A 72,089-nucleotide genomic window follows, 5' to 3' on the forward strand; every position below is an offset into this window, starting at 1 on the left:
AGACTTGACCCTGCGGGTTTAGACATTAGGACCATTACCACAGCAATTAACAATTTTTAAAAAAGTACATTTTGAATGGTGTACTCCTCAATATTTCTTCTTTAAACGAGCTAAAAGTGAAATCCCTGAATAATATTCAGGGATTTCACTTTTACAGGATAGTATTCAGTGATTTTTTTTAATTTTTATTTAGTTAATTTTATTGTATTCCTGTTTCTGTAATTTCTTTGTGATTTTAATCACAACACTTTGAATTGCCTTGTGTATGAAATGTGCTCTACAAATAAACTTGCCTTGCCTTGAATATCCTAAGGCCAGGATGGCATGGACATAAGAATGAAAAGCAGGAAACGGCTTTTAATTCTTCGTTTGCTTTAGTTTGTTTTGTCGCTGTAAATCCCCGCAGTGGACCAAAGTAGTTCACGTAGTTAGTGTCTGGTGACTTTAAAACTGGTGATGCAGACAGGAGGCGGAACTCTGAACCGGGGACCAATCAGAGCGCAGTCCGCCAACGAGATAACTAGCAATTAACTTCAGAGCACAATGACTGACTTTTGATGGCATGTCCAGCTCCGTTTCACGTTAACTCGTCGCTCCACTTGACCAGAGCACCGGCGTGAATGGAGCTCCACGGCATTCGCGCGCAAACGAGATGACACTGTGGGACGAGCGCGTCTGTGCCCTTTTCAGGAGCCAGTGGAGGAAAACAGTGACCTACTGGAGTGTCTTTTTTAGTTTCGGCCTGTGCATCGCCTTCCTGGGGCCCACGATCCTGGACCTGCGCTGCCAGACGCACTCCACACTGCAGCAGATCACCTGGGTCTTCTTCTCGCAGCAGCTCTTCCTGCTCGTGGGCAGCAGCGTGGGGGGGATTTTCAAGAGGACGTAAGTCTCATAATAATAATGATGTTTTCTCAAGGGAATGATGAGTGATAATCATTTAATTTGGGGAAAAAAGAAATAGTCTAAATAGATTAAGTCAAACATCTTGGAACACATACAAGAGTCACAACATTTTATAACGTAAAGGCTCAATGATATACCTTTTAATTAAATGGTAATACTATATTAAAATTGACTTGTGCTTGTAAAGGCTTTGTTTCACCACATGTCGATTTATATGAATCTGTTCTTCCCACTGTTCATTGTTAAAAAGGAATAGCCTGAAATATGGTATAACACATAGTATAGAGTATCCCATCCCAGTCAATTATGCTGTGTAAAAATAAAACCTATACATCCTTAAATAGATCATGTATGCTTTTTTTAATTGTTTGAAATACTCTTTTAGCTAGTCATAAAAGTCATTATAACAAAGTTCTGAATGTGGCAGATATTTGACTGGTAAATGATAAGCAGTTAAATGCCCATTTTGTAAGACTGTATACCAAGACAAGGAGAACACAAGGTAAATGTCACAAGTGAAGCACGATTAGATAAACACACTGGGTAAATATACTGTACATGGAGCGTTATTTGTCCTTTTTGTGACAACAAAAGGCGTCAGCGGGCAAGGTCATGCTCACTCTCTTAATAATCTTTAATCATAGAGCTCCATAAATGCATTAGTGACTCGGCACATGGAAGGCTAATGAGAGAGAGACAGATGATGGTTTTGCATTTGAAGTTTCACATGAGTTTTAATCCCAAATCACCACACTTCAGTCGCAAAGGTAACTTACATGAATCAAGATATGATGACAGTTTCCTTAGTGTCAATAAGAGGAAAATGTGATTATACACGAGATACATATCATTATTATGTGCTACAAAATACAAATAAGCCTAAACTATAGCCATCCTTAGTTCTAAGACCAGTTACATTTATTTCATAGTTCAACATTATTGATACTGCATATTCTAAAATGTTTAACAAAACAGATAGGTTGATCCTTTGTCACATTTTGTTACAATCAATGATTTGCATTATGTGTTTAAAAAGTTGTTTTTATGGAACATTCTTGTAGTATTAACCCTGCGACAAGCTGGCCCTGCCTAAAGCCCTATGTCACTGGGATAGACTCCAGTCACCTGCGAGCCCTAATGGGAACAAGCTGATTGTATGAAAACCATTGTTGTATTTCACATGACACATTAACTCTCCACTGGCGTCACAGATCCAGTTAAGAATGGTGAAAGGCTGGTTTGGAAGTATCTACAGGGGTGTCAAACTCATTTTGGGCAGCAGGCCGAATTTCTACGCTCAGGCTGAACATAACGTAAAACATAAAACAATAAAAAATATAAGAAATAAATAGCTTTATACAGCCTACGCTGTCTTTGAAGCAATTACTGGATTGATTAAAAGAAATTACAAACACGTTTGTTCTCATAAACTGAAATGTATTAAGAAAAACAAGTGTAATTTCAGTGCTTCAGTTTATGTGCATTACAACTTCAGAGTTTATCTGCAGAGATAAACATTTAGTCTATTGTTAAATATTGTTAAATAGGTATTTGGAACTGAAAAATATTGTATTTGACTTTATGACAAAATAAACTTCTCAAGATCTAAAAAAAAACTTTTTAAATGTACTAACTAACATTTCAACGTCTGTGTAGTTCTCTGTAGTTCTCTGTAGTTCTCTGTAGTTCTCTGTAGTCATCTGTAGTCATCTGTAGTCATCTGTAGTCATCTGTAGTCATCTGTTCACCTAAACTGACACACCACTAAATACAGACACACATGGGAGCGTTTAATTAAGGAGGTTAAGTTACCCCTCTTGCCTTGAAAATATAGAATAAGTGCATGAGCCACAGTGTTCCATCAAACCAAACTCTTTTGTCAAATCGTGGGCCAAATATTATGTACAAAATAAAACAAGAAAAAATATAAGAAATAAATAGCTTTTTTACAGCCTAGTAATAGTTGTGGAGACTTTTGCACAAATGTGCAGCAGGTGAAAGACTGAGTCCATATTCATGCAGCAGCAGAAACATGCACTTTTGATGTGATTTCTGATGGGGAAATGTTCATATCACAGACATGTTTCAATATGAGCTCGCTATTTTCATAGTTTAAGTTGATCTTAGTGACAAATGATTCATGTAGTGACTCAAATTAGGTCATTGTGTTTGTGTTCAGTTACATTAGTGTGGACACAGTCTGACCTGTGTTTTTACCTGCGGCTGCTGATCTGTCCAGGTTTGTAGAGAATGTTTTCCTCACAGAGCATCATCACAGAAGTTAGTTTTCTTGTTGTTAGCTCCACATTAGCTCCACTTTTAGCACAGCTCTAACATCCACAAAACCGTCTACTTTCTTTCTTCCACGTGTTTCCCAAACCAGACATCTCTTTCCTCGCTCAGACCTCTGCTCTGAGGTGCGTAAGTGCTGTAAAGTGCGCAAACGCGCGTCTTACTTCCCTCAGCACTTCTCCCTCGGCAGTACACACGGCTGTGAAGAGCCACACGGGGAGGGGTGGCCATCAGCGGTATTGTGGGACGTGTAGTTTTAGGGATAAAAATGGTTACGGATGTAACTACGGTTCTATAAATAAAATATGAATTTTAAATGTTCGGTGGGCCGGATTAAAACGTTTGGCAGGCCGAATGTTTGACACCCCTGATCTACAGAGCCGCGGCGCGTGGCCGAAACTGCTATGTTATTTTGTGCCGCAGCTCCTGAAACTGCTGCACTATTTGACTGCGCCGAGTTAGACCGCGCCGGGTTAGGGTCAGGGGTCGGGGTCGGGGTTAGGGTTAGCCATGAGGCTATATGGCCGTGCCGCGGCTCCTGAAACTGCTGGACTATTTGACCGCGCCGCGGCTCTGCAGCCACGGCCTTTCTAATAAGGCTCAGTGCACTTCAATGTTGAAATAGTAATAATAAGATGATGATCATGAGAAACATCAGGATGTTTGTTCCAATTTTGAATATTAAATAACTCTCAAATGTGTGGACAGCCCTCGTTTGAGCGTTTGCCGGAAAACTAAGGTTTGGTCTGTTTCAGGCTTCACATACGGCACTGGGCGAAATTGACAAAAATTAATAACTATTTTTTTACATCATCCCAATAATGATATTCAGACAATATTCCAACTATGCATCAAGAATGTGCTCAAATGTGTCTAAAATTGTGTAACCGCAAAAGTGCAGAAATATAATTCTATTCTTTATGAGACACAAGATAAGATAAGATGTTTCTCTTTTTGAGGTAGTTTACAATAGTTTCGTAGACTATATACTTGATGTCACTTGCATATCTCCAAAACAACAATTGCAATATTATCTTGTACTACTAGAGCAAATACTAAATATTAACTTACAAACTAATAAAAGAATCACGTGTATTTTTGTACCGGATATTTTGTTGTTTTTAAAAGGAATTACGGTACTGAGCACAAGTTTTTCCAAAGTCTTCAGCGAAGTACCTTTCCTTCTAGGCAAGGCAAGGCAAGTTTATTTGTAGAGCACATTTCATACACAAGGCAATTCAAAGTGCTTGACACAGCAGGAAAAATGCATTAAAATCACAAAGAAATTACAGAAACAGAAATACAATAAAATTAACTAAATTAAAAATTATCAATCCAACTGATTGTCTAAACTAATAAAATATCAAACAAAAGAGAAGAGTGCAAAGAAAAAATCCTTTCAGTCATATGCGCAGCTAAACAAAACTTTTTAGCTTAGATTTGAACATTGTCAGAGGTGAAGCCTGTCTCACATCTTCAGGAAGACTGTTCCAGATTTTAGCTGCATAATACTGAAACGCAGATTCCCCATGTTTTGTCCTGACTCTGGCACCAGCAGGAGGCCGGTCCCTGAGGTCCTCAGAGTCCGAGATGGTTCATATGGCACTAACATGTCCAAGATGTACTTTGGTGCTAGGCCATGGAGAGACTTGTACACAAGCAGAGCTGCTTTAAAGTCTCTGAGCCACAGGAGCCAGTGCAGAGACCTGAGAACAGGACTAATGTGATCATACTTCATGGTTCTAGTCAGGACCCGAGCAGCAGCGTTCTGGATGTACTGCAGCTGTTTTACAGCTCGTTTGGAGAGACCAGTGAGCAGGCCGTTACAGTAGTCTAGTCTACTGGAGACAAACGCATGGATAAGTCTCTCTAAATCTGGTTTTGACACTATATTTTTGATTTTGGCAATGTTTTTTAGATGGTAAAAAGCTGCTGATGTTATTGATTTCACGTGGCTGTTAAAGTTCAAGTCTGAGTCCATTATTACCCCCAGATTTCTAACTTGGTTTGTAGGTTTTAGAGCGAGACTCTGGAGGTGACCGCTAACACTTTCTCTTTGTTTGTGTGGGCCAAAAACGATTATTTCAGTCTTGTCTTAGTTCAGCTGAAGAAAGTTGTTTTGCATCCACAAACTGATCTGTTGGAGGCAGTGACAGAGTGAATCCACTGGTCCATAGTCACCTGCCGATAGTGAAACATAAATCTGAGTGTCGTCTGCATAATTGTGATAGGACACATTTTCACTGCGTATTGAAGTGTATTAAAACTAGGTCCATGCAAAGTTAGGCCTCATTCTGAGACTGGCTTTTAGGAATATGTGTGTTTCTACCAAAATGTCTATTCCACGGAATGTAAGGGGCCCACATCTGATTAACTACCGAATGGGAGATGTCTCCATTGGCTGCGAGGCCTTGAGATGCCTTGTGTACATCTGTGTAAGCGCATGATCTCATTTCTGTAACTTCTCCCCTGGTGCTACCCAAATAAGGATACCTTTACATCTTGCTCTCTCATTGGCTAATCCGTTGGTACATGGATAGGGTCATACCTGTCAGATATTGTTTATCGGTCTTTGTGCGTTTTCAGTATATAAAGGCGAGATACGCCCAGAGACGTGGTTCGTCTTCCTGATCACCAGCGGACCCAGGGCGCTGTTTTCTGCTGTCCTGTATTTGACACTGCTTTCTCTGTAAATAAACTACCTTGAAAAGTTTGCAGAGCTTTGTCAGCGTGAATCCTTTGTCTACACCCTACGCCCCAAACGAGCATTGATCCAGCCACCACAGTATCAACTGACCTAACGGCAGCATGTAGAGGTTGAACAGAAGGGGACCCAGGACTGACCCTTGGGGCACTCCACAGGTCAGGGTCATGTGGTCTGAGACACAGCTACCAATTTCAACAGTACTTCCTGTCTTCCAGATAGGACCTTAGCCAGTTTAGGGCAGTGCCAGTGATGCCCACCCAGTCCTCAAGTCTCTGTAAGAGGATCCCATGATCGACAGTGTCAAAAGCAGCATCTAACAGAATTAAGACTGAGGCTTTGCCCGTGTCAGTGTTCAGGCGGCTGTCATTTGTCACCTTGACAAGAGCAGTCTCAGTGCTGTGATGAGGTCTAAAACCTGACTGAAAAACATCAAATGAGTTGTTTATTAAGAGGAAATCTGTGAGCTGTTGGTAAACAACCTTTTCTATACACCTGTTACCCAGTGCGCAGACTCTGTCCAGAATATTTCAGCCGCAAAACATCACCATCTACTGAAAAGGAGTCGATGAGACATTGTAAAGTTGCAAATTGAAAAGTTTCTCTGATTCCCTGTGTCCACCTCCAAAGAAAATAAAGAAGTACTGAGTGAAATGCAACAAAACTTCTTTAAATTTTTTATCAGATTTCGATTTGGATCAGAAATCGGTTGATCTTGTGGGATGATGCAGTGTTCATGATGTTCTTTTGTTTTCAGGTTACGGTTGTCCCTGCTGGCTCTCTTCACATCAACGCTCACCATCTCACTAGTATTTTTCCTGATACCCCTGTGCTACGATGTGCCCATGCTGTCCATTGCATTGGCCATTGCTGGACTGGCCATGGGTGTGATCGACACGGTGGCCAACCTGCAGCTGGTCAAACTGTACCAGAAAGACTCGGCCATCTTCCTTCAGGTAACAGTCTTTCAGTTGTCTCGTTCTAGTCTTGGATGACACGTTTGGGTGCGCTTCATTACTGCACCCTTTTTGACACTTTATGACACGTATTTTCTTTGCAGGCGTTGCACTCCTTTATTGGCCTGGGAGCGCTGGTCAGTCCACTTGTGGCCGATCCCTTCCTTGCAGATGACTCTTGTATCATGGCAGCAAACGCTACAGAGGCCAACTCGTCCGTTAATCTTGAGCATATCCGTAGCAGCCTTGCAGGACCTGGGGCTGCGCTCACAAATGTTTCCGGATACCCGCTGCACACAAAGGGCGTGGCCGACACACAGGTCTCATACGCTTTCTGGACCATGGCCCTTATCAATGTAAGTCCCCCTAATGACATCACCTATCACCTGCCTCAACTACACTAGGAATAGTACTAGGAATAATAAAGCAGTGGATACATTTCAGCCATAGAATTAAAGAGGAGTTACAGGGCCACTATGCAACTTCTCTGGTCTTCATTTGATGGTTTTGTTGCCAGAAATGTTCCACAGTATGGCCTTAAACTCTTATTTATTCAAGTTTATATGTTTTTATAACAACTACATCAAAGAAAAAACATACATTCTTACTATGAGTAGACTCGCCTCTTCACAGATATGACCTGTAACTTGCGCGGTGCCATCACGTGCTTTGTTAAAGTCATACTGTGGAACAATGCTTCACCAGAAAAGTGACATAGTGTATTTTCATCATAGCCCCAAGCACTTTGTTTATGTGAAGAGTGGTAACCATGACTCCCGTCCTCTTTTAAATGTACATTTGGGTGATGTCAGTATTATTGGTATGAGCCGGCACAGGACCATCCTTTGATTAGTTTTAAAGTTGTATTCAATTCTTTTGAACGCACATGATGACGTTGTTGTTATTGTTGTGGGAGATTAGATCATGGCAGAACTGGTACAGAACAATCAATCGTGCAAGGTTACACCCAAACCTTCTGCCCTCCTACTGTAGCTAATTATAGCTTACGGAATTCATCATAAAGTCATTGCTATTGTTTCTGAAATCTTTCACAAATCTTTTTAAATATAAAATTGACTAGAATTGTCAAATGGCCTTTCCAGAAACACTTGTTCTTTTTAATTAATTCTTTGCATGCTTTTGTGGACGAGTGGACTGAAAACAAAATTAAAAAGCAACGCTACCTTGTGATAAGCTTCTTTAAAAGAGACTAAGAACTCTAAAACAATTTAAAATACTATAAAAGTAGAACGAGGGGAGCAGTGTTATTAATCAAAAAAAGGTTAAAACAAGTGATGTTTTAAAAATAATTTATTACAAATGATAAAACCAAAATAACAACAATTGGGTCCATTTACAAAATACTAAAAGTCCCTTAAAAGCGATGGAGGTTTGTGGGAGAGGTCCAATTTGTAAAACAGGGGTGAGGGGGGCAGTCAAATGTTCCTTTTATAAACAATGTGAGGTTATAGGGCAGCTTGGGTGGTCCTGCCAGAGCACTAAAACAATACCTACAGCACAGGGCAGACAAACTGCCCACCTGCTGTATTTGGCGTTGTTCTCTGGCTTCACTCTCGATTTGCGTCCCTTTGTTCTCCGAGCGCCCATCTCTGGCCGGGCTTCTGGGTGGACAAGTTGCTCTGGAACAGCGCTCGTAAGCTCCAAACGCAGATACTGCTGAGTGGTTACTGCTCCTCAGTCTCGTCTCCACTCCGTACCCACTCCACCATTCTCCTATCTCTCCTTGTTTCCTATAAAAATGTTGTCCCGTTGGCCTCTGCCACCAGTCTCTGTGCTCATTGGTTAAAAACAAGAGGAAAAACAGTCTGCCACAGGCAGAGCCTCATCTAACCTTCAGGGGACCTTAAGCAAAAGTTTGCACCGGGCCCTATCGTGCCACTCAGGCTTAAGCCTAGCTAGTATGTAAAATAGTCCTATATTTCATTCATTCGTTTTCATTCAACGCTTGTTCCTGTTGGGGGTCACGGGTAACTGGAGCCTATCCCAGTGACTTTGGGCCTTAGGCGGGGTACACTCTGGACAGTGGCCAGCTCATCGCGGGGTTAATGTTTAGGGTCCTATATGTTAATGAAATAAATATTTCACAGCTTCTAAGAATCCTTTTGAGATGAAGAGAAAGTGCAAATCCTGTTCATATTCAAGGTGCACTGTATAACTTCTTCTGGTGGGGGTCTGCTTCTGGCTTGTCTCTATGGAGATGTTATTGCTTTGTCTGGAATGTTCCACAATATGGCATCAAACTAGTGTGGCCAAATGCTTGCAACTCCACCAGAAAAGTTACATAATGCATCTTTAAAGTAGAACTATGTAACTCTGGTGATAGAGCTCCCCCGCAGCTTCACTTGTGAAAAGCAAAGGCTTTTGTCACATTTTATTCTGTCTTTCTATATAATAATAATAATAATATTATTATTATTATTATTATTATTATTATTATTATTATTATTATTATTATTATTATTATTATTATTATTATTATTATTATTATTATTATTATTATTATTATTATTATTATTATTATTATTATTATTAGATAGTATAATCACATACAAAAAACATTTCACGTTGCCAAATATTTAAAAAAAGAACCTGGGTTGTCTTCGGGTCGGCAAATGTTGCCAGGTTGGTTTTCTGCCCAAGAGACGGCAGATGACGGACACGTCAAAAAACCCAAAAATACATATTTAACCAACACAGGGACATTCAAAGAAAATGGCACAAAGCACAAGCATGTTTTCTTTTATGCAAGGAAAAAACAAAAGTAAACTTTTTTTTCTTCCAAGAGACACTCTACTAATGATGGTTTAGTTTTTTTGAAAGCCCAGTGAGGCAGTGGTGATACTTTTGAATCCCATGGTTCATCCAACCCGGCTTTTTTATCCGATTTGAGGGTCAAATTTTAGATTAGGAAAGTGACAATGAAAGTATTTGGAACATTTAATCCAAACATAGCACAGTATACATGTAGCAATAATTTAGAACATTTACAATGCTTCCGAATTGATTTTTGGCTGTTTACTAGTAACTTAGTTCCAGCAACCTCAACTTACCTTCTCCTCTTGCTGGCCACTGTGCCATTACAATTACTATGCTTTCTGACAACACAATTCAAGAGCCAAGAATATTTCACCTGAAATGAAATAGTAGCCTCCTGCAATAGAATAATATAATGTAATAGAATTATTATTGAGTGGGAATGAATTATTATTATTATTTTTAATAATAATAAAACAAATTTATATTGCACTTTTCCACCCTCAAGCCACTCAAAGCGCTTTAAAGGCAATGTGGGTGCAACAACATGGGGTGGGAACGACATTTCCTCTAGCGTCCCAAGCAGGTATGGCCATGTTAAATTTAATGTGAACAAAATTTGCATTGAGGATAAAGCAATAGCTAGGATGAGGAAACTACAACAGGTTCATTAATTATTTAAAACATAAACCTGTTGAGCAGCTTACTTCACCAAATGCAAACAACCCTAGATAACCTGAAATAAGACATGAAAGAGGCCTCCAGAGCTAAATAGATTAAAGATTTACAACTTATTTTTAAAATTTGGAGCAGACCAAGGAAAAAAACATGAATAAACTACAAACTAACAATCTTTAAATGATGAGCCAAATGCCACATATAAACAAGTAAAAAAGTTAATGCAAGGTTTTGTGTATGAATTGTGCTCTACAAATGACCTTGCCTTGCCTATGCGTTGCAATATTACCAGTTAAGGAATGGAATAAAATGTCTTGGCTTGACAATATCCAAAAATATTTCTGATAAGAATATAATAATATTACACCCAGACTGAATGCTGTTCAGAACATTTTTTTAATCACTGGCTTAACGTACGATTTATTATTTCTGGGTTATATTTTGCTCTCTAAATCATATGCCCTTGTCACTCAATTTTCCCCAAAGAATGTAAACTCATCTAAATTGATCATATTTAAATGAATTTAGAAAAATAATATGCACTATATTTGCAGAAATATGATCAAATGGAGGGTTAAAAGCTCTTGATTTTGAATCCTTAAAAGCCTCTTTTAGAGTGAAATGGTAAACATCATGTCATCATGACAACTCCCTTTTCTGTTTGCATACAACACTGGGATGCTTAAGCAAACTTTATGCCAGTAAAAAAACAGCAACAGTTAAACACATGACATTTTGGTCTAGTGTGACGAGGCGGTGTCTCTATGCCGCTGTAGCATTAGTGAAAATAAGAGAGCAGAAATCACAAATTGAATTAGCTGACAATGGCCTCTTTTGTATCTCAAATAGATACTGTGTGTAAATGTGTAGTGTGTGTGTAATGTGTGTAATGTGTGCGTGCAGCTGCCTGTGCCAATAGCTGTGCTGTTCCTGTTGTCCCATGAGAGGCTGCTGCCCTGCTCCAGGACCAGCCCACGCCTGCTGGAACAGAGTCCTGTGGCTGAACCGGAACAAGGTACCAAGCTCTTTGGCCACTGCACTGTGCACCAGAAAAGCCCATCCCATACAAGACAAAGACAAACATGCACGTGTAATGCACATTAGGGCTGGGCAGCATGCGGGTACACGCATTAGCAGCAACAGAAGACCTGTTCTTTAAAGAGCCCTAGGTGCGAATGAATGAGTTAATGAAACAATATTAAGTTTATTATTATTTTATTTTTTAAGAAAGGGGACAGTGCATATTAATGGCCATATGATACATATGTAAATGTGCCAGATGTTAGCCACATGCTAGTCTCCATCTGTTGTCCCTGGACAGGTTGATGTACCAATGAAAAGATAACAATTTAAAATAACAAGAATACAGAACACATCACAAGTGCACAGACCAATAGATCCATGACGCAGACCACAGTCAATAATTCCACAGGAATGTACAATAGAGGAGTGGACACATTATATGGAAAGATTGGAGCAATTCACTACTGATCAGACAGAAATGTTCACACATTAGTTTACAACTCAAAATTTCATTATAGAATATCTAAAGTCATAATTATCATACGCTACTGTATATGTATTTCAAAAAGTGCTGTATGTATTGCATTAAATATAAATGAGCCGCTCATTTATGTGACTTTAGAAGGTTGTGAAGGTGGGCGCCTCCCTCACAAAAGTTGGCAGATTGTTTAGTGTAATGTACTAAAGTAAAAATAAGCAAATGACAAAATCAAGAAAACTAAAATATTTTCTGTCTGAGTAGGATATTCAGTCTAGAAGCAGTGATGTGAACTAGTCCTCATTCAAGATAAATACTTTTTTTTAAAAACGTGACTTAAGAATTCTTCAAATTCCACGGGATGAACCAGTTCCAAAATCATGTGGATTTTGAACTGGTTGAACTACAATATTATTGTAGTTCATAGTTCAAAATAAAAAAATATTTAAAAGCCTTTAAAAGGCTTTAAATTATTTGAATTAATTAATTTTAATTTATTTGCCTTGGTTTTTCTTGTCTTTGGGAATACTCAACACATGTTTATATATTTTGCTACAATTTACAACTGTTTTTTGTGTATTAATCCAGTGGTAGGAATAAATTAAAGGAAAAATAAAGGATTTTTGCCGCGCAATCTGAGTCATTTCCTCGTGGCGTGGACAGCCGAGTAGTTCGCTCACAGTCCTACTTTTTAGATTGAGTTGATAATTAAGAATAGATGCGATAACAGCTGAGATGATTCAGTCCATTACAAAAAACCCTGACCTAAAAGGCAACACACACACACACACACACATACACATACACATACACATTATTATTATAAAATATAATTGAACATGTAATATTATAATTCAAAAATAATAATAATTCATTAATCCATTATTAGATACGCTGCGGGGAAACCATTGATTTAAAAAGGGCACCTAACTATTTTTGGCACAGATCTCTCCTTCCTTCCTGTCCACCAGAGTCAAAAGAATATAATCCATATAAAGATCTTGTTTGTCTTGATTCCGCAGCTCACGTGGGTGTGTTCAGGTGCTTGGACAAACTTCGGGCTCGTCCACCCTCTTTCTTCCTCCTCCAAATTGTGGGCGGAGCCATACTGTTTATCACAGATGGGATCATTGTGAGATTTCCAAATACAACCGACTTGCACATTTGGTACATGGTATGGGATTTGTTGCGTTTGATTATTACAAGTGCTCTGTTTGGTTGTTCTGCAGGGTTCGTATGCAGGCTTTGTGTACACTTACGCCGTGTCCCCCCCTCTGCTCATGACACACAAGACCGCTGGATATCTGGACAGCATATTCTGGGCTGCCATTACTCTAAGCAGACTGGCGTTTATCTATTTGTCCTACAGATACCCTGCTCCCAAACTGATCACCTTGAGTCTGGTAAGAACGCACCATTATGTAAAAGTAACTAGAATGTTTTTAAGAGGTTTTCCCAACACTAACTAACCTGAGGTGGTTGTATAGTAAATTAAACTTGATTAACGTTAAAGTAACCTAACACTAACAGTTGTTGAAAATGTACACTGTTATTCTGTCGTATTACAATTAAAGCTGTACAAAAAATAAAAATACAAGTATGTTTCTTTGTACAGGACCCTTTTCAATCAAAAATATACAGTAAAAAGTGTGAAAGAGACAATGAATACCACCTGTTCTGTACTTTGACTCAAATACTTAAATATGATACATATTGTTTCTTCTTCTATGGCGTTTTATGGCTGGTATCCAAGTGTTACATTACCGCTTTATTCTTTTGACTTTCTTGACTTGAATTGTTTCTGAAGTTATCCTTTTAAAGCTGAAATAGTTTTTTAAATTTCCCACCCCAGATGCAGAACCTTGTAACAAAAGTCAGCGTGCTCCAAACTACTTTACTAAAGCGGGTTAGGGTGAGATACATTTAAAAACCTATAGGGCTGCTCGATTATAGAACATATAATAAAAACAATTATTCAAACGATTATTAACTTTTATTAAAACATTTAAAATAAAGTTGTTTTACTGCTTACTTGCTAATCTACACATCCAAAAGAGTATTAGTTTGGCCCACTTTTAATTTGCCATTTCCATAATAAGTTATGAATTATTTGTAAAAAATAAATAAAAAAAAGTTTTATTTACTGACCTAACTTGTCCTGTAAACCTCTGTTTGCAAACATGTTATTGCCTGTGACTGCAGCTTTAGTGACATGAGTTATTAATAGTGTGCAGTGTTTTAATGGGACAGAGTTCAGTTTAAAGCAGGAGAAACAGTAACATTAGCTGTATGTTAGCATCATGCTATTAGCGCTTTTAGCTCCTCTGCGTGGACACGGCGTGGGGTTAGTTTAAGACTGTTTTAGAGCATTTTGCACTAAATCTGCTTTTAAATTAGCAACATAAAGAACTTTTCAGAGAACTCTGGAATGTTTCGAAACAAGCTAAAACAAGCTAACGACGCGACGGAGCTCGCGCTGTTGCGTCTATTAACTGTATCGTCACGTGTCAAAAACTCAAATGCGAAAAGAAAAGCCTCAGAGTGAAATAAGACACAGACACAGTTTCCCGCGGGCCACAGATGTGGACAGAGTCTGGTCCAGGTCCAGGTCCAGGTCCAGGTCCAGCTGCAGAGCCACGTAAAGACTTTACTGCTGTTAATGATTAATCGTCTCCCCTGGATTACGCATTTGTTATCGTAAAATAAATTAGTTTGATTGCACAGCTCTACTTCCTCCATCCATCATTTAATAAACAGGTAAACTAGCTTTAATATAGTTGTAAAACCGACATAATTGGTATGAAAGAAAACGGTAAGTACAAAAACCTCATTAGTAACGTCTTAGATTTTGTCTATTACGTGAGGACATTAAGCGTAGTTTTTCAGTAAAAGCAGTGTGCTCTTTTAATTGCTAATTAATAGAATTATTAAATACACTTTAGAGAGCGGTTGAAACGGAACAGCTAATTACAGTCGTTAAAAAGTCATTCCACTGCCGAAACCCGGGATCGAACCAGGGAACTTTAGATCTTCAGTCTAACGCTCTCCCAACTGGCTGTGGAAGTGGCTGGTCTGCACTTTAACACGAAGATTCGGGTTTCGAAATCCATGTTTATTCATTTATTGATACATTGAAACATTCCTGCTCCCTTCCAACTTCAACTGATTCACAAGACGGCCTGGTTCCTCTGAACATTTTGAATGAACTGCTCTTTCTGCATAAATAAAATATGACAAATGTCACCCGATAATGAAAATGCAGTTACAGCTGCTGCAGGCCTATAGTTCTTCTACATATGCATAATACCAATGTCTCCCATCAAATACCCCTGTCCAGGCATGTATTCACAGAGGCCTCCTCGCTGTGTCCTGTGTGTCTTCAGATCGGAGTGGTGCTGATCCATGGCCTGCTGATGATCTTCTACACCAGTCAGATATTCCTCTTCATTGGGACCACTGTGCTGGGCCTGTGCATCAGCAGTGTGTTCCCGTCCATGTTGGCCTTCACCGAGGACGCGCTGGAGTATAAAGGCAGGTCCCTCGTTCATATCACGGGAACCTGAACAAAAAAAAAAAAAAACATTGATAACTGTGGAAGGTGTCTCATGAAAGCTTTGTGACAGTTGATTTTAATGCCAGCTACTGTTGAAATTCATACATCGAGCTGGTCAAATACGTCAACAATTCACTACGCTCAAGCCTAGCCTGATAACCAGACCAAAGCAGAAGTTTTAATAGTTCAAATATGTCATAAGTACGGGCTACCGTATACATACTGTGAAGATCACCTTAGAACAGGCCGACTCAACGTAATTTTCACGAGATTTTTCGGAGGGCCGAAGCCCCTGGGTTGATGTGCACAACAAGCAACTACTTTAACAACATTTTCAGTCACACAAAATATCCCCAACACTATTTATAGATAAAAACCAAGCAAAATGCTTTACCGACATTGCTAAAATGTCCTCCCAGTACTGAACTAGCATAGGACCAGACTTGTACCAACCAGGTTTGAGCCAGGACTAAAATGGGTCCAAAGCGGAATTAAACCAGGACTAAACCATGACCAAACCATGTCTAAATTAGTGCTAACCCAGAATGTAACCGGTCTACCTAGATGATGGGTTATGGGCCTGGTTTGGCCCCTGGGTCTTGTGTTGACAAACCCTGCATTAGAAAGTCTCTAAAAAAATGCCACTTTTATTGTGAGAATGATGGTCTGGACAGAAAAACATGATTCAATAGGTCAAAACTTGTCTCTTACATCAGTTTTTTTGTTGCTTGGTGCATTCTTCAAAAGCCAAATTCAGGGATTGAACCAGGGATCTTTAGATCTTCAGCTCTGGAGGGCCAAATAATAGTCTTTCTACAGACGCATGAAGAGGTCTGTTTAGATGAGTTTATGGATGAACAGGATCTTTGTTGCTTGACAGTTTTTATGGGTTATCATTAATAGTCCATCTGGAGTTCAAATCATGTTTCCCAAGCGTTTGCAGACTTCCATGGCAGACTCATCCTTGTTATGCTTCAGAATTAACCATTTAAATCCTCTGCTGCAGGTTGTGCCACCACTGTGCTGGTGACGAGCGCGAGCAGTGGAGAAATGCTTATGCAGCTTTTAGTCGGATCTGTAAGTGTAACTACCGTGGTTTTTCTTGGTCTAAAAAAGGACATCACGCTCCATACTGATGTTTGTGTCCAGTCAGGTTTAATTGTAGATTTGAAACTTTGACACTTTGACACCATGACACCGTGAAAACTAAACAAAAACAGAAAATGCATCAGCAATTTCAGTATGAGATAAACAAACATAAGCAGATTTACCGTGTTCGCCAACATGTGACCATTGGTAGTTAAGTGGTTTTCTGGCAGACTTTGTCTTTTTCTTTTCTCTAGCCAGTCTTTTCTTTTACCGTTCTGTTTCACGGCTTCTCTCCCGGTCTCTATTTATACTTCCGGGGCTACGCCCGTGGTCACATGATGACTTACACCGGTAAATATTAAATAAACAAATAAATAACAAAACAACCACAATGATGCCTGAGCCAACTTGGCGAGAAATAAAATAATGAAATAAAAACTCCCATGAAAATAAGTGTTTGAGAATACTGACAAATAGCGTCAGCTACAGTAAGTCTCAAGTATTTGTTGTGAAAAGCTCTGAATCCACTTATTAGGTGCTTGTTGACAAAGTTCTTTTGTATTTTGAGGATTTGTATAGTGTTGTTTTCTTTTGCACAGGTGATACAGGACCATGGCAGTTACAGCTTCATGTTGTGCTGCACAATAGCGTCCTTCACTGGTTTCTGCCTGTTTCTGCTCTTCCTCTACGTGCGCCATCGCCACAAAAACGTCCAAGATCCCAGCACAGGTAATTCTGAACGTGTAAAGAGCTCGGGAATCGGAATGAGCGCGCGGACAATCAAAGACTTAGAAATAAACACGCCGAGTAACTGGCAAAACAGCACTGGTCAAATAAGGTTGTTAAGGAGTCACAAATGAACAGATCCAGGGTTATAAATCAGCTCTGTCACACATACAGGTACAAGATATACTCTCTGTGTATCTTTGTGACTCCAGTTTATATAATTACCTAAAAAAGAGGCCTTTCGAATGATAAAACCTCCCCTGATTTGCTCATCTCAACGTTGTATGCACTGCCCCCTTCAGGTCTCATATTATTTCAGTTTACAGTACTCATTTAATTTCGTTATGATCTCGTTTCAGATTGCACCAAGGACATGGATATGAAGGAAATACCAGTCCCTGCGGCAGGATCTTGAATGCAGGGAATATAATCATTATCAATGCTGGACATTATTATTATTATTAAGCTTTTTTCAGTTAAAGCTGCATTCACATTTTCTGAGCAATTATCTATGTAGCCACTTTCATCAGCCTTTCGGATGGTGCAATATGCGTTTGATTTTGATAACAGTGTAATACATGGTGGGAGAAGTGTGTTGCACAAAGACACAATGGCTGTTAAGTCTGGTTCATTCTGCTGAGACATGAAGCTGTGCCATGGGTAGAGTTAGATATGTTTTATTGTTGGTCTCTTCTCCTGCACCTCTCGCACACCAAAATGCCACTTACACCGAGCAGCGTGTAAACATTTGGAAAAGCATCACAAAACGTTTTAAAACCAAGCAACAAATTAATGTTTTTCAAGATGAGGTCAAAGAGAAACAGAAGATACAAATGACAGAGGAAAAGGGAAACCCCTTACATAGATGTGTTATCTTTCCTTTTTTCATTTAATTTTGAACAATCTGCTGAAAGTGTAGAAGACTGCATGTTTTTCTGCAATACAAAAGCTGTGGGAAACACTGTTGTGATCCTTATTCCAAGAATATATTCTAAAATAAAATAAAAGCTGCCAATTTAATTGGACTTACCTGAATAAACTTTGATTACTTTGCAGCATAGTGCCCGATTACAAAATCTGTATGTTTTTAAACACACACAGGTTAAATATATATAGTTTTACAAAATGGTAAGTGCTAAGCTTCATCTCCCTTTGGGAAAATATACACAAGTTTTATCACAAACATCTGAATTGCAAAAAGAGTGAATCAAATAGTTACAGGAACCCCAAAAGAGTGCAAACGTTATATCACAACATCTGCTTTTACAATATCAACACAGAATATCAAAACACGTTACAAAAACATAGATTCTGAATGTCCCATAAGGCTTAGATTTCCCACTGCGCAGCCGCTTCTCAAACAACAAAGATAAAACAAAGCATGAGATCAGACAACCCAAAATAACAACCATCTAACCATCTGTTCTTTACAAAAATAGACATTAATCTTTTAAACTCTATTGACATTACAAGAAAAGCATTACACATACATGACAAAAGGTTATTAAAGATATACTGATATTTACACTTTATCACAAGTCATCATAAACATTTAAGAGCTGGCTGGAAAGAGACGTGGCTGCCACCTTCGAAGGTGAAACATTTTACATGCTGTGCATATTTCCCACAATGCCAAGTACAAAGTATGAAAGCTGTCTCAACACCCAGGCACTAAAACATAATCACATCTATTCAATGAAGAGGAACAAGGACAAGCAACAGGCAATTATCACATTGTCCAACATTAAAGTGTTGATGTTGGTGAATGAGGGGAAAAGGTGAACACCTCTAACTGAAATGCTAATTATGTTTTAGTTCACTGGTGTTTGTAAAGAGCTGTTGTGTAATATAAAAGATGTATTGCATCCCAAAGATGTGCAGCACATAAAGTGGTATACAGTTACACACAGACCCCACTTTGGTGTTACACCAAACCAAGTGACCCAAGGACCATCAGCCTCTGCAGAGATCTGAAGAACTGTTTACATGTAAATCACTCTTCTACTGATAGAGGTGAGCATGGCTATGGTAAGGCACAATTTACTGTGACTTTTGGCTCCAAACGGGCAATGTCGGGCTTGATTAGCAATTTGCTGGTCATTCATCCCTGGGTTAGGACTTGGCATTTCACTCCAAGTCACATGTAAACATTTGTAATTGGTATATTCCATAGCATAGATGCTGCAGTCTCCTCCTTATGGCTTCAGAATCATTTAAAAATGTAGCTTTCCTAACTGATACCTTGTGAAGACTAGCTCAAAGTCTGTATCCATTTCTTCTGTTACTAAATAATTCTGCGAGCGACAATGCAGTGTGCAAAACAGGTAAAATACATTGGTCTAATTGATCTGTCACATTTCACACGTTTAAATTTGACTGCTTCCTAAGCCCGGTCTTCATCAAAGCGGAGTAAGGGTTACTTGGTCTCGGAATGTTCAAAGGCATTTCTATAAGAGTAAAGTACTGCATGTTGCTAAATTAAATGTAGCGTCGTTTAGTGACAGTCATGGAAATTAAGTGCTTAGCTGGTCTAATACATACGATTCTTTCGACTGGTCGTAGCAATAAATCATTTGCAACAGGCCCAGTTATGTGCTTTTGAATTCATGTCATTGTGACTATTGTTTTTGTAAATTTATAAAACTATTCAACTATAATAAGGGTTAGATTGAAGCTTTAAATCAAGCATGAAACTTAAGATTATATGCTGCTTGCAGATAAAAAACTATGGCTTCACTGTAATACATGGATTTACATTCCTCTGGTACAGGAACAGGCCACAAATGCTATCTGGTCTTTTCTACTCTAAAAGGTCGGGCTGACATGACTGGCATAGGAGAAGCATGGTTTATAAGACAGTTCAGGTAAAAACATTGGCTTGGATATGGCTATCGCCTTTAAGAGCAGCAGAAAAGGCTTGACGTTCCACGAAAAAGGGGGCAGAAGGTGAATAAAGGAGAAAACATGCAGATCATAAGGGTACATCTTTACCCTTTAAAAAAAACACAAAAGAGGCCATGATTTAACAAGGTGTGTTTTTGGCTGCAACAGGAGCAATATAAAAAAGGAAAGAAGCTTATCTTCCAAAAAAACATCCTCATTGATTGTTGTTTATTGTCTGGGCTTTCGAAAGGTCCTGACATCCGTAGGAACAGTTCCTAAGGCGAGTCGTAGCATCCGTTTGCTGTGAGCCGTGTGCATTTGCAAAGATTCAGATTGAGTGTAGTGCGGCGAGCACCGGTGTCCCGTGGAATGAGGCTCACAAAACGCTCTGGTATGTTTAAGCCGGTTCATGTCTTCTGAGGGTCTGGAGAGATGGGGCCCGGAGTGTTGGTCCCATCCAGACTGTGAATGGGGATTTGGAACGAAGGGGTGAGCACGGACGGGAACTGAAAGAAGGCGAGAGGGGGGAAACAAAAGAAAGAAAGAGACAGGAGTGAGAGTCAGACACGCGAAACAACAAAGTCGAACTGAGAGAGGGACTGACCTGGAATAAGTGGGCTCCTTGGCGTCGCGTGGCGGGACTCAACGGAGCGACCGGACTGAGCGTGCTCCAGAAGTGGATGTTGGACAGAAGAGGGCTCGGGGTCAGCAGCAGGGTGGGCGTCTACAAAACACAATCAGCGCACAACAGGAGAATTTAGATACATACTGTAGATAGACAACAAATTATTATAAAACATGCTACCAAACGAGCCGATTGTAAATAGAACCAAACCTAGAAAAGATCAAATTATCACTCAAATGAAGGCACAGTGAAATCACTTAGAATATGGAACTATGGATACAGTATACTCGAAAATCAGGAGATCGCCGCGTTGTCTGCATCCAGTTGTCAAGCAATTTTTTAATCATGCGCGAACCAGAGGTAACGCAGGTGAGATGTTAGCATGCTACTTGTCGTTCTGAGAGTAGAGAAACGCCCTTAAAATTCGCACAATGAAAATTCAGGATGCTAGAGACACGTTAAGAAAGTGAGGAAAAACATTGGACCGCTGTAAACCGCTTAAAATGAACTGGATCAATTGTTTGTGAGATGCGAGACTCGTAACAGAAGTCATTACCTGTAGCATTGCTTGTGTAAGAGACGCGGTGGGCAGAGAGGGGCTGCACAGGTTCATTGGGGAGAAGTCGGAGGCGGTGACGAGCAGAGTGGGCGGACTTATTTGCAAGATTTTGGGTGGCTTCCGGCCCTTTCCTGAGCTCAGCGTGGCAACTGTGCTGATGCTGCTCACCGAGTCCATTTCCTCTGGGAAGTGCTCGTCTGTGCTCTCTGCTCCGCTGTTGTCCACCTGGAAACACAACAAAAGCTGCTACAAAATACTACTATGGCGGTCACTATAACGCTTATTTTAAAAGTAGACTTCTTTTTTTGATAACCCAACTAGTTGAACAATTATTTCTATTGTACATTGACATTTAAAATACATTAGTAACCAAATTAAAGGTCGAAATATGGTGACTGAAGGCTTTTAGAACTGCAATATTGATAACCTATTATATTTTTGTATGTTTTTTTTTTTAAATCTGTATAGTCCAAACGATTACAATTGTCAAAATACAATGACTGTTTATAGTCGATTAATCGTTGTAGCCCTAAATCCCACAAACTCATAGGCCTGTCACACAACACATTTTTGAATATTATATATATATATATATATATATGATAATATTGAAATGACTTTGTCATCAAGACAAAAACTCAAAACACACAGAATCTCAGGTGAAAAACATGAGCTGCAACTAAAACAAAGCTGAATGAAACTACTACACGAAAATTAATCCTTAATAGTATAAAGATAATGTTCCCACGATAAATGCTGAGCCCCAAAAACTATTGTTCCAGCCATTGTTTCTTGGACTCGCTCTAATATTGCTCACCGTCTCCTCGGCCTGGTTCATGGCGGACCCCGTTTGCTGGGAGTCTGCCTGCTGCGAGGACCCCGAATCCATGTCTGAATCGATGACCAGCTCCTGGGACGACTCCACCACCAGGTTGGGGGAGGGGCTCGTCGCGCTCAGGTCGGGGATGTTGAACTGGTGCTCCGCCGGTCGCATCTGCTCATACGTATAGACGGACTGCTGTGGCACGGAGGAGTGTACGCCCATGTCCTCTTGTCTGGGCAGTGGGATGCGGAGCGGGTCCATTTGGGTGGGCATCAGGGTCATCTCTATGGAAACCTGAGGAGGCGGCGGTCCTCCTGATAACTGCTTTGGCGGGGTGTTTCCAAACTTGATGACGGAGGGCAGGACGGGGGTTTGCGGCTGTGGCTGGGATGAGGCGTCCTGGCTCGGAGATGCCGTGCTCTGTCCCCTTTTGTCTGACATTTTCTCCCCCGGATTCTCGATTTTGATGGATTTAAAAAGCTGGCGGCCGTTTTGCAGAGAGTTGAGCGTGAAGGATGTGTACAGGCCAGAGTGGATATAGTCGTTACGGTTTGACTGCTTGGTGCTTGCGATCAGAGCACTCGAGGCGGCCGATGCTTTGCTTCTGTCGGCTAAGTCCATCTCCTGTGCGGTGCCATCGCCCGTTTTGGGAAGCGGTGTGACGCTGCCCATAGCCGTGTCTGTGCCGTCCATTCTAGTGCCAACATCCCCTTTGAGGATGTCAGGATATGATACAAAGCGATAGACGAACTTCTGACCATTCACCTTCTTTATGATGTTCTGTCAAAAACAAAAAGCAAACACAAGCATGTTACATTTTACTCTCCATTGAATTCTAAAGCCATATTTAGACCGCCACACTCAATTTGAAACTAGACTAAATAGGACATATCACAATTTATGCCATGAGCTTCTTTAGGATGTCTTGTGCCGATACAATCCATTTAGTTCTCAGTGAAATTTGGAAGAGAAAAAAAGATTCTCTGTGCACCATGCAGGAAATAAGGTTTGCACTGTAGTTCTGTAGTAATAGGAGGTCAAATAATGATTGGACTGGCAAATATTTAACATTTCTTGATAAATGTTGGCGTGACCTTGAGTATTGACCAGCTTTTAACAGGGCTGGCACGAAGACATAGAGAACACACATTGAACCAGAGTAACCCATTGCACAAAAGAGTACACACAGAGTGAGAAGTTAACCGGGGCAAGCCTGAGAATCATCCCCAAGACTAAAAAAAAATGTGTGGGAAAACTGTCAGTGTGGTCCTTAATAACTACAAAAAGCACAGAAAAGTCTAGCTCGATTTTCTTGTCTGAACCAAAGTTCTGTAGTAGTGACTGTTGACTGTGCAGCCCAACATACCACAGCAGCCCAGCACGGAGCGCCCACAGGGTCCGGCGCGGCCCATGCCAAACCACAAGCTGAGTGGGAGACAGACAGCTTTAACCCTCTTCTCTGCGCTACAGTGAGAAACACCATCTACTGCCAGCTGCCTAACGATATATGATGCACAGACATGAGCTCAGAATCTCATCCCCAAGGCGAAATTCTAATATAGTATATACTTTTCAAATCTAAATTATTTTCTACAATTATGGTAGCTACTATACCTACAATAACTCTACATGATGGATGAACAATGAGAACAAAACTTTGCAACATCAAGATTAATTAAATTTGCTGTTTTTTTAAAAAGGGATGGGCCGATGTGGACTTATTTTTAGTAAAGTTCACACACTTTTAAGTAAATAATAACAATAATAATAACGGAATGTATTCATCTGGGATATAAAGTCATTTGTTTCATGATTGTGTAAACATACAACCATATTTTTAGCCTAATTGCTCTTCTACATCTACCGTACTGGAGAACTGATTCAAAGACGGCTTTCCCTCAAAATTACTTTGATTTTTTTTTTACCCGTGTTTGACACTTTTGTGGTGTTTTTATAATGCTACTTCCTGGAAGAACATGAGCAGCAGTAGAGGTAATTCCACAGCTGTTACCTAGCAACCAGATGGTAAATAAGGCCAATGCCAAAATCTACATAAATTACAAAATAGTTATGATTTGACAAATAATAGCTGATCGCACCTTTATTTTGTTGAATGATTTCCGAGAAGGTCAGAAAAATGTGTCCGTGAATAGAAAATATTCCTGGTTTGGTCAGGAATGTGCATGTTAATGATCATAAATTATACACGTGCTGTAAACACACAGGAACAATGCTCTTAATCAGCACACATGGACATGAGGCAAGGTGGCTGAAGTTTCTTGCCCAAGGAGAGAACAGTCTGCACTACTGCCTCACTGTGGTCTCCCATCCCCGCTTAGCTTCAGAGACCTGACCAGATGGGGCTTTGACCAGTTGGATTGGCCAAACAGAGTCAATTGTTCCTGCATTTTCCCGCTTATTGATGAAATAGACAGAGGGATTCTGAACTCAGCTCTACTTACTGTAACTTTTATCTTTTAGTTTAAAATATTTCTGTACACACTGCCGCTCGACTGGTGTGAAACCACGACAATATTTACCACAGGTTTCCTCCAAACAAAGCGATAAGTAGAAAAATGTGAAAATCTGTCACGAGCACCTGAAGTTTGAAGAATAACATTTCTTACCTTATCATAATAGTATCGGAGTGCTCGGCTGAGTTTGTCATAGTTCATATTTGGCTTGTTTTTGCGTGCTCCCCACAGCCGGGCCACCTCCTCAGCCTGCAGCAGTTTGAACTCCCCCTCCTCATTGGTCCAGCAGATGAGCTGCTCATTGCTGGAATCCAGTAGAAGCTGAAGGAGGAACTGCCACAGAGTGACAGAGTTGTCCATGTCTCACTGGGGAACAGACAACAAGAAAAGGCACATGAATATATACATTTTCACTGAAATTGACAGCATGTTGATGAGTCCGTTTTCTCAGTTTCTTGGAACTTGGCCGTTTGTTTTTTGTTGTAAAAGACCTACATTTAACCCCAAAATTCCAACAGAATTTCAGATCCTCTTTTACAGGAGCGTCCAGTTTAGTGGCGGTGTAAACCAGACAGCAGCACACGACACTCTTAACTCCACACAATAAAAGTCTCACTTGGCCCAGGAATCCAAAGCAATGTCTTGAACTGACCCAGGTGATGATATTCAGACAATGTTAATGTAATCCATAAGAAAGGTCCTAAAACCAGCCTGAAAATGTCACGGACGGGGTTCAAATTCCAGTTATGATTTGGCAAATAATAATACCTAATGATTGTTTAAACTGTCAGAAAAATGTGTTGTCTGGGTTAAATTTGTCTCTGCATTTTTGATGAAAAGTCTATTTTAGAACTTTAGAAAAAAAAACATTTCTTTGTAAATTTGTCTTCACAAACTTCAGCTTGACTGATGTAAAACTATACTTATTTACCAAACCAAGTAATAATTATAAAAACATGAGAACCTGGTTTTAAAAAACAACTTTTTGGGCTTTTGACAAATCAAACATAGCATTTTTTGTTTTGAATTGATCATTACTTTGGCAACGGACCCACTTTATCATCATTCAGAAACCTATGGATAAATCATAATATATACTGTATATCCGAGTCTAAACATCAATGTACTTCAATGTATTTATTCATTTATAATCATACTGTGGAACATTTCAGGCAAATAAATAACATTTTCATCACAGGTGGAACCCTCCACCACAAAGTATGGAGGGGAAACTTGTTATACTATGCACATTGCACAGTCCATTTTATGTATAAAAGTACATTTACAGGTGCATTAATGTCTACTTTCCAGCTAAAGCAGAATACAAGAAGAAGTACTTATAAACAACATTCACTGTATTATGAAATTATTATTATCATCATTACTAAAACAACAACAGATCTAAGTTAATGCAAGAGGAAACATACAGCCCCGTTCGCTTGCATGTGTGCGTCTGCTTAAGCCTCTTATGTGGATGAGTAAATCTGAGTTGAATCATCATCAAATCTGCTAAAGCTGCAGACACACCCCCCACATGCAATCTGTCCCACGCGCCCTCCCGCCACTTCATATCGGCGCAGAAATAGGACACAGTCAAAGTGTGGCCGTCAAACAGCTTATACATTTGAAACGTTATGCAACGCGTGACATTAGCCGCCGCAGCCGCAGTGTAAAGAGGACAAGGACACTTCAGAAAGTAGCCGAGGTCTTGAGAGGTTTAAAGTTATAAAATGAGTTGTCAATCGCTCTTGACAGATTGATCCTGTCAGTCAACCACAAGCCCCGCACACACAACAATAACCGGACCACTTGTTGATGAGAAGCCTCCGATTTGTTAGGATTTATAAACGCAACCGGGTCTCTGATGTCACTGCACAGTCGACAGTCCGGGTTATATCGCTGCTGTGCTCGAACTGCGGAAAAGACAAACAAGCTGAGCCGATGGCGTTAGTTTGCCAAGTGAAACGTAGCTTTTAGCTCACGTTAGCTTGTTTGCTAATATTACCTCGTACACACAGCCAGTTGAATTTCTTCTAAATCGTCCCGCAGTTTCAGGATATTCTTCACACATCGTTGGAACGCCGTTTTACCACGACATGGTCCCTAAAATAAGTTTGAAATGCTCCCCCCAAAGCCGAACACCTGAGGAGGACAGATAATAAACTGTCTCTATGGCTTCTGCGGACGGTAAATCCTTTCAACACAACAGGAAACTATGCTGCGTTCAATGTACCTCGTTAATAACACACGCATTGATACTTTAATGTTTTTTGACGGACCTTTCGCCCAATATTTTTCTATAATCTACACCCCGTACAATAACGTGTTATTACCCATAATGTCACATTGTAGGTTTTGGGTTTATTCGTAAGTTGACTTTATTTATGACAAAAAGTGTTCGACATGTCAAAAATTCGAACTTTCTAATTGAACTTGAATGTTAACATGTTAACCTGAGATCTCTTCCCTCAGAGGTGCTTAAACTTTAACCAGTGGTTTTATTGTGCTTTTTTGTAACAAACTAACTACTGTCACATGAAAGACCTCGTCCTGAGAGAATTTTCCGAAATGGTGGGGTTACCCTGAGCAAAATAGTTCAAATCACTAAGCCATCAACACATGCAATCTAATCAAATTCTGGCATAAATAAGAAACTAATATTAATAGACACTAAAATTAAATTGGAAAAGGGATGCAGCATTGTATTGTAACTTTAGAAAATAACCACAAGAGGGCAGTATAGGCTGTCCCACATTGAGTAGGCCTTCTAAACCTGATGTCCAAATCTCATGTCAGAGCTTGTGTCTGCAGTGGAAGTTCTCACACAATTAAATGTTATGATCCTTCAGAGTGGTGCAGTTCCATTCAAATTTGACAAGGCAAGTTTATTTGTAGAGCACAATTCGTACACAAGGCAATTCAAAGTGCTTCACACAACAGGAGAGAAAAAAAGAAAATTAAAAAATGCATTAAAATCACAAAAACCTGACAGAAATCACAAAAACAGTTTAAACAGAAAAGAGAAGAGTGCAAGTCTATAGCATATTTTTTATTTTTATCCTATAGCAGATTCTAATTGTTCATTGTTGCACCGTATCACCAAAGCAAGTTCCTATGTTTGTGAATTCTGGTCATTGACAATGGTAATAAACCTTTTCTGATTCTGATATGATTTATGATAAATATATATACATATAAAGTCGATATGACTATTGTGTTACAAGCTCATGACATTAGTAGAACTGTTTTCTACACATTTGTACATTTACATTTCTACTACAAACCCTGTTCCCTTGTCGATTGTAGCTTGATCCTTGTGTTTTAACAACCCTCAACATGTTTCGTCTATGTTTTTACCATGAACTGTACTTCACTTTATTTTGCATCCTTTCGTTTACAATTATTTTCAAGTAGATTGGCGTTTCACAGCAATTTCGGTTCCATTAATCAGTTATCAAAATAAAAACAAAACCTTAAAATACAATGTAAATGTGTTAAATTGACCTTTACATATCAAAAAGGACATGTGAAATTTAGAATGTATGGATATACAATAATCTATGTAATAATTGACCTATACCTACTGCCAGTTTTGCACGTTCTGATCATGTTGTATATATTATAATAAATAACTTTTATTCTACACATTTTATATTGCGTGCCCTTGTTTTATCTTATTTTAGCAAAGTCTATCCATTTTACATATTTTATTAATGATCACTGAGTGTTGTAAAAGTCTCTATAAATAAAGGTTGACTGATTGATTGATTGATTGATTGATTATACATTCTTTTATGTGTGCACCTTAATGCCGAAGCAAGTTCCTGTTCACTGACAATGGCAATAATTCAGATTCTGATTGATTTAACATTATTGATTACATTTATTTGGCATCAGCTTAGAGACAAAAACACATCGATTTCCCCAGTTGAAGTATACATGGTACGTAAAGGTCCTAACATGCTGTCTGTGATTATCCTTTTGTAAATTGCGCTCTGCTTTGTGTTAATTGATTTATTTTAGTGAGACTCGGCTAGAGGAATTTAATGGAACAAGAAGTGTAGTTCCTCATTCATAAGGTAACTGGAACTTGCCGGTTAGTTTCATGAAAAGGCCCCATTTTGTAACAAAAAGAAGAAGAATTGTTAACACTCTCTTCCAACTTCCAAAACATACGATCAATACTCTTCCCCTCGATGGGCAGAGACAAAAAATTGGCTTGGGGTCAGATTTGAGCACCAATCACAGCTAGCAGTATATTTGTCCAAAGAAAAATGTAAACCTGTGCACAAAGTCAGATGTCACTGGACTGGTATTTGCTGCCCTGTTACAGTCAGTGCCTGAAATACAGTGTTACTCTTAAACTTTTTTTTATTTGACAAAAATATCTATACTTTTAGTCATATTTAGTCAGCTATATATGACAAAAACTAGGACAAATCATAATAGAAGATGAACAATGCTGAAATAATAGCGTACTGCAGTTCTGCTCATTTTATCACACAGCTATAATGGGGGGGGGGGGGGGGGTAATCTAATAAGAGTGACCCACAACAGCTCTGAGTCGAGGTTACTCTAGGGCACATGTTTAGTGCTTTCAAACAAAACAGTGGTGCACATGCAACATTTCCACTGATCAGCCAGTGACATGTAACTTAACATATTTAAATAGCACAGCAACAGAACCTGTATAATCCTTTTATAATGAGTAAATAAGACAGACCTTTTGCAGAGGCTATGCAAGATTGTAGCATGATCGGTTAGTCAGACAATTTGCAATATGAATGTAAAGTAGGGCTGAACGATTTGGGTAAAATATCTAGTTACGGTTGTTTTCTAATTGCAATTGATGTTTTAATAATAGGATTTGGTTCAAAGATCACATGTAAACGTGTCCAGGTGAATTGACAAAAACACTAAAATAGGCCTATGAACTTCAAAAAATGTAGCCTTTGTGATTTGCGTCCATTCAAATTGTGATTTCATTTTGAAGCATGCTCATGTGGTCTCTTTGACGCTGTCAGTTTCACTTTTGTCACAAACATCTTGCACAGGAAAAAAAACAAGTCTCCATTTGTTTTCACAATCCCCAGCAAACTCGTGCCACAAGAACATCAGAACAAAATAGCAGAAACAATTTTCAGTGTTTTTATTTATTTTTACAAATAGGAAAATAGCTTTTATTGTATTCCAAAACAAACAAAAACAGCCTGTGTTGGGCAGACTGACAGAGGACCAAGAGAGATGATTAGTAAATGCGGTCTGGATGTAGGTCAGTGGAAGCAGCCTGGGAGGCTCAGACGGATAAACAAGTCTACTGTCTGTCTGCTGTGAGCAAACTCGACAAGCAAGGATACAGTAAGGTACTGCTGATAGATATAATTTCACTGTTGTAAGTTGCTACATGCAAGGGTTCTTTTCAAAGCACCACTACCACCCAGGTGGATACTGTTAAAATCAAGTGTCTATAGTAAGTAGCTTGTTCTATAGACACAGTCCACTTCTGTGAAGCACTGAAGAATGAGCACCATTATCTGTTAAACCCATGAGAGCTGCAAGTGCTGCAGAACTTGCTGTAGGATTTATTTATTTTTGGCTTTTTTGTTTCCGATACATTTTGCAAGACTGTCTTAAGAGCACAACTGATTCTCTTTTTGACCAACACAAGTGCACTTGAGACCAGCAGACCAAGCTTTATGCATCATAAATGGGTAGAATGGGAAGTGAAATCCCAGACCATACTCAGTCTGACATTCGATAGATTGATCACGCTACAATCAAACCCATGTAAGTCGGCCTCTGGAGAAACACCACTGAATAGCTTAATGCACTGATTGACATTAGATAAAACATCTATTTAAAAGCTACAAGCTTTGTACATGTTATTTCTGTCCTTATTGTTCATTACATTTTATGGAGTATGTTACAATACACATGATTGAGTAGCATTTAGCTGCCTGTCCAGCTCTTGAAACAGTTAGCTTCTCTTTCTTCTATAACCAGCAGAATGGATACAGTAGCAGCTACTGTAAAGTGTACTGAAAAAGAAAAGGGCAGTATTTTACATCACATTTGCACCACTGAGCATAAGTTGAATGTTAAGGCCAAGAGGAACTTGGCCACTGATTCGGCAGCACATTGAGAAACTTTCATAGAACAATGAGCTTATAACGCTGTCACGTAGCAAGAGTGTAATGTCCACGCACTCTCCAAAACATGAATATCTTGTCTGGCATAGCCACTACAGAATCACAGTTAGATAAGAAAGTCATATGAACAATAAACAGAACCTAGTGATATTTTTGTGAGATGAACAAAGGCATCCGCTTGAGATTAGGACTGTGTGTGAAAGGCAAACAGGTCAGGGGCGCAGCAGAGCTTAAGAAGGCAATAAAGGCCAATACGGGATGCACTTTATGTTATGCATATGAGCTTTTTAAAGAGCCAACTACAAAGCTAAATATCTAAGTGCTTGGTTGAAACTGAGCGCTTTAATCAGGATTTTATCCTACAAAACTAGTCAAGACTCATAACTCTGGCCATGTGAACAGCTATCTTTGAAGCCTCATGATCATAACACATGGCAGAAATTTAACAACAACTAAATTAACTGGAATAACGTACAAATGTTGGAAGATTCATTTCATGGACCCTGAAGGCTGACTTGGTGGAAGTAAATAGGGATGGACCAATTCTTAGTGTCCATCCATCCAAACGCCATTAGCAATAATTAGGACCCAGCGCCACAAACTGGCTGCCAAAGTGCTTGCCCGCTTCCAAACACTCATTTCCAATTTGAATCCATTTGGAGTTAGCAGCTTATATACCTTGCCAGGCATGACAACAATTTAAACAAAATTAAAAAGAAGAAGTAAGTGATAAAACCGTCAGTAACAAGCCTTTCCATGCCCATTTTAAAAATCTGAAATCACGTAACAATTAGTACAGCTATTCTTTTTCCATTCAAGTAGCAGCAGCTGCAGGGCAGTATTGAACTAGTAACCACATTGGTTTCAATGGTAGTCCTGTCTGGAGGTACATTTAAGAAAAATCTCTAAAATAAAAATAGAACATTGTCAGAAATCACTTACTTCTCCTTAATTTTAATCATTTACCACAAATCAAAATATACCAAATTTATAATTTCATTTACTATAAAAATAGCAATAGCATAATGCATCAGCAGAAATGTGCAACCGCATTCTGAAATATTCAAAAAGAAATTTGAGTGAGTGGCTCATGGAATAGTTCCCATTGTGCGCCTTGACATGGTTTTCAGTCATTTTCTGACAGTAAGAGAATTTTAGATTGGTGTATCCCTAGAAGGACAGTTGGAGAGCATAGTAGACAACAGTTCACCCGTTGCTTCTAACAACAGAAGTGCTGCGAGATCGGCCTCTGCAGAATCACTCCGGTTGTGTTTTGAGTTGAAGGCCAGGAAATCCATTTGGAAAGTATTTTTCCTGAGGTGACATAGTGCTTGTTGCACTTATATGGGCAACTCCCAAGGGTCAGTTCAAAGTAAAAAGCAGTGGTAAAAAGAAAGAAAGTCCAAGAAAGAAAAAAAGGCCGCAGCCAGCTCTTAGATTCCACTAAAAGTTCAGCATGAAACAGCTGTGAAGACTCTGCCTCAGGCCATGGGCAGAGCTTAAGCCAAGAAGTAAGTGTCACACGGTGGTTCGGATAATCCGACTGGGTCTGGAGCTGCGGTGCACCTTGGTGTGTTTCGAAAGATGGTCACTGCGGGCAAACTTCTTCTCGCACAATGAGCACTCATAGGGTTTGATACCCGAGTGTGAGCGGCGGTGACGAGACAGCTCATCCGAACGGGAGAACCTGGGCACAACAGAGTACATCAACAAAAGGGAAATTGTAGTGCAGTGTATCATTATTTCTGAATAGGACAGATATTTTTAATAAATACAACTAAAAAGATGATGATCATTCATATAATCTGCATCATCAGTGCTGTATGTTGTACACACAGGCCAATGTTCTGTGGTGGAAATTTGTCCACTTTGTTGGAGTGTTTACTTTGTATAGAGCGGACTGTACCTTGCGCTGCACTGCACGTCTGCAGGTGAACTATTAAAACAATCCAGCCAACAGAGGCTGAATGTGGCCTACAATGATGCTCTGAGACTTTTGTTCAAAAAGCCCAGATGGACCGGTGACAGTGAACTATTTGTCCCCTCAAGAGTGAATACACTGCTGTTTTAAGAAACCTAATGTATAAAGTATATACATTAATTCTGAAATAATTGTAATTTTATTGTCATATAATATTGAATACAGCGCCATCCGCAACACGTCACAGGCGTGGAAACATCGGTATAGTTGCCTCCTGAGAGGTTAGGGGCCTTGTATAGTTGTATTTACATTTTCAGATTGTTTCTTACAATGGACCACTAATCCACAATAGAGGCATCGATCTATCATCTATCTCAAGATCTGAGTGGTTGAGGAGGAAACATAAACTTAGCCACCATAGAGCTGAACTGTTGAATGAGGTACTGTGTAATATTATTTGAAAATAATTTAATAATAACACTGTCAATATTGTCCCTTGGTTCAACATAACTTGTAACCTTGCCAGCAAGATAAATTCCCACTTTTGTGAGTTCACAAACTCGTGAGAATCCATCGTTAGGCTCCCGCTGATTTGTTTTCAGCCTGCACTAGTGGTAAACGGGCCAATCACATGGTATTTAGGGCCCACATCACAGAGGTGGCCGTACTTTAGCCTATTTTAGGAGAGATACACACAATGCATACAATGGTGCTTTGTAGATTTGTGGATGAGAAAGAACTGTGCTTTTCTGAACACTGGTTTCTACACAATTTAGATTTTTTTGCTTCTTCGGCTGTGACGCTGACATTTGTAGTCCTATGACATTCAAGATGCATTATTCATACATCATTTATTGAACATACCTCCATCCACAGTCAGGCCAGCTACATGTGTATGGTTTTTCTCCTGTGTGTCGACGGAAGTGCGCTTTCAGGTGGCTGCTCTTGGTGTACATCTTCCCACAGCCGGGGTGAGAGCACTTATGCACTCTCTCTGTGGTAGGAACTCTGGACATGCGGGGGGCCACAGCTTTCAGCACACTGTTCACCTGGCCCCCCAATCCAGTGACACCTGTAATCTCAACAGTCCTCATTGTGATGGGCAAGGGGGCAATCTTTACATACTTCTGGTCGGTTGTCTTGGCATCTCCGTTGTTTAGAGATACCAATGTGGCTGTGGTTGTGGTGGTGGAGGGAACCTGGGGCGCCAGCAGAGTGACATTTTGTCCAGTAGCCCCCTGCAGGCCCATTACCAGGTGGGTAAGCCATATGCCACTCGCGGTACCAGGAGATGCTGCTGGAGTTTGAGGGTGGGTAAGAGGTACAGGTTGTATCTGCAGGACCAAAGGAGTTCCAAGGAGCATAGGGGGGCTCACAGTAGGACAGGGAGTAACTAAGGAGGAAGGCTGCGATGAACCGGGACTTGTGTGCTCTTTCTTTGGAGTGACTGAAGTGCATTGTGGGGTGCTAATCTCAGGCTCACTTCCTGTGTCTGAGGGACTTGGAGGCTCTTCAGTGGCTGTGCATGGCAGAAGGGAGGCCTCCTCTTTTGGGGTGAGCATCCCATCTTGGACAATGTCCATCTTTTCCTTTAGGAACTCCTCAATGTCCTCCAATGTGGGGGAGAAAGGGGACGGCAGGTGAAAGGGGAACTCTGGAAGCTTGGATTCCTGATTTGAAGCCTCATCCTCACCTACAAAAAATACAATTTAGCTTAAGGTTAACGTACACTTTATTGTTTATTTCTGTTTGTCATAGGATACTATTGTCTTTTTTGGGATGAACATACAGTATCTTTTGATACTGTTATCTTAGCAAGATAACATAACACAACATTTGATTTGCAAAGGGGATTTTAAGGGTATAATAATAGGTATGGTGGATTAAAAAAAGTTTTCTCTGATGTAGAAAAATAGGAAAAAATAAATAAATATAAAATTATAATTGTTCCTCACCTGGAGCACATAAAAAAATATGCATCTCATCTTCATCTTCCTCCTCCTCGTCTTCATCTGGGGCGGAGCTGGAGCTGTGCATGGCGCTCTGCTCGCCCACTTCAGGACTGTCACAGGAGGCTGAGCTGCCCCCCTCACTGTTCACTCCATCTCCCACACCCAGAGCGAACAAGCTGCTGTCCCTGAACAGGTCACTCTCCAAACTCAGCGTTCGACTGCTAAGAGACACCATTGATCCAGGCCGATCACAGCTGGTGAAACCCTATCCAAGAAAAACTGCAAAGGAGAGGCAGCATTGTGAATATTACATGATAGTTTATGATCGATGGACAAAATATGGTTTAGTATTGTCTTGTAGACGCAGACTTTTTTGGAGGGTAACAAGAAGCATGCTTGGTCAGGACCACACTAGCTGGAGAATTTGACCTATTGTGCATATTTTGGGTTGATGGGGGAACCAGAGTGTCCGGAGGAATCCCACCCAGACACAGGGAGAAACATGCGTTTCTTCCACAGAAGGACCCGGGAGTCGAACCAGCAACCTTCTTGTTGTGAGGCATAAGTGGCAACCACTCTGTAACTATTGCAGAGTGTAAACATTTTTATATTTGGGAAACCACATTGACAGACCATGAAAAAACAGCCACAGCAGTGAAATTAAAACATGTAATTCTGTAAAAACACTCAAGCTTTGCACTTCATTAATTAGCTCAAGTATACATTCACTGTCATGGTAACTGTACTTTTCCTCCTGCTCCTCCATATTACATCCCACTATAAAGTTGACATACCAGCAGTAGATCTTTAGGCAAACAACAATCAAATGAATCCCTTGGATGTGATATTAAATATCCTGTGATATTATATTGATATCAAGTCCACTGAGAATAAGGACCCAGGATATTTACAGATGTGTAGCACTGCACTATGCAGGCACCTGGTACTGCATATTTTTAAACAGCTGCAGTGAATTTCTAAATCGAATTAATTTTAAAATCTAATTATGTTTTTATCACACAAATTAAAAGGAAATACTTGTAAGCCTATGGGAAAAAAAAGTTCTACTTTTTTACCATTTTGAAGGACAGCGTTTTGTGCTCACAGTATAATGTGGAAAATAATTGTACTAATTGTTGTGAACTAATTGTGAAGATTCTGTTGCCCAGTGGGCTATTTTGTGACTTTTCTAATCTTGGTTTTCCACAAAGAGGATTACGAACACGTGGTGCATGTTGAGTCACTTCACTACGTGTTTACATCCGTGAGTTTAGTCATTCACCCATTCCCTCTCGTTGTTTTAACGCAAAACGTGCGTTCCAGTATCTGAGATTGAGTTGAGTCTACAAGCAACTTTATTTTAATAATTCTTGTAGAGTCAAATAAAATCATAATAACATGGCTCTCCTTCTAAACACTGGTTACGTAACATGTTTATGAACTGGGGCAGTGTGTTAGAGTAAAGTGCTCATGCTGGACACGCATCGTTAGAGCTCCATTTTCTCTGATGTGGACAGTGAGCTCGTGCGCACTGCGTCTGGGTCTCTATTCTCACATTAGGAGGATACGTGGTGTCAAACCGTGGGCTGGGCACATGTTGCAGCAGGGCCTCACTCTGCACAGCTCTGGGTAAACATGGGCCGCACTGACGCGCCCCTGCACGCGCGCGCACGCGCACTTACATACAATCACACACTCACTCACACACAAACATACACGCGCGCGCGCATACACACTCAAATAGAAACAGGCTCCGTGCGTAAAGACAAACTACGGCGATCTAAAGACTCGCGGCTCACGCTAAAATGGCACCCTCAGCACTGGAATGCTCCATTCTCAAGTTCGGCCCGGACAAAACTGCTCTGCACCAAGTACGTGGCTACGATCCACCATAAACTCGACATACCTTGCGTGGGACAAACTCCGCGATTAATATCCACGTTTCAACGTCGACTGGAATTCGACAGGGGCTTTTAGGGGGCTTTTTTCCGTCGTATTATTGTCGTAGCACACTCACATCCCGTCCTTGCCACGGGTCCATGTTGGCATTCCTTTTCCCAGCGTCACGTGACTGCATCGCTGCTCAACTCGGAGGCACGGGTCCAATTCTGTGACTCTGATTGGCTGGTCTTTACGGAGGCTCGCCTTAAAAGAGGCGCTGCGATTGGTCATTGCTGGATACATTCTGGCTAGGCTGTGTCGATGAAGTAAAGCCTGAACCTCGTTTCAAAAAGATATAGTGGTCTATTGATACAAAAAGTAAAAGACAAAGTTACAGTTACAAATATAACATCTCAACATTTTGACAAAAACTACAAACCAGAGTCAGGCTAACCCGGCTCTGGAACGAACCCACAAAACTAGACTAGAGTTTGGTGATCTTTGTCCCTCATCATTAATGGGCCACATATTCTGTGTTATGGAAACACTGTTAAAGAATATGTGGATCGTCTGGCGGGTTGTGCCCGAATTGTCTTGTTTGGCATTGACTATATTGTTCTCCACATCAAAGGGGGGTAGAGAAACCAAAAACTGTACTCAAGTAAGAATACAAATGAAAGGACAAAACACCAAGCAAGCCTAATGCACAAAATCAAAGAATTGTCAAAGAACAGACTACACATAATTTTAAATCATATTTGAAGGAGCACAGCAAGCAGGGCCGGCCCCAGCACATTTGGTGCCCTAGGCGAGCTACTCCCCTGGAAAAGGTGTTCAACAGACTTCTCTTGGACCCTTTTTATTTTCTATTTCTAAAGTACATCTATATGCAGGTGATACTGTTGTCTATCTACTTCAATTCAGTTAAAAACTGACTAAAAAGTAACCTCCTGAAAATGAATATGAAAAAATGAAAAGGTAAAAAGAAGACAGTAACCCAACTAATTTAACAAATTATTGACTAAGCAGCAGACATAGTTTATGAAAAAAATACATATATGTGCTAAAACCACAAATTGTTCTATTAAATACTTTTTACAGATTCATCTTAAAATGTTCATATAGCACTCATCACTGCCAATTATAAAATCAGCTTAACCTCTACAGCCTGAGAAAAACTGGCTTCAATTTATTTTCTCTCTGAAATGCTTTTTTGTTCAATATACTCCATCTTATTCCCTGCGACACTCACAATGTCTAACTTTTACTGTCCCTTTCATTCACAAAGAAGTCGGTCAGAGGTCCTTCTGTTTTAAAGCTCCTTTAGATTGGCACAATCTGCCTCCATCACTGAGATCCCTCACTACTTTAGATCCCTTTTGAACATCTCTGTTAACATGCTGGAAAACTGATTGTCAGTATTTCTAATGGCAATTGTTTTTCTGTGGCACAATGATACTGTTCCATGTTTTTTGTCCCCCTTGAAAACAAAATGCTGCATTTCAAGTTGCTTACCATGAATTAATAAAATTTCAAAAGGTCTATTTGTACATAAATAAATCCAACAAGTTAAATTGAACCACTTCTTGCATAGTTGCAGGGCAGATCTTATCTTGTTAGAGACTGTAAAATTTGAAAAGACCAGTCCAACAAGCTCAGGTAACTTAGGCTTGTGCTGCGCCTCTAAAGTTTACTCCTGTTGTAAAAGTTGTGCTGTATCACCACAGTAATAGAGTTGTCCAGCTTTACTCTGAGCAGATCTGGGTCCACAAGTTACGATGACTGCAGACTCTCAAGAGTGACAACCTTGATGATCAACCAAGCAACTAAGCCAGACCAAGGCAAGATAAGGCGCCCAGGCTTTGGGAAGCAGTCTCCCTTGAGGATCATTTACTGCCCTCTGGTGTTTCAGTATAGAAACTGTCATCTGTGCTGCCTGTGGTCGAGTGGTTAAGTGGTCACCCTGTCCTCTCCTGTCTAATACAGAAAATAGAAACACTTTTTTTTTAAAAGAAGGGAAAAAAAAGAAACTGACAGCTATCATCAACCCCTGAGCATTACAACGTAGAGGAACCGTACACAAGATTTGATTTCAACATTTCCCAATCTGTGTCTCAAGAGATGAGATGAACATATTCAAATCAAATATAGCTTTTGCTGATAACAAATTTAATGCTGATTTATTGTTAATCACATAAACATTGGACATGATGGACAAGTTGGTATGCTGTAATTTGGTGTTTTGGTTCTCAAGACAGTTCTCCAATCAGAAAGCAGAATGAGTCTCACACGAGTCTAACATTTGGATTGCCGGTTCCTACACCTATATCCAGTTGTTGTAAACCAAGCCCACTACCTGCAGCCTAGTGCAGCCGTCCAAAACATGTATCTCCTATCTGCAGGTGAAGGCTCAGGTTAAGTTGTGCTTGCACAGGCTACACACAGTCCCTTTAATTACAGCAAATAAATGGTCAATTATTGTTTCTAATCAAGAAAGCTGGTAACAGGTACAGGCTCAGATCCAAGAAAATGTATTGTGGCCTCTATTGGACCGGGTATCGGTTACAGGATATTTCAATGTCAGGCCAATTATTTACCTGTTGTTGTTAGTTCACAGGCTCAGATTGTCTCAATTTAACATTTGAACTTTTGCTTAGGCCTTTGCTACAATCCAGATCTACGACTGCAGAACAGTTACACAAAATAGGTCATTTACATCAGTTTGTGATAAACTATATATATCATGAAGAAAGAAATATCTAGCCTCTACTTTCAGGTGCAACTGAGTTGAGCTTTTGTTTTTTGCATGGGTTTTGACAGACATTTGAGCTTGTCTTCACTGATGGTTTGTAGCTGCATCTCTACAAAGATGAACACAAAGCAGCAGCAAATTGCTGCTTGCACACAGCAGATGTGGGAGCTCATGGAGGTCTCATAGCAACAGGACACAGCAGGATGAGGCCTCCCCCAACATACAACTCAGGTCAAATGTGTCAATTACATGACAATCGACTCTTCCAAAACTCAAATTAAGAAGAATCATTCCACTTCCAGCCTGTAGCTTAAAAAGAAGCTTTGAGTCCCACGCTCAAATAGATTCACATTTTCAGAGGCATGAACGCAGCAAAAAAGAAGCTATAATTGGTAATGGACCAGGGTATTGGTTGTAATCTAATTCATACATGCAAAGAAATCAGACCATATTGTGTCATAATGTAAAATGGCACAAAAATATAATTATAATGCATCAGTCTTATATAGACTAACAATTTAGTTCATTATCCATCCAATCTGTTATAAATGTTAACTACGTTTGTAGCCACAGCTGCTCCAGGGTCGAATGACGACTTCGACAACCACCAATCACTCATTCACATTGCATTGTGTAGGAAATATGAAGTGACTTGCCCAAGGACACACTAACAGTGGATTAGACAAGAGCCACTGCTGCCCCACAACAGCGTGTATTCCCCAGTGGTTCCCTTGTCTGAACTAAAAATTATACTTCATCATTGTGAAATGCTCCGCTGTTACTAAGGTACTATGCATAGTGCAGATGTGATTTTTGGTCCATTCTTCCTCACGAAACAAAGGCCTATATAATCATTTAATTGTTTCACATCAGACAATTATCAGCCCTCAGGTGTCCCTTTAAGAAGTCACTCGGGACCCTAAGGCTATAACTGTTCTCGCACAGAAAAAACAATAGCGATTCACCTTAGGCTTAAACTACACATATATACATACACATATATATATATATACATACATACATATATACACACATATATACATACATACATACATACACATATATATATGTATACACACACACACATATATATATATGTATGTTTTATATATATATATATATATATATATATATATATATACATATATATACATATATATATATATATATATATATATATACATATATAAATATTTTAACCTTAAAATGCTGGTTAGGGTTAGGCTTATGTATTTGTTCATCTAAAATTTAAAGGGTTATAACATCTTTAGTTTTTATGTAGCATAAATACTGTAAATGTCCGCTCACAAGAACAGCTGTAAAAAAGAATAGATTAATATTTTCCAGTTAAATTAGAAGGATCTACCGGTATTCAAATCAGTAAGGACTCACTGATTGTAATCTGATGCTAAAAATGCTACAAACTAAAACTTAAGACAAACTTGAACCTTCCAAGTACACAAAAACAAACAAAACAGTCCTCCATTTCCCCTTCCCTTCAGTTGAAAACGAGGATTTATTCGTTTTTCTTTTCAAAAAATTAGACTCACTGTACAGGAAGTGCCAGAGTCGGCTCTACCTCCTGCAGAGGCTCAGGTCTTTTGGAGTGACAGGGCCACTCCTGAAGACCTTTTAGACTCTGTGGTGGCATCAGCTCCTGTACGGTGTGGCCTGCTGGAGCAGCAGCATCACAGAGTGGGAGAGGAAGAAGCTGGACAAAGTCATTAAGAAGTCCAGCTCCGTCCTGGGCTGTGCTCTGGACTCGGTGCAGGAGGTGGGGAACAGAAGGTTCCTGGCTAAACTCACCTCTATGCTGGACCATGAGTCCCACCCTCTGCAGGACACTCTGTCCACTCTGGAGAGCAGCTTTAGTGAGAGACTGATCTGCCCTCGCTGTGTGAAGGAGAGATTTCACAGGTCTTTCCTTCCTGCTGCCTTCCTTCCTGCTGCTGTCAGACTCTACAACAAACACCGTTAGCCCTGAACACGTGTAACTGTCATACCCATGTGCAATACTGACATAACCATGTGCAATACTGATTTAATCATGTGCAATTACTGTCATACTCATACGCAATAATGTCATATTCATGTGCATATAACTGCTGTAAATAAGAGTCTTTACTTTTACTCACGATTATTATTTTGTCTTACGTTCTTATTTTTTTCTCTCTATTCCTTATCAAGAATATGAGAGGTTCTGTCTATAGTTTTGATTTTCTATTAAGAGAAAATCTTCCTATAAGTGATCTGTTCTTTTACTTGCGTTGCAACACCGGAATTCCCCTATTGTGTGGACAAATAAAGGTATATCTTATCTTGTATTGTCTCCACAGGAAAATTTGGCAATTGTGTTTTGGGTTGTCTTACAATCACACAGTATATATATGTGAAATTCCAAGTTTTCTAATAGGCAGTTAAGGGGTTAAACTATTTTATTTTGATTTTTTTATTATTAGGGCAGTGATAGATCTTTGGATTTAGTGAAATATCAATATAATACACCTTCACAAAAACAAAAAATGTTACAAACTTGCACCTTCAACACACAAATGTTCCCGATTACACTCTGGCCTCAGTTACATTGAAGTTGTATCAATTCTTGAGCCGTTTTTTACCATGGTGTTCCCATATCCAAATCACTTTGTGAATGATGTAGTGCTATTTGACCTCCAAACTACTGTGACAGAGTCACAGTAGTTCAAAAAATATTCAACTAAATATCCTCATGTAATTTCATTGATAATACTGTTCTCTGTGGTGAACTCAACAGTCATTTTCAAATATGTTGTAGCTGCTATCCAAATGTTTCTGAGGCTTACCAAGTGATCTTTAGTTCTTGGACAATTATTTTCTCTCCTCACAGAGAAAACTCTCTTCACAATAAAATGATAATTTTCTACTTCCAGATACCAGCTTCAACAGTGCTCATTGGAACAAGTTAAGAAATCCTTCAGTAGCCAGTGAAGATTTAGGCTTGTGTCTCCACTAATGGATATTTATGGTTTGATAATGGCCTTCTGTTGTTCCATATGATCGCTGATTTGACAAACCAGCCATTCATTTGGGGCTGTAGACGGTACATTCCTCATAATCAGCAACACAGCAGAGTAGTTGTTAATTAAATACACAGCTCTTCACCCCTGCAAATTATGTAACTTGAACAAAGCTAACAGGTAAAAATAATTTTAGCCTTGGTGGATAATTACATTCCAATCAGGCTAAATGCCCTAAAGACAAATAAAAGTAGTTTCAATAACTGGATATCGCAGCATCCCAATTCACTTGGTCCGTTTCTTTGCAAATATCACAAGATTGGTAAATAGATAAAACAAACTTAACTGTATAAAAAGTAGGTTGCCTTTATTAGAAGCTGGGAAACCAAAAACATTATCAACATCATTAATACGGTGTTTGAAAGACGACAATATTGCCAATACTAGCATCATAATCATCATTGCTTCGCACCATTTCCACGACATGCAAACGTATTCAAGAGTTCCTTATTCAAAAGAATTACAGAGAATTCTGTAGTCTTCTGCAGAAATCACAAGGCTTACAAGTACAATGTCAGTACAATGAAAGTACACAGAAAACAAAGCAAAATCAAAATGGATGAGTAGAGATCCTTAAATCTCCAGTGAATGAAGCCCCCCACACTGCTCCTATTTATTCAGTCACTGAAGGCAAAAGTATATGGGATTTGGTAATGAATTTCCAGACCTTCAATTTTGATACTAAATAGTCTGGTATCAACAAGAGGAAGAAAACAATCAAATGTGCTTGTGAACCGAGAAATTGGCTCAAGGTTGTTCTGTACATGACCCAGTAGCATCTACAGTATATTGTGGTCTTGGGGCTGCAGATGCTGATGAACATTCTTTGAATATTCTTTCTCCAAGATCATAATATCCAAGTATCTTTTTTGCTTTGACATCAAACATTACATAAAAACCTGATCTCCAAATTAGTTTTGAAATCCTTTTATGGCTTCAGATGTTTTTAAATTGATTAGAGTAAATTATGACCAAAAACAGGACATGTGACATTCTCAGGCCTCTACAGATAACAGCAGAGCCACTATAAAAGCAAAATAACTCATTAATAGAAGAATGCCTATAGCTGGCCTACGAGTCAAAATAAGAAAGCCATCAATTCCTACTTTCCTGTTGGATTGAGTGAACTATGCCTAAATGGACTACCGGTAACAGGACATGGGGATAGAACAGTATTGTACAGAGATAGAAGAAAGTAAAGGGATACGGTCCCTCCACACAAAGGTTATTGGAAAAGATTGGATAGGGTCTTCTTTTTCTTTAAAATCAAGATACATTTTATTTTTTTTTCTTAAAAAACAAACATTACAAAACAAATCTGAATAGAGAATTAGAACAATGAACTGACATGAGAAAATGACAATCATTTTTGAATGAAGAAAAAAAAAAAAAAAATCACATCTCTTACTTGCACTTACCAAAAAGGTAAAAATAAAATAAAAAATAAAAGAAAACCAAAAAGGTCACCTGGCACAACGAGTTGAATGCTAAGATGTTCATGCCATGAGATGAAGTGGGTTTACAGTAGCCTGATACATCATGTAAAAGCCCAGTTTAAGCTTACGTTAGTTTAAAGGCCAAAACTTGAACTGTTGAACAAAGAGCAGCTACATAAACATTTCAAAGAAGCACATAACTAAGTAAACGTTTGCCACACTGTCCTTTCACTTGACAGAATGAACACTTTCCCAGTCACGGTAATGGAACAGATGTGGTACACCCATAGAATGAGTGGACCAAGATTATACTCATCATGAATTCTATAAAAGGAGGGTAAAAACACCAACTCCAAGTTGTTTGAAAATAAGTTTTTTCCTGTTAAAACGTGATGTTAAGTTAAAAAACGAAAAAGAGAAAAGTAGCATGCAGTGCTGTGGGCGTTGCAAATAACCATTTGAACATGTAAAACCTCAATTCATGAACTAAGACAGATGCTCACTTATTAGACTTAATAAGTGAAACGTAGTGTCTCCTCACCTCAGGGTATGAGCATGTTTCTGAAGGATCCTTACTGACAGACCTCTCACTGAGAAACAGTAGTGCACTGACAAAATCTGACAAACAAATTGTTTAAGTCCAAACCATTGCGCCAGGCCACCAGCAGAAGGAAAAAACAAAACAAAACAAACTCTAAATGCTGAGCAACAGAAGAAAGAAAGTGGAAAAGACACAGAGAGCACATGTTCTAGTCTTCTCCAGAGGGTGCCTCCTCCTCTGAGCCATCCTCCTCCTCCTCACCCTCCTCTTCTTCCTCCTCGTCTCCTCCGGTGGTCTCCTTCGTCTTCTTGGGAGCAGGAGAACTTTCCTTCTTCTCTGCTTCTTCTTCTTCCTCCTCCACTGGGCTTTCGGGCTCCTCGGGCTCCTCCTCCTCTTCCTCCTCTTTGGGTGAACTCTTCTCCAGGGCCTTGGTGCTGGGGCGACCTTTACCCTTTCCTTTGGCTGGACTGGGGGTCACTGTGGGAATAAAAGTGTAGAACCGCAACTGAATAAAAAACATTTGTCTGTGTTCATTTTTGAAGCAGACGACGTAGAAACATATCAAAGTTAAAAAAAAAACATCCAATAAGAAAAAACGTTTTCCAAAAGTTTTTGACGAATACATGTTAAAAAAGATGAGACATGATGATAGTGTAGTATGAAACCAAATTGCTGAAGTGTCAAACTCAAGTTAAACTGGATCATTTAATGAACACAATCATTAGGCTTGTTATTCATCGATTGAGGAGTGTTTCTGAGCTTCTAAAATAAAGAACAAGAATGGTCTCATTTCAAACTGCTTGTGGGTAAAAAATGCCTTACCTGTTGCCTTTAGTCGGGGTTTGGGGGATTTCTTTTCCTTTCGGTTTGTTCGACCCTGTCGAATGACCTTCTTGCTTTTCTTTTTTGACTGACCATAGTCGCTGTCATCATCATCCTCCACCATAAAGTCTTCATCGCTGCCAGACTCGTCCGCTGAATCACAATGAATTTAACAATAAATAGTTCCCAGTGAGTCATTATCTGTGCACTGGGGTACTCACGGTCCAGAAAAGATTCCTCTTTTTCTTCATGCTCCTCGTCTTCACTGCCTGCATCTCCCAGGAGAATCTCCCTCTGTTTTGACACAGCCTTGGAGGCAGCCTGGCGCACTGTGCGCTTTCGACTCACATCCCGATCATCATCACTGTCATCTGGGGAACACATAAATCACACATCACATTAACAGTTACGAGAACTTTATACTACGGGCCCCAATATCTAGCCTTGCTCTAGCAGCTCCAAGTCCATATTTAGTCAGAAGGAACCCAAGCAGTACTAGCCCTCTCAATTAATTTGTTGGTCTGAGGATTCCGTTATAAATAGTTGGGGCTTGAGCCCACAAAAAGCTCCTGGCCTGATGGCGTCTTCCTCATTGTGCAGACGTATTAGCCCGTCTTCAAAGACCTTTTTAAAACACCTCCATAGTGTCATGCCATGTCCCAAACTGTTTCAAGTCACCCATCAACAGATTTTGTTTGTGGACTTCAGCCCTTTAGGACAAGCTCTCGGCTCACCTTGTCCGTCTCCACCTGCAGGTGGATCACTGACTTCCTGACAAACCAGAGGCAGTGCGTGGAGCTGGCCAAGCATGTCTCTGATGTTCAGCACAGGATCTACACAGCCAAGGCTGTGTACTTTCTCCCCTGCTCTTCTCCCTGTACACAAACTGCTCTACCTCCAGCCACAAAAAGCCGGAAAACGAATCAAGTAAACTGACAACACCACCCTTTTCAGGCTCATCTACAGGAAGGAGGTGGACCCGCAGGAGCTTAACGCCGCAAAGACAGTGGAGATGATCGTGGACTTCATCACCAGTGTGGACTGTTACCTCGGCACAACTATCACTCAGGTCCTAGATCAGAGGCAGCCTCCCATTTCTCTAGGACTCTGAGACAAGCAGGTTGGATCACAACTGATCCTTCTTAGCCAGGACATAGAGTATTCTGGCCACTCCATTCAGACAGGAAGCCATGTCTAGAAGCTATCACCACAAGATGTTTCTTCCCCTTTGCAGTTAGACTCATGAACACGTCATAACACATAACACTTGAATGAATGGGTCCAGCTCCACCATCTACCTCGCGTCCTCCTGTCCGTCTGAGGGAGTCGGATCGCTCCTTCACTGTGGAACTCCTCCAGGTTTCTATTTTCCCCCCAAAGAGGTTTGGTAGTTTTTACCTGGCCGAGAAGGAGGGTCTAAGGACAGGGGAGCTTGGGACATTTGTCTAAGGACACTGGATGCTGGGACATTGCCAAGTCCCTATAAACATTGTTAAATCCGTCTTTCATTGTCACCCCACGAGGGAACTGCTGGTGTGATGTTGGACGTTACAAAAATCATTTGAATTGAATAGCGATTCATGCATGTGTCATAATGTGGATTTCTGAGGTGCACGTTGAAAAGCAATATTTGGATGTCGCTTTGCACTCCATGTATCCATGCTAATGTCACAGGATCAAATGTGAGATGCAAGTAATCAAATTACTCATCTCCTCTCATACATGCTTCTGTGCATGTGACCCACTTTACAGAACACAGAAAAAAGTAAACATGTCTGTTGGCTGCATAGAGACAAAAGAAAAACTGTATAAAGTCATAACAAATTTACAGCAGATAAAAGAGAGCAAAGCTATGCAACACATTCTGTCACATGATTAGTGACAAACAGAACATTTGCAGCATGGCAATATTACACATAATGTGATCAGAAGAGTGTAAATACCTGCAGCAGCTCGTTTTCTCTTGGGGGTCCTCTTGCTGACTTTCTCCGGTTTTGCTTTTTTCCCCTTTTTCCCTTTTTTTTCTTCATAGTCACTTCCTCCGTCTTCCTCCTCCTCTTCTTCTCCAAACTCATTATCTTCTTCGCTGCCAAAATCCTCTGTAATAATAGCCAGATTTATTGATTGGTGCCGACAGGTTTGTTAGCAAACTTGCTCTCTAATTGTCACACTTACCGGCAGAATCATTTTTTTCTTTGGACAGCTTATCGTCAGAATCCTCACTGCCAATAAGAATTCAGATTACTTAAGGTTTCTTGGTAAATTACTACAATCACAGTTTCTCCACACTTACTATGTTTACATGCACAGAGTACTAAGAGTATGCTTGTTGTGTGATTAAAGTCTGTTTTCGCCATTAAACCATTATGATCACTCTTGTTCCAGCTTTTATGCCAAAGCAAAATAACTTAGTAACTCCAATTGCTTAGTAAGAGCACTCATTTCTTCTAAGCCATTTATTTGGGGAAAGCTCAACCATTATTTGCTTGTCCATTTAGCTTGCTCAATTTAACAGAAGCTTTGATAGCTTTACTGTAACTTTTTGATGTTGTGATACCGCACAAGTAAGTTTGTGGCGGAGGGACCATTATGTGTGATGCTGGAGTGCGCACACTACATAACACACGTCTAATATATTTCAGGCCAGTTTCACAGATGAACGTCTCTTCTAGCATTGTGGGCTGTGCTGTACACAAACAGTAGTAACATGTGCATTCAAATTAAACAGTCTTGCAGAAACATGCATTTTGAATCTTTAATTTTACCAGTGCAAATATAGTAAATGAACACATCACAGTCTTACTCATTCACAAGACCATTCTATTTAGTAGTTATTCTACCACAGTCAGATCTACATCATTAAACAACAAATATTTTAAGATTTAAAAATTGTATACATTCAAAATTCATAATAAATAAATTGCATATCCATGTGTAGTTATGGTCACCTACATGTGTTGTGCGTCAGTGTTCTTGTCGCACCTTTCTTCCTGCGAGTTCTTTGAGCGCTTGTGCTTGGGTTCCCGAGGGGCTGAGCGCACCTTCTTAGGCTTGTCACCGCCATATTCTTCTGTGACAAAAGATAGGTTTATACTTAAAGTGACAAGTAGTATGACCATGCAGTGCAAATAGTACACTAAACACATTAACAACAATTCTATTTACCTTTTTTATACTACACAAGAGTGAATTAGCTAATTATTGTCATAATGATATGGCTCTTACCTTCGCCGTCAGACTCATTGAATTGTGAGTAGTTCACCACTTTTCTGTTCCTGCAAAAACAAAACATGTCATTTTTTTAAATTTTAATCCTTGATGTAATATGGGGATGATATAGTAAATAAAAATGCAAAAAAACACAGTTCAATTTAAAATAGCATATCTTTGGTTGGACTTTTATTCATCAATTTAAACTAACCAGTTATCATAATATACCAAAGCTGTAAATTATTTCCTACAGAGTAAATTAAAGCAACCAAGGCCTATCCTACATAACGGAGAACTTTTAATTGTCACACAAAGGGGACATTTCACTGTTGCAAGAAGAGGAGACGAAAACAAAAACGATGCAGTCAAAAATAAAGATCAATAACCATTTAAAACGTCAACATTAAATCATACTATTAAACTAGAACATTAAAACATCATTTGATTAGATTTCAGACATAAAAATTGATTAAAAAAAAATACAAAATGTTGCAAGGTACATGACACAGACAGACTGAACCTACTTATTGTGTGTAATGTAACGTAGAATAAATGTGTGTGAAACAGCAGAAAGTCTCACACATCACAGCGGGGCGCTTTGAGGGGGCGTGGTCAACACAGAGCGCCCCGCCTCCTGTGACATCAACCGCTAACGCTAATTTATGACCAGCGCTGGAAACGCACACCCGCTCACCCCAGTTACCCGCGAGAGCGCTTTCTAACTACACTACGTTTCCTATTCTTCGCCGTGCCCCCCCAAAACACGTTCAAAAAGCATTCAAACCCAGCGCCATATACGCCACAACTGTGCCATGCTCGGTCTGCGCGGCAACACGATCAAACGCCAGGGCCGACCGCCACCTCCTCGTCTTTTTTTTTTGGGGTTGTGAGCATTAGCATTTTGAGCTGGATGAATGGGTGGCCATGTTCTCCTTCTCCCAGCGAGAGAGAACGTAGCGAATGCGACTTTAGCGAGCCACAAACACGCAGCGGGGTGAATTCACATCAACTAATCTAACGCTAGGCCGAGATAGCAGCTCGCGCCGGAGAAAAGGCAGAAGACACGGCGCAGCGGCGCGCGTGAAACATGGCGAAGCGTACACACCGCTGCCTGGGATCCATGTTGGAGAAATAGCACTCAGTCAGGCTCATGCACACACTTGCATTATTTTTTCATGAAATAAACACGCTCGCGGGTCCACATAAAGCTCGATCGCGCCGTGCACGCAGCGCATGAGGCTCCGGCGCGGTGTGGCTGTGTAGCACAGTGGAGCACGCGTTTAGCACACCTACCTCACGGGTCTTGACATTTTGCAGGAATACTGAAGAGGTTGGGGGGTGTAAGAAAGAAGAAAAAGCACGAGAAAACAAATAAATTCCCGTTCTGCAAAACACCGAGGGGAGCGAGGGCGACGTCCTACTCCAGCGTCCGGGCTTGCGGCTGAAAACAAAGCAGCGACTTGCTCTCAATTTTTCTTATATATATATTTTTTACCTTCAGCTACTCAAAATGGTGAATAAAACAAACTGAAACTGCAGCCTGTGTGCAACCAAACACCGCGGCCTTGAGGAGGGAGGGTCCTACCGCTCAAACTCCTCCCCAACATGAGAGGAGAGGCCATGAGAGGAGAACCGTGGCCCTCCTCTGCTCCTATTGGAGGGTTTGAACGAATGAAACCAATCTGATTGGAGAACACTTGTGCTCGTCAAAACATTTTCATGATATCGTCCTCCACCTCCGTTAGCAGGCTCGGTTGAAACAGCGCTGTTGAGAAAACAAAAAGAGGCCCTCAGGTTGGATGCGAACATTCATTCAAAGGAGTCCCCCGTGAACACAGTGCAATGTTACAATTGTGGGCAAAGATAATGCACACGTGTGTACATATTTGATCAAATAATGTGGAGTCATTCCAAGGACGAGGTGTAGGATGTAAGGCTAAACAAGCATGCTGCTTCACCTGGCACTGCAGCAGATCGTGCAGGTAGCAGCAGTGGCAAGACAGAGGTAAGAATACAGTGCCATCAGTGATAAATCATGCAATTAGCAAATAAATAAATAAAATAAAAATAAGCTGAAGCTATGCTGCGAATATCCAATAGTAAGCAAATGACCCACGCAAAATAATATGTTTATTATGTATTGTCTAAATTATTTTTTAATCAATTTAGCATAAATTCCAATAATAATAATACTAATAATAACTGATTATCCAGCCCGAATTATGTAGATTAACCTTTCATAACTTGAGTTTAGTTAGTCCCCATGGGATTTTGGTGTGTGCCTGTTACTTGATAGGTTCAAATTTCAATTTTTTTCTAAAAACTATTGGTCCCAAAATGAGTTTAAAAACATACACTTAAACACACACACACACACACACACACACACACACACACACACACACACACACACACACACACACACACACACACATAACACCACCATTGTTCAATGCATACATTGATGCATAGTTCAATCCAGTAGACTTTGAGCTAGATCTTAGGTGGGTTACACATGTAGACAATCTCTAGTATGGGGCGGTTTAATCCCTCATTGATCTTGGAATGGTCCATTGACTATTATGCTGTGCCACATTTATGACTATGGACAGAAGTTTTGCGACTTGCGATCCCTTCTTCTTGGCAGACAGAACTGAGGGAATAGATTCCAAGGTCTATATGAAATTTGAGGAACTTGCCTTAAAATGTTGCATAAAGTCATAAAGTTCACTTTACAATGATCAGAGATGTTAGGATTCATGTCTGTGTGCCTGTGTTCAGGAGCAGGTAGGTTGCTATGGTAACCCAGGCAGTGACTCTCATCTTTCATGAGCTGCAGAAGCTGATCTTCATGTGCTCTGTATTCAGGTTCAGCAACAGAGGAGGTCTCCAGCCTGCAGCACCAGGGATCAGAAAGGTACTCAACTCCTACACGTTAACCGGTTGAGATGTTCTGAAGTGGTTGGTACTTGTGTAAAATGTATAAATTATTATTATTACATTTTTAGTTCAGACAAAACATTCTGGCCAAGATACCAACTGCCAATTTTTAATGCCACTAGAGGGAACCATAAAACCATGAATGAGCCTGGTTGAATTCTAAGAATCAAATTAATTTGACATTTCTTCTTTTAAGATAAATACTGTACTCTGTTAGCCTCAGCGCCCTCTACATCAAAGGCCCGCTGCTTACAATTATAATTTTTTGGGGAATTTTGTTTCTCAGCTGTTGTAGCTAATGGTCATTTCTGTCTGAAACTTAGTGAACCATAATGTTTATATACATTTTAGCATTTTATATATATATATATATATATATATAATTAATTAATTTATTTATTTATTTATTTATTTATTTACCACAAAGCTGGTTAGCTTCTAGTGTAGAGTAGTTATCATATTTATTAAGTGTGTCATGAGTTTATGTCCCACACTACAACATTTTAGCCGGGGATAATTCAAGATTTTTTATCATGCCATGTAAATCTTGAGATTGTTTTATTGCACTCGTCAAACAGCCGGTTGGTGATAGAAATTGGAATAAATAGAGAACTCTGGGCAAAACACAAATTTCTATAGTTTCAATCTTTTGGCTTAGACTTAAATATAGAATAAGGTTTCATTTTTCTTCTTTCTTTATAGAGAAAAAAATGAGGGCATAGTTTTTTCCAGTTTACAGTCTTTAGGGAAACACCATCTAAATATTTGAGGGATTCTGTTTGCCATTTAAATGGGTAGGTCTTTCTAAAGGTCAAAGGAGGTCCCCAGTAAGGGAGAATGTCATTTTTTTGGTATGTTTAGTTTATATCCAGACATTGGGCCAACATTATCAAGGAAAGGCATCACTTTAGGTATGCGTAGCAGACAATTTTAAGTTCTAAATTGTAACACCATGAATTATTCTGTCTAATATATTTGGCCAATGGTTCCTAGTCCAAAGCACATAGAGGGGGGACCGGGCACAGCTGTGTTTCGACCCTCTTTCCAGAGTCAGTGGATCTGTCAAGTGACCATTCATTTTAATTCTTGATTTTGGGCTATTGTAAAGAGCCATTCTTTTGGAGATAATTGAGGTGTATAAACAAAAGTCCGCGTTCAGAATTGAGATTGGTCTGTATGAGGCACAGTCAAGTCGATCCTAAGATACTATTGTGAAGAACATATACATTCTCATATATGTATAAATATTATAAAAGTTGCTTATATTCCCTGCAGGGAAATTTGACCCATCAATAAATGCCTCTGAGTGCAGTGGGAACACCACCCATAGGGAGAAAATGGCAAACTCTGCACAAAAAGGTGATGAACCCACAACCTTTAGGTTGCGAGCCATTCTGTCACTGTTCAATTCAATTTATTTTTGTAACAGCCAAAATCACAACAGCAGTTGCCTCGAGGGGCAACAGTGTAAAACAGATTAAACAATGTTCATAGGTACTTGGCAATGTAGAAACCTGGAGGAGTTCTACAGTGAAAGAGATGGGGTTGTGTTCAAAATATCGATACGGCGATATATCGTCACAGACTCCTATCTCCTTCACTGTGGAACTTCGCCAGGTTTCTACTTTTTCCAAAGGAGTTTTGGTAGTTTTTCCTGGCCGAGAAGGACACAGGACTCTGGGACATTGCCAAGTCCCTATGAACATTGTTTAAGTCACAGTATCAATATTTTTTTTTTGATAAAAAGATTTTTGTGGCCCGTAGGCTTTAAACGAGGTGGAATAGTACTTTTAATATGCTGTTTGTGCTGCTCCTCTCGGCCGAGGTGAGAAGGAGCTGTGGACCTGATCAGAAGCTGATCTGTGCAGAAGATGCTGCTGCAGCATGTTCAGACCAGACCAAACAAACATGCAATACTTTACTAAAATGTGTTCCTTATATTTCTATTTTGATCAGTTGGTTGGATGTATGAAGTTATTAGAGCAGAATAGATTTATAAATAAGTGCTTTGTGGATAAACATGAAATTTCATACATTTTCTTGTCCAGAGTAAAAAAAAAAACCCATTTGGTAAATTTTTAAGACCCTTTTTTCAAAAATGTATAGGGATACGTATTGTGATGAGGGAATTGTATCAGAATATACAAGTATTGGGATACGTACCGTATCGTGACCCCTGTATCGGGATATGTATCGTATTGTGAGGGTCTTGGCAATACCCAGCCCTAGAAGGAGAGATCAGACTCCCTCAGACGGACAGGCTGACGTGAGATAGACAGTGGAGCTGGACCCACTCAGAAGGAGAACCAGTTCTTCAGGCAGATGAAGAAGCGTTCATATGGAGTAGAGCCAGCTTCTCTAGGGACTCGAGGAGCATCTGGGTCCACATGTTCTGACCTTGTAATATCCACGTAATCTGGCCCAGGTCAGCAGCTGTGCAAAAGTGTACATTGCAACCTCCTTTATAAAAGTCTCTGTCCTCACTTGAGGCTGGTTAAATATTTAATTTGCACCCCTCTTGCACCCACACTCAGTCGGTTTGGCCTGGACCCCTTGCTGCAGTGTTTCATATGAAGGTTTCCAGGTTTGCCCTGAGGATGGCAGTAAAGGACAACATGTGGAAGTTTCGTTTACCAGTCTTCCCGTGGAGGAGGGGGCCTGTTTGATTGAGTCTGCACTGCAGAAGTGTGAAGGGGGATTTACATGTCTCCTGACCTGGCGGTGACACCCTCTCTCACTCTTTTGCCAAATCCCACTGATGTTGTGAATTGTCAAACGCGCAGAGATAAAAGGCATCGGGGTTAAGAACTTCCCGAAATGACGCTCTCTATTCAAAAGGCTTATCTCTTCCTCCTGGAGCAATGATTGTTCTTACATATCAACCTCCTCCACTATGGACATTCATTCCCTTCATTTTGTGCACTCCGTTTTAGCGAGTAGCTTGGGGCGACGCACTGGATAAGTAGAGCAACAAATACAAGGCGTGTGAGGGGGAAGATAGAAGGCAGTGCTGCAACCCACAACCTGGTGATTTATGTTAAAAAAGAGCCTAAAATACAGCCACAAATAGCCCTGCGGTGTGGCACTTAAATGAGGTGGGCTCATAGCAGTCCCTCAAAGCTCAAATCACATACATTTACCTGTAATCACATTTTAAGCTGCTTCTACACAGATAGAAGTTTCATATTAAAATGTATACTTGTGTGCTTGAGTGCTCGCTGTTTTTAAAGAGCTACTTCAAAATGGATTCAAGCACGATTTTGATATCTCAAATACAAAGGCCTCTGACATGTAGAGATAATTGGTTTGTTGTAGTTGTGTGTTTATAAATGCAAAAACCTAATTTAGCATTTTCCTTTACCAAAACACATTTAATTATTTTATTAGTTGTCTATAATAACAGAAATAAAACAATAACCCTTTTTGTTTAGCAAAATGTGAGTTTTTGCTTTCCCCAAAAGTGTTAACATGTTAAAAGTTCTGGTGATGTTGTTATAGTATTCATCAAATGTAAATGCTGTTCGGACACTCAAAGGCTCATAGAATTTAAATAAACATGAGGGATAAATAACAAAAAAAAGAAAATCAAGTATACAAATTTATTTGTCATTTCAGGTTACAAAATATAGACAACTTAAATATTGTATTCAGGTTGTCAACAGCACAATATAAAATACAGCACAATAAATAGATACAGAACAAGTCAGTCAGGGCTGTCTATATGATTCCCTTAACTGTTAAACACATACTTTTATTTAATAAAGTGGTTCTAAGATTGCATTAGTTAAGGTACATTATTGTCAGTAGGAGAATGTTAGTTTTAGAATGTTTAAATGTCTTAAACTGTTTGTCATGTCTTTGTGATTTTAATGCATTTTTTTCCTGTTGTGTGAAGCACTTTGAATTGCCTTGTGTACGAATTGTACTCTACAAATAAACTTGCCTTGCCTTGGTTGATGTAAAATATAGAATAATACAATTAAAAGTTAGGATAGAATCAGAATCAGAAAAGGTTTATTGCAATTGCCAATGAACAAAATTCAACATAGAAACATACTTTGGTGATTTGGTGTAACATAAAACAATGAGCAATGATAAAACAACCTATTTAAGTCAAAAAGTGCATGCATTAAAGAAAAACAATTAAATCTTTTAATAAAATTAGGCTTACTATGTACACAAATTTACAGTTGAATTTACATATGTAGTCAAATAGTGGACAGTTCAATGAGTGATTAAATTATAGTTAAAGTGACGGTGTGTAAGAAGTGTTCATGAAGTGTTCATGAGTCAAAGGCAGAGGGAAAGAAACTGTTCTTATGTCGGGAGGTTCTGGTCCGGATGGACCGTAGCCTCCTGCCTGAGGGGAGTGGCCTCCTGCCTGAGGGGAGTGGCTCAAATAGTCCATGTCCAGGGTGAGAAGGGTCGGCTGTGATCCGACCTGCTCGTCCCAGAGCCCTGGAGACGTACAGGTCCTGCAGAGATGGAAGTCTGCAGCCGATCCCCTTTTCAGCAGAGCGCACAATGCACTGTAGTCTCTGTTTGTCCCTGGCTGTGGCTCCAGAGTACCACACGATGATGGAGGAGGTGAGGATGGAGTCAATGATGGTCGTGTAGAACTGCACCATCATCTGCGCTGGCAGCTTGGCTTTCCTCAGCTGCTGCAGGTACATTCTCTGAGACAAAGACGAAGTGTATTTCCAATGAGGTGAATCAAGCATATCTTAAATCTTGTAGGTTCCAAATGTATTTATGACCATCAGGCACTTTGTATGATACCTGACTTGTTTTCTTCTGTATGACGGATCTTACAAATCACTGTCTGACACATGACATTATTTTACATTTATATTTCTGCATAGAAACATGGCGCTGTATGATATAAATGTGGATGTTTTATATGATGCTTTTCAATGGTAGATGCCTCTTAATCATTTAAAATAAATAAATTTATATATATTACATATATATTTCCGTCAATAAAAATATACATATTTGTACTAACACACAGATGTTTGAGTGTTCTGTTGTCACTGGTGTACTGACTTTAGCTGTAACTGTTAATGCATTTTTGCCGCGTCAAGTGATGCCGCAGAGTTGGTCATTTGTGTGTTATGTTTATGACATATCTGTACATTACATATTTTCAATATTGGAAGAGAACCAAATATTTCAGCATAAAATAAAGCATTTCACTGCTGCACATATTTAACTATTAGCTGGTTGGTAATTCTAATTTAAATTAAAATAACATATAATTAAACTGACTTATTTATATTATTTATACAACCTAAGATATTTTATTATTAAAAAAAGAGTTACCCCTGAGCTGGCAGAAAAACAAATTGTGCTCAGCGAAAAGTTTTATTTGGAGTAGTAGCCATATGCAAAGTCTCTATCAATGAATCTGAATTAACATTGGCCATTGTTTTACTCGTTGTTGGAAATACAAAATGATTGATTAGTGACCTTTATTTAATGATTTAAAAAAGTCGAGTCGAGTCCTGGCCACAGAGGGCACACTATTCTACGTTTGAAGGGCATCCTAAACCTACGACACGAGGCGAACATGTTCATTCGACCCCACATCGCCCAGAAGTCAAACCCAGGGCCTTCTTGCTGTGAGGCTGGAGTGCTAGCTGCTGTGCCACCGTGCCGCCTTTACAATTTTGATATCGCAATAAAATGTCGGATCAGTTCCTTATTCAAGCTCTTCCATTGTAATCACCGGCCCATATTTTGGCAATTGACTTCCATTCCCACAACGTATTATTTTTCCCTCGTCGAGTTGTTCACTGCCCCTGATGACTTTGACTTTCCCACTGCGTTCAAACTATCGCGAGGTAATTCCAAAGCCTCAACACACGCGCGGAAAGTAAACATGAAGTCACTCACCTTATGATTTCCCCGTATTTCCCGCTCCTTCAAGCGAGACAACAATCTGAATAGGTCTAGTCTAGAGACTTTGAAAAGCTGTACCATACATTCTGCCACTCCAGACTGCTTTTTGTAGGTCAGCCCCCAACAAGATCAACAGAACCCACTACAGAAAAGAAAAGAAAAGTGTACGCATCTCATCGGAGAGAAATACTCCAAACAGGGGGGCTTGTAAACAAAATGAAAGATGAAACGCAATCTCCACGTTTAACTGGCATTTCATTAACAGCCCTTGTATGATTCAGTGCGTCGCGGGTTGAAAGGTTGGCATAAAACTACGAGCGGTTCTGTGCGTTCTCGACAACCCCCCGCTCTTCCCCCCCGGAATGAGATGTGCTGACAGTGGTGTGGCTTGAAATGTAAATAGGTGTAGCATTAGTATTCAGCCGGCGCCCCATATTCACGTCGGGTCTGGGTGCATGTATGTGTATGGGTGTAGGGGGGGGGGGCTGGAGTAACGGTAACTGTGGGGAATTGCAGTATTTGATTAGGCTCCCCCCGGTTGTGTGTGAATCTCAGTAGCAAGGGTTCATCCATGGGACACCTACAACGCTGAGCACGCCAACTTCGTTCCGCGGTTTTCGAGGCTCTGGGCGCGCGCAGATGGTTTAGCTTGAGAAGAAAAATTGTTAATGGCAAAATGATGATGTTATATGGGGGCCTTGCACTTTTCTTGACCCGAAGCACTTTATTGACTATCTTTATTAGTTACATTCATAGTTTGGTGATGGATTATTACACATTTATGAACACGAACTGCAAACTTGACATCCATTTATTTTGTTTAAAGGGAAAAAAGTTCTATGCAGTGAAATATACTGTAATTTAGATTTTTTTTTCCGTTTTCAGCATTTTTACTATAATATAACAGTCATTTACTTTTCGTTATTTATGGGTGATGTAAAACATATACATTTAGATAATATCGTGAATATTGTTTGGAGAAAGAAGTGCTTTAAGAAGAGCTGAGTAAACAAAAGCTCTGCTGTAAACATAAAAATAGGGTGATATTCCTGCACTTTTGTGATTCATTTTTACAGACAGTTCATATTTGTTTGATAATTAAATCTTATTCAGTTTTGTCGCCCACCTTTAAACGCAATGTAGATTTAGTCACTTATCAAAACACTTGATAACACGCGGAGACATATCATAATATAAAAATACTGAAATTGGGATATGTTCAAACTCTCCATTGTCATGTTCAGATCTCTCTCTGAACGTTTTCCAGAACCGAGATCACAATTTCAATTTGATCACGCTTCATAAAAACAAGTAGTTTAATGCTCTTCTGATAGTTTCACTTCACTGTTAAATCCACCAGTTATTCACTAAGAGCATGATGGAGGCTGACCAATAGGAAAAGAGGATGTGAACTAGAGTCGAAGCTTTTGCACTGAATCACAATATGATGATTTCCACATGTCACAGTTGGATTACAACAATTACAATTGTGACATGCTCGCAGTGCCACGCCTTTGCTCCGCCCTTGGCTTATTGGGGTCTCTGATGTCACATTCCCTTTATAACATAATCACAACTAATTTGTTATCACCATTGGAACGTCCTCCGTAGGGATGTCACGATGTAACATTTTTGTCTTACAAGAACATCACAATTTATGATTATTACGGAGACGGTGTGAAATCATATTACTGTTTCTCAAAATTGAGGCCAGCTTTAGAAAATTGAACAGATGATAAAATAAAGTAAACGTGACAAAAAATAGACAGATGAAAAATATGTAGATTTATGTATATCTTTCACCATAAACAAAACAAAAAACTGTCACGATTATTATTATTTTGTTCTCACGATTATATTGTGACCTAAATAATGACGATTATCGATTAATGAATAATCTTGACATCCCTAATCCTCAGTAAATGCAAAATGCTTAGTTTTGACAATTTTATTTTATATTCCTGTTCAAAATGATAAATAATGCTGCTCCACCTCCTAGAAAAAATATGTCCAACTTTGCTCTGAACAAAGTATTAGATCCACCCGCTCCACTGCGAACAGAAACGGCACCGTCCAGAAAAGATCTTCTGCTTTTTTTTTTGTTTCAACTTCCGGACAGTCTGAAATGATCTGTAGATATTCATAACTTCACCTGAAACTTGAAAAAACACATCCTAGATAATCAGCTGTGTCACCATCAGCCAAGTTAGATTATAATTGTAATTTTACTGTAAAAAAATACTGTAAAATAGCCATTTTTGTTTATAGGAGATCTGTTCTTTTCTTCTGTATCTGCCTCTGTATCTTCCTGCGTTGCACCAATGAAATTTCCCCATGTGGGACAATAAAGGATTATCTTATCTTATTGTCAATGACCAGAATTCACAAACATAAGAACTTGCTTTGGTGATATAAAACAATGAACAATGGCAAGGGCATGAGTTAAAGAAACAATTTGAACTAACTAATTGACGAACAAATTTTGTAATTTTAGGATGTCATCTAATGGTTTGAAATTGTGACATTTTATTGTGTATTTTAATAAAAAACTAATGCTAATAATGAGCGTTGACGATGTGTTGTAATTGTAATGAAATGTGTACTTTCTATCACAGTTGCGTCCACCTGCCCAGGGACAGCATATGGAAAGTATCAGTAGCTAAATCGTACAATTCTCTTGTAAGATTAATGAATTTGCACACGGTCCCTGACAAATCTAAGACTAAACTGAACCAAACAAAACAACAAATGGCACAGTAGACTGCTCCTGTCAGCCATGAACTCCACCAATTATCCACACGCACATATAGAGCGCGGTGCATGTGTGCCTCTGCACTAATCCGCCACCTTTCATACTGATTGTTGGCAGCGACTATAGAAGATAAAGAAAGAGAGAGAGGATGGATGGATACGTAATAAAAAAAATTCACAGTATTTTGGTTGACTTAATGCTCAAAACAGAAGTCGTGAACACCGTTTTCTCACGCTCATTTTGCCCGAACGTGATGGATGGAGTTTTTTAAAATTTTTTATTATTTAGACAAATTAACATCCCAAATCCAAACAGGAATTTAAATATAAATAGGACCATATGATTGCTTTGGCCATATTCATGCATATTTTGATGCGTTTTGTGTTTTTATTTACGTCTAACATATTGTAACCTCTTACTTTCACTTACCTTTTTGAAGTATGCAAAAAGAGTCAAACTAAATCTAAACTCTAAACAATAACACAGAGCTACATGTGTTTACCTACAGGAGTTCCCTCATTGTCCTCCACACTGTTTTCATAATCAGTGATTTCCAGAGAGACATTGCAAATATTTTTGACTTGTTATATTTAAACATTTGTCTAATTCCTTCCCTAAAAAAACTAGTTTAGGATAGATCCTGTAAGCAAACAAGCAAAGCTGCCATTTGTCCTGTGGCAGTAAAGGCACGGTATGACATGGTTTTGACATCAACAGAGTGTTTGAGACGTTCATCAGACTTGTTATCAACTGAATAATTATACTATCTTCATTTAATGTAAAGATGTAATAAATCACATCAATTAGCAGACTTTCATAGATAAAGCTAGAAACCACAAGTAGCTTCTTTGTCCCATGTGCGTCCAAACTTCTGCTGGGCTTATCATTTTGAGGTTCAGTTTGAACTACACTATGGATTGTAGAAACATGGTTGTGTCTTCTTTCAAACAGACACATCACACAGTACATCACAAATCTGAATTGGTGAGCCACACTGTGCAGTTCATGTTTTGGCTGTCGAATAACTAAAAAAAACATTGGAACGTCTATTTCAGTAATATTTTTAAATTGTCAAAGCCCTTTTGTAATGAACTTCTTGAGATTGGTAGTCTGTGTGTAAAGGGCAGAAAGGCCACGGACAGCCGCCTGACCGTGTATGTGTTTGTGTTATAAAGACACATCAGGACTCCTCCACACTTGTTGAGAAGCTGTCATCCTCGCTCACTACCGTTCCTCCAGCTCAGCGACTGCAGGGGCGGATCAAAGCCTCGTGGAGGTGGGGGTAGTGGTGGGGGTGTTGGATGAGTATTTCTGTATTTTGGGGTGAAACAGAGGACAGCCTGTCTCTGTGACACACATAGATAATCCCGCTGCTATAAGAAGTGTTGAGCTGCTGCCACGGCAACCCACTCACATCAGCAGCAAGTTAAGGGCTGTTTGGATGCATTTTAGAGGCTCTGTTTATCTGCAGTGAAGGCTGAAGTTCACGTGCAGGTGATTAAAAGTCCTGAAGAGGTCATCTCACGATACAGCATTTTGATGCCACAGAAAAGGCTCGCTATTCAATTCCACTTTAGATATAAGATGATAGAAAGCACATTTTATTAGTCAATAGTGAAGTTGGCAACACAACACAAACTCTTACTGTTTACTCCTGATAAAGATCAGGATCAAGATCAATTCTAAAACTAAGAAAGGTCACATTATATTATTCTTTTCATTATTTATCTTTTGAATTTTTGGTGGCCTACCAGTTTTATTATTGATTTGTATCTTGAGGACCAATTTTTTACAGCTCTAATTTTGGGCTGTAGTGAGTATTTTTAATATTTTTACCTCTACTCAAAAGAAAAGAAAAAGAGAGTGACATTTTTCAATAATTTAAGAAGCATGCAAATGAAGCTGGACAATATTTCTAACTGAGCTACACTGTTGTACAGCAGCACAGTGCTAACAATATACAAGACACAATAAATGAAATAAAGTGAGCTCAGAGGGAAGCACAACCTTCAGGCTTGTGTGTGAACGCTCTACCACTGAGGCTTTCCACCACATCAGTTAGGGCACTGCATTATATATATTGTTTGTTTACTGTGAAATAGTGTTGCCCCACATACTGCTGAACAAACAATTATAAAAACAGCTTGCATCTCTTTATATATCATGCTGAGAAAAAAATAAATTCTAGAATATTTTTCATTGGGGAATTAATGGTCAGTGTTTCAAACTTGCACCAGCTCCAACCACTTATTTGCATGGCAATACTACAGCAATATCTGGGCATGAAGGAGTGAATTTGTAACTCAGTAATGTTAAAATATCTTAAGTCGTCCTTAAAAATAAAATTGCGCTGGCCCCACGGGCTTTCACCTTTGATGCAGTGTCTGATAATGGCCACACGAGGGCAACCTGACATGACCTGACCACACGATCAGAACATCTTCATATTTGAAAGTGAAAACTTGATATATTTGAGACAATGGCCCATTTTGAGTCTAGATATGAAATCTTTTTTCAGGTTTGTTCTGAAACATACCACATTCAGTGCTTTATTTAACTCAGACTGTATAGATACACAGCACAACCCCCCAATGCGTGAGCAGGATCAGTGGATTCAATTTTTTTGGTAAAAAAAACAACAATGAATAAATAATCAATCCAATAGTTCCATGAGACTAAACTGAAGTGTGGTTTGAAGCCACTCGTGCTTTACTTTCATAACACTATAAAAAAAAAAATGTTGTGTCACAAACATACAGTTGGAGATCAAAACCCTAACGGACTTTGTTGGGTTAATTAAATTATTGCTTTTTATTCCTGTAAATATTATGCATTGCACCTGTACAATAAAGAAAGTATCAATGTTTGTAAGCTGTTCATGCTCAACTTAAAGTGCATGTGACTGGTCAGACTACACATTTCACTAGAACAAAGTGAACATGATTTATATGCTATATATAAGTTTATGAATGTACTTCCTGGTTGGACACAGGCAGCAGATGTGACCTACGTAGAGGTAATTCCACAAACCTCACAACCATATTGTAAACAAGAGCCAAAGTCCACATAAATGACACAATAGTTATGCCTTCATTTTGTTAAATGATTGTCTTATTTTTTCCATTTGGTGTAAATTGTTCCTGCATTATTGATGGAATGATGAAGACATAGAAAGCAGGATTCTGTTTTTGAAATCCGCTTCCTGTCAATTTCAACTTTGTTTAAAAATGTTTTCTTCATTTGCCATTTCAATGATCTAAAACTATGATAAATATCTACCCAACTTCTATCCTTCTATCCTACCAAATAGGTACCAAATCGTGTTTTTTACATAATTAGAAAAAAACACGAGAATATGCTCTTTAAATCACGTAAATACAATTTTGATCAAATTCAAGAGTTGGGTTTTTGCAAAGACGATGCAGATGATTTAAGATAGAATGTGTTCATATTTTATTATATTGTTTTAAATCTATTGTTTGTCCCACTTTTTCTATGTGCCTTGTTCATTGACATAATACAATGATATCTCTGAAGCAGAAGTGGTCAGCATAAGAAGTCTTTTTAAATGCGTACGTTACAGAATAAAGCACAACCTCAAAGTGATATCATCAGAGTCGTGTGTGTATCAGAGCCTGGACTTCTCTCAGAACACAAAACAAAAGTTTAGCTGGAACAGAGTGGGACACAACAGCAGAGTGGAGAGCGTTAGCCTGCAGCTAACTCCAGGCGTCCTGTGACTGCAGCCTGTCTCACATAGGCACCCCGCTATAGAACTGTCACGCTCTGACAGCCAGACTGCTGCTTGTGCGTGTCAAAAGTGCACTGCAGTGGTAAACTGTGAATGAGGCCAAAAGAGGGGCAAACTGAAAAGAGGCTCTACAGTAAAAGCTTGGTTTAATGAATAAAGTTTAAAGTAAACCTTCTTAAAGTATCCTTTTTACACAAAAAAATATAAAATGGAAATTTAATGAAAAGGAACCATGTGAATCCATTTCAGGTCGGCCTGCGTCCATGGACTCCCCTGCATATTCAAATGTGTCGCCAGATAAGTTTTTTAGTTTTTGTGACATAGTATGGAACATTTTACCAAATTATACCAACAATGTAAACCTGGCCAGATGTGTTGGTGCAGCTACTATAACACATAGTGAGAACAGTATAGGATGTTACTGCTCTAACAAGGACAATGACTGTCTATTTTATCCATTTGCTGCTTTTATCTTGTACACAGCTTACATGCGTCTCCAGCGGCCCCCGGTGGGAAAGGCTTTATTAAAATGTGATTACTTGATTGCTTTGAATGCTGATTGCTGTTTTGCATGCTGAGGATGCGCTGCGAGTTTGTTTTAGGTCATTCATGGCAGAGGCGGACTGTGTCATGTAGGGAAGCTAATTATAAATGACCTCGTCTGCAAAAAAGTACCTATTTTCCCTGTGTGCGTGCGTGCGTGCGCTATGTGGAAGCATGAGTGCTAGGTCAAGGTTAAAAAGGAAGAGGACATTAATGTGTATTTGCAGTCACTATCTGCCCTTCTTCCCATAAAGACTATTATCATCTCACTAAAGGGAAGGGTTAGCACTTGCTGTCTGGGTCTTAACTCAGGTGTAATGATAGTCCTTGTGCAATCTCAAAGCCCCCATGACTGCAAGTCTGACACAACAAGTGCTCCAACAGTAACAAATGAGGGACATTTAGGCCGAATTTAATGTGTTTGATTCAATAAGTGTATTGTGCGTGAGTCAAGGATTTATAGTATGTCATGAAAACTTCTATTAAGCTAAAACATACATTACATTACATGTGTGTGCACTGACGGAGTGGAGTCCATACATAGTTTTGTGGTTAAATGTTCAGCTTGGTAATTGGCATCGCTCTGTTTAAGACCAGAGCCAAAAAAAAGCCTGTACTCTTTAGGTATGCAGACTGGGTTTGAGTCACTGACCCGTGACCCCCTCTTCAGCCATCAGGATGCTTCAGAGCAGCCAAGCAGAAGACACTTACAAATAACTCCAAATATGATAAATATTTTTGAAGATATTAAAGGTGACATAGTCTTGTGTCTGTTTAGAAAGCGGGGCATCCCAGTTAACAGCTGCTTTATTTCAAAAGCTTTAATATAGCAGAGCTTCCAAAAGACTATTTTGTCTGCAAGTCCACAAATGTGCCAAGCAGGACAAATCACTAAGAAATGAGGAAAGTTTCCCTGCTATATAGTTTATTGTCGTAAGTTTTCCTGGCTAGCCTACTGATTTTCTCTCCAAGTAAAAGTGTGGTAATGTTTAGTTTATAATGTGCTGTATTTTCAAGGTGGAACTCTGAGTAAACATATCTAAGTGATGCATAAAACAACAGCAGATTATGATGTTCTCCTAATGAGGTTGATCATTTGAAACCCTCTTTAATTTGTGAAGATATTATGTGCACATGAATATGATCTCAGGTGTTGTGAAGTGTCTAAAAGTGATATAATGTATGCCCAACATAAATCCTATATTATCCTTCTCATTTCAAAGGCACATAAGGCACATGCTTCCAGCTTGAATCGGATGAATGTCTGAGTGTAGTTGGTGACAAGAGGACTTCAGAGGTTGGCAAATGTCAGTGCAGTGCTCTTCTACGTGTTGACCCTGTCAGGATGCCGCCCCACTGTCTCCACCCCAGACCCTCTCTGTCTCACACATCCACACACTGCTCCATCTGACATCTTCAGGAGCAGGATCACTGTCAACCTCAAGGACAAGGCCAAAGGAATGCCCTGACTCAACACTCTCTGACACACCATTTTTTATAGCTTTAAAATGCATTCCTAACTAATTCTGCAACATAGAACTCTTCTTCTTCTTCATCTATTATTGCTTTACACTTAATGCACTTTACAGGCTTGATAATTGTGGTGGTGCCAATATGCAATGCATAGTCTCTGGGACTAGTTATTACATTGTGGACACCTCTTGTGTAGGAATGTAGGTAGTTAGGTATGTTTAGGCATATTTATCACTCATTCATCACTAACCTACTCCTTCTCACTTTCTGAAGAGAAGTTCTCGATTCAGGGACTCACTATATAATAACAAAAAGATCAATAAACAAGAAGAATTGTGTGTGGTTTATTAAACAAAAATATCATAGCAATTCATTTCACATTCATGTCACAAATATTTTCTTTTTTAGTTCTAACACATGAGATGCCAAACTAAAAGCACTCAAGAGCATGTTCAAAGACCAAAAACAATTGAACCAAGCATCATATGTCCCTTTAATGCCAGATTCTGCAGTTTTTGCCCACCTTTTGGATTAGTCTTACGTGTCCAATGGAAGGTTCAGATGTGGATCAAGGTCCTGGAGACTTAGCTCAGATGTGGGTCAAGGCCTCCTCTGAGCTTTTTGTGTTCTTAGAGCCATCCGCAGCATGCCCAACTTAGAGCATTGTTTAGCGTTTGAAGATGTTGAAAAGGCCGACAGCAGCTGGACCCTGAGGTGTTTTCACAAGCAGATTTGGAGATCCGCTGACTTGTGCATCCTTTAGCTGAGAAGATGGCCTCTTCGTCTTGTGTTTGAATGTGCAGAAGCAAGAGAGAGAATGAGAGAGTTTGCAGTTGCACTTTATCTGATGCGAAGATGTGGCTTAAAGTGGGAGTGACCTTAAGACTCAATCTTGTTCAGATTCATTGTTTCTAATTTGGACAATTTTAAGTAAAACCAGCATAATGACATTTGTAACCACAGCAAACTATTGTATCCTTGTCAATAAACACACATCATTAGCAGGTGATGAGGACATGTACATTATGGTAAATACGGCATAATTATAACACATTTCCAAACACAGTTCTTAAAGCATCTGTTGATAGATTTAGCTTACAAAGTGATACCTGGAGTCAGTATAAATTTGAAATATAACCATTTAAAAACTTTGTCTTTGAGAAACTTTTCCATCCAGCTGAACAAAGGGATTTTGGCTACAGTGGGAAGATTCCACTTCTCCTTGGAGCCATTTTGTGAGGGTTAATCGTCCTTTGTGTTATCAGGTGTCGTAAAGGCAGGGTTGTTGCATCATGGGGGGAAGGGTCACATTCCATCCAGACCTTTTACTTTGTTCTGCAACGTGAAGCCCTGGACTAAAACTGTGAGGAGACCTTGCTCAACACCCGGTCTGGAGAGACGGGAGATGGCGGAGGAGAGTGGATCGGGGATGGAAGACATTCTGGACGGCGTGGAGGAGCAGCCTTTTCTGCCTGCACGTGCCCGGAAACGTAAAAAGTCCCTTAGCTCGTCCGAGGGTTCTGGGAATGAGCAGCAGGATGAGGCTGAAGCTATTGATATCCGGGGTGAGAGCAGAGACTGTAAGGTGATCATAAAGCTTGCACAGGATAGTGCATCCTTTAAGGAGTGGAATTCAGTGGCATTGTCAAAGAGCCTAACTGTAGCTGTGGGAGTGATCAAGAGTGCGAGTGTCCTTAGAGATGGCTCGCTGCTGGTCGTGTGCAAGGACGCGGCTCAGCAACGGAAGGCGATTGGAACTAAACGTCTGGGTGGAAAGGACATTCTTGTGTCTGATGCTGAAAGAAACACGGTCAGAGGAGTTATCGTAGGTGTCCCTACGGCGACGTCTGTGGATGAAGTTAAGGAGAATTTGACTGGAGTTACGGTGGTGGACGGTAGGCGTTTGAAGGTGACCCGGTTTGGGGTAAGATGTGACAGCTTGTCGGTAATGGTAACACTTGAAGGGAGGTGCCTGCCTAGTAAGGTGTTCATTGGGTACATGTGCTATAGCGTCAGGCCATATGTTCCGCCGCCCCTGCGTTGCTTTAAGTGCCAGCGCTTTGGGCATATTGCAGCGGTCTGTAGAGGGAAGCAAAGATGTGGTAAATGTGCAGGAGATCATGAGTATGGGAAGTGTGACGTGGGTGCAAAACTGAAGTGCTGTAACTGTGGGGAAGAACATAGCTCTGCCTACGGGGGATGCAGGTTTAGCAAAAGAGCTGCTGAGGTGCAGAAAATAAAGGTCTCTCAAGATATATCCTATGCAGATGCAGTCAAGAAAGTTTCAAGTAACGAGTTTAGAGTAAATACAGAGAGAGGAGCCAGCGCTGCTCCCAGCCAGGGCGAAATGAGAAAGGCCAGCGTGGCTCCCAAGAAGTGTGAAGGTTTCAAGAGTGGAGGTCCCAAGTGTGCAGGTTCCAGAATTAATGAGAATACCCTGGTTGTGGATAGAGAGGATTTTGTACTCTTTATGGTGGATGTTGTAAACTGTGCTGCTCAGACTCAAAGCAGAACTGAAAGGATCAGGATCATTGCTAAAGCTGCAGGGAGATTCCTTGGAACAAAGGAGCTTGATTGGGCAGATATAGAAAACAGGCTAAAGGCGCTAAATGGGAGTCGGAGTGATGGGGGTCTGCTTGTGGGGAGTCAGAGTGATCAGAGTGACGAGATGGGGGTGGGGGTGGTCTCCTGTCCTCGTCCAGTCTCGTAGACGCACGGCTACCAAGCAGCGACATCAGTGGAAATATTAAAGCCTGTAGAATGAAGCCTAAAGAATAAAGCTGTACGGTGGAAGCACCGAACGTCAAAGAAGGAGAGGAAGATGAAGAAGAGTCTCCCTGGAATAAAGCCGGTTGTTGTTGTTGTTGTTGTTGTTGTTGTTTTATGGCGGTTGGCATCCAAGTGTTGCATTACCGCCAGACTTTATTCCTCAGACTTTGTCGTAGTCCGTAAAAGTACTCCTTCCATTGCTTTGGTCGTAGTCCGTAAAAGTACTCCTTCCATTGCTTTGGTGTTACAAAGCCCATGAGGTCATGATATGTCTTTGTGACCGGCTTTATTCCAGGGAGACTCTTCTTCATCTTCCTCTCCTTCTTTGACGTTCGGTGCTTCCACCGTACAGCTTTATTCTTCAGGCTTCATTCTATAGGCTTTAATATGTCCACTGATGTCGCCGCTTGGTAGCCGTGCGTCTACGAGACTGGGCGAGGACAGGAGACCACCCCCACCCCCATCTCGTCACTCTGATCACTCTGACTCCCCACAAGCAGACCCCCATCACTCCGACTCCCATTTAGCGCCTTTAGCCTGTTTTCTATATCTGCCCAATCAAGCTCCTTTGTTCCAAGGAATCTCCCTGCAGCTTTAGCAATGATCCTGATCCTTTCAGTTCTGCTTTGAGTCTGAGCAGCACAGTTTACAACATCCACCATAAAGAGTACAAAATCCTCTCTATCCACAACCAGGGTATTCTCATTAATTCTGGAACCTGCACACTTGGGACCTCCACTCTTGAAACCTTCACACTTCTTGGGAGCCACGCTGGCCTCTCTCATTTCGCCCTGGCTGGGAGCAGCGCTGGCTCCTCTCTCTGTATTTACTCTAAACTCGTTACTTGAAACTTTCTTGACTGCATCTGCATAGGATATACCTTGAGAGACCTTTATTTTCTGCACCTCAGCAGCTCTTTTGCTAAACCTGCATCCCCCGTAGGCAGAGCTATGTTCTTCCCCACAGTTACAGCACTTCAGTTTTGCACCCACGTCACACTTCCCATACTCATGATCTCCTGCACATTTACCACACCTTTGCCTCCCTCTACAGACCGCTGCAATATGCCCAAAGCGCTGGCACTTAAAGCAACGCAGGGGCGGTGGAACATATGGCCTAACGTCATGGCACATGAACACCTTACTAGGCAGGCACCTCCCTTCAAGCGTTACCATTACCGACAAGCTGTCACATCTTACCCCATACCGGGTCACCTTCAACCGCCTTGCGTCCACCACCATAGCTCCAGTCAAATTCTCCTTAACTTCATCCACAGACGTCGCCGTAGGGACACCTACGATAACTCCTCTGACCGTGTTTCTTTCAGCATCAGACACAAGAATGTCCTTTCCACCCAGACGTTTAGTTCCAATCGCCTTCCGTTGCTGAGCCGCGTCCTTGCACACGACCAGCAGCGAGCCATCTCTAAGGACACTCGCACTCTTGATCACTCCCATAGCTACAGTTAGGCTCTTTGACAATGCCACTGAATTCCACTCCTTAAAGGATGCACTATCCTGTGCAAGCTTTATGATCACCTTACAGTCTCTGCTCTCACCCCGGACATCAATAGCTTCAGCCTCATCCTGCTGCTCATTCCCAGAACCCTCGGACGAGCTAAGGGACTTTTTACGTTTCCGGGCACGTGCAGGCAGAAAAGGCTGCTCCTCCACGCCGTCCAGAACGTCTTCCATCCCCGATCCACTCTCCTCCGCCATCTCCCGTCTCTCCAGACCGGGTGTTGAGCAAGGTCTCCTCACAGTTTTGTCTTCCAGTGCTTTGACAAAGCCCAAGAAGTCATGAGATGCAGACTCTGTCGTAGTCCGTCATTGTTGCATTACCGCCAGACTTTTTTCCGGTTGTTGTCTGAAACAACAACAACTATTCTAGTCACAAAGACATATCATGACCTCATGGGCTTTGTAACACCAAAGCAATGGAAGGAGTACTTTTACGGACTACGACAGAGTCTGAGGACTACGACAAAGTCTGAGGAATAAAGTCTGGCGGTAATGCAACACTTGGATGCCAACCGCCATAAAACAACAACAACAACAACAACAACAACAGAGACATGAGTATCACGGTTGTATTGAATTATGAAAAGATAGGTGTCTTATTAAACAAAACCGTGTGTATTTGAGAAGTTCATGGTGCCATTGCTCGCCTCGGGCTTCAACACAACAGGCACATCAATCATAGCAAACAGTACCACCACCTGCTCCTTTGGCTTGTCCTAACACTAATACAAATTGTCAAATTAAAATTTAAAATAATGTCTATGTTGACGAACTAATGGAAATGAGTGTGGTAAGTATCCAGACCAGAATGAAAGTGGGTTGAGCTGGCTTGGCGTTTGCTTGTTTGACTCGTTTTGTAAATACCCCTTTTCCATCTCTGAAGAAGAAGAATATTAACAAACTTTGTGGATATTGAATTCTAACACTTTAATGTGGTAGATTGCTGGGTAGTTGTGTGAGCCTGGAGGTGCAGATGATTCGTGTGTGCATACATGCACATGTTTTTGAGAGTGATGTATTGAGCCAATCACAGGATGACGCCTCATACATCACATTTATTGCTGCCGTTTTGGCCCCAACCTTCTCCTTTCCTGTGTTGCTCCATCTTCCCTACTCCATTTTGGGCACATGAGCTGCTGAAGAAGATAAATAAAGTTTTCATGAGACTTCCTGGAGACAAAGAGGTGTTGCCAGAGTGCTGAGAGATAGTGTTTATCCATTTGACAAGATTTAGTATGTCAAACTTTACATGCCGCCCGACTTTAGCCTCCTGACCTCCTGGATTTGTCTTCAGGAGGGGCATTATTCTTCCAGGCTGTGTTTTTTAACAATGACACACTGAAGCTTCCATAAATAATAACACCAGAGATCAGCACCTTAGTATTAGCCTGAATACTAATGTGTGGCTTCTTTTCTAGAGGAGAAAACAAACATTTCCATTTTCAACATCATGTCCCTAATATTTTATATTCCTATCTCAAATTGTTATATATACATATTACACACGCACACGTATACATGTATATAGATATATGTATATGGGCTCGTATATATGTATATTATGTATATATAAATATATATATATGTCTGCCCTCACTTGTATAATATTTCTTATTTACATTTAATTAAAGCGGTATGAACGTAAGTTCCTTCAAAACAAAGTTGCCCTCGTGTGAACAAGGGTCCACACACACACACACACACACATACACACACACACACACATACGTGTGTACACACACACACACACACACACACACACATACACATACACATACACGCTGGCATGCCTACCCTATCTCTTCACAGTTGGTCTCACTTAGCTTTTGTGCTTCACCAGCAATAACACGCATTCATGCAAAACTCAGTGCTGCACGAGCCAAGCTGGCAAGCCTGGTTGGAGACAGACAGCACTTGAGATGTCAAACAGCCAGTCAACACTCTCAGGCATAGACTGATCTCTTTTGCAGCAAATGTCTTTTTCCTATCAAACTTGTATGGGATTGGGTGATATAAAGCCATGGATTATTTGGTGTGTTATGAATTTTGCACATTTACTTATGATTTAGTGTGGAGATCATTAAGATGTTTGCAACTAAACTATATCCAATTTGATGGGCGAACACAAAATGTTATCATACTATCAGATATACAACTATACAAATTACTGTCGTCA

The 72,089-nt window shown here is 40.0% G+C and overlaps 4 protein-coding genes across 5 annotated transcripts; 1 reads left to right on the forward strand and 3 right to left on the reverse strand.

The window, feature by feature from the left end:
- Window positions 1–575: 575 nt before the first annotated feature.
- mfsd4aa (major facilitator superfamily domain containing 4Aa) lies at window positions 576–17,645 on the forward strand. The gene is made up of 10 exons (XM_072452007.1): window positions 576–885; window positions 6,660–6,858; window positions 6,963–7,214; window positions 11,215–11,326; window positions 12,835–12,944; window positions 13,042–13,215; window positions 15,196–15,343; window positions 16,372–16,442; window positions 17,054–17,183; window positions 17,540–17,645. Exons 1-10 carry the CDS (start codon window positions 653–655, stop codon window positions 17,593–17,595), a joined length of 1,485 nt encoding a protein of 494 aa, XP_072308108.1. The 5' UTR covers window positions 576–652; the 3' UTR covers window positions 17,596–17,645.
- Window positions 17,646–18,959: 1,314 nt separating this feature from the next.
- On the reverse strand, window positions 18,960–26,750 carry elk4 (ETS transcription factor ELK4). The gene is made up of 6 exons (XM_072452006.1): window positions 26,550–26,750; window positions 24,698–24,910; window positions 22,065–22,850; window positions 21,245–21,472; window positions 20,668–20,787; window positions 18,960–20,569 (listed from the first exon to the last, which is right to left on the reverse strand). Exons 2-6 carry the CDS (start codon window positions 24,902–24,904, stop codon window positions 20,471–20,473), a joined length of 1,440 nt encoding a protein of 479 aa, XP_072308107.1. The 5' UTR covers window positions 24,905–24,910; window positions 26,550–26,750; the 3' UTR covers window positions 18,960–20,470.
- A 2,940-nt stretch (window positions 26,751–29,690) lies between these two features.
- LOC140365545 (uncharacterized) lies at window positions 29,691–36,643 on the reverse strand. The gene is made up of 4 exons (XM_072452036.1): window positions 36,473–36,643; window positions 34,570–34,845; window positions 33,479–34,307; window positions 29,691–32,380 (listed from the first exon to the last, which is right to left on the reverse strand). Exons 2-4 carry the CDS (start codon window positions 34,799–34,801, stop codon window positions 32,212–32,214), a joined length of 1,230 nt encoding a protein of 409 aa, XP_072308137.1. The 5' UTR covers window positions 34,802–34,845; window positions 36,473–36,643; the 3' UTR covers window positions 29,691–32,211.
- A 5,893-nt stretch (window positions 36,644–42,536) lies between these two features.
- nucks1a (nuclear casein kinase and cyclin-dependent kinase substrate 1a) lies at window positions 42,537–49,836 on the reverse strand. 2 transcript variants are annotated; one of them, XM_072452008.1, is made up of 8 exons: window positions 49,558–49,836; window positions 48,280–48,329; window positions 48,007–48,124; window positions 47,230–47,276; window positions 46,998–47,153; window positions 45,276–45,425; window positions 45,055–45,207; window positions 42,537–44,709 (listed from the first exon to the last, which is right to left on the reverse strand). In XM_072452008.1, exons 1-8 carry the CDS (start codon window positions 49,572–49,574, stop codon window positions 44,441–44,443), a joined length of 960 nt encoding a protein of 319 aa, XP_072308109.1. In that variant the 5' UTR covers window positions 49,575–49,836; the 3' UTR covers window positions 42,537–44,440. The 2 variants fall into 2 exon arrangements, with proteins under 2 accessions (XP_072308109.1, XP_072308110.1); XM_072452009.1 differs by having other exon boundaries at window positions 48,037–48,124; window positions 49,558–49,834.
- Window positions 49,837–72,089: the final 22,253 nt, after the last annotated feature.

Source organism: Eucyclogobius newberryi, unplaced genomic scaffold, assembly GCF_026437365.1.
Source record: "Eucyclogobius newberryi isolate DKJ021-1_F unplaced genomic scaffold, fEucNew1.0.hap1 SCAF_19, whole genome shotgun sequence".
Taxonomy (NCBI): domain Eukaryota; kingdom Metazoa; phylum Chordata; class Actinopteri; order Gobiiformes; family Gobiidae; genus Eucyclogobius; species Eucyclogobius newberryi.

Bases quoted from the DNA above. Each gene is read 5' to 3' on its own strand.
- nucks1a (XM_072452008.1), bottom strand. The intron at 47,154-47,229 runs GTAAGTGTGACA...CTATTATTACAG, and splicing joins AGAAAAAAATGATTCTGCCG to AGGATTTTGGCAGCGAAGAA. The intron at 45,208-45,275 runs GTGAGTACCCCA...ATTGTGATTCAG, and splicing joins AGAGGAATCTTTTCTGGACC to CGGACGAGTCTGGCAGCGAT.
- LOC140365545 (XM_072452036.1), bottom strand. From the start codon at position 34,801: ATGGTGTCTCTTAGCAGTCGAACGCTGAGTTTGGAGAGTGACCTGTTC. The intron at 34,308-34,569 runs GTGAGGAACAAT...TATTTTTTGTAG, and splicing joins TATTTTTTTATGTGCTCCAG to GTGAGGATGAGGCTTCAAAT. The intron at 32,381-33,478 runs GTATGTTCAATA...TGTTGTGCCCAG, and splicing joins TGGCCTGACTGTGGATGGAG to GTTCTCCCGTTCGGATGAGC.
- mfsd4aa (XM_072452007.1), top strand. From the start codon at position 653: ATGACACTGTGGGACGAGCGCGTCTGTGCCCTTTTCAGGAGCCAGTGG. The intron at 6,859-6,962 runs GTAACAGTCTTT...TTTTCTTTGCAG, and splicing joins ACTCGGCCATCTTCCTTCAG to GCGTTGCACTCCTTTATTGG. The intron at 17,184-17,539 runs GTAATTCTGAAC...ATCTCGTTTCAG, and splicing joins CGTCCAAGATCCCAGCACAG to ATTGCACCAAGGACATGGAT.
- elk4 (XM_072452006.1), bottom strand. From the start codon at position 24,904: ATGGACAACTCTGTCACTCTGTGGCAGTTCCTCCTTCAGCTTCTACTG. The intron at 20,788-21,244 runs GTAATGACTTCT...TGTGTTTTGTAG, and splicing joins TTACACAAGCAATGCTACAG to ACGCCCACCCTGCTGCTGAC. The intron at 20,570-20,667 runs GTCAGTCCCTCT...GCCTTCTTTCAG, and splicing joins AAGGAGCCCACTTATTCCAG to TTCCCGTCCGTGCTCACCCC.